We start from the raw sequence: 61,703 nt of genomic DNA, 5'->3' as shown, positions 1-61,703 counted from the left end.
TTGCAAAATTACCAAACAGGGTGACCAGGCAGTGGGCAAAGCAAATAGAATTCTAGACTGTATCACTAGAGGGGTCACCAGCAGGAGGAAGGAGGTTCTGATTTCACTGTATCGATCTTTAGTGAGACCTCATTTAGAATAAATACTGTGTACAGTTCTGGAGGCCTCACTTACAAAGAAATATTGATGAGATAGAACAAGTCCAGACAGGTAACAAAAATGGCGAAAGGTTAGGGGGATAAAACATATCGAGAGCGAGTTCAGGAACTTAATATGTACAGTCTGAAGGAAATCGGGGACATGACTGAAACCTTTAAATACATCCAAGGTGGTCAATATGAAACCAAAATCAAGAACACTGGGATATGACCTCAAACTAACTGGAGGAAAGTTCAAAACTATAGTTAATGTCTGCCACTGGTTATGAATTAAAGTGTTTGTTAACCTAAAAAAAAAAAAAAATAGAGATCCTGGTGCCTTTAAAGCAGATTAAACAGCACAGTGCTTGGTGCTGTGTAATCTGCCCCTCTCTAAACTGTAAAAAACCTGGCTGATCCTGCCACTTCCCGTTTCCCCCTCTCTGTGCTGACCATGATAATAAGGGCTCTGACCACCATGGTCAGTGTGCGTCCCTTCGTCATCCACAGCTCTCCTCTCTGCTTTTCTCCCTCCTCCTCCTCACCCCCTCCTCCCTGCCTGTCAGCTCCGTGTCTCTGTCTCTGTCTTTAGCTTTGACAAAAAATCCTGGAAGTGGATTGGTTTCTATGCAGAGCTGCACAAGATTTTGCACTCTTCAGTTTTAGTAAATCAATCCCTATATGTGAAGTAGACCTCAGAAGGTTGAACTTGCATGCCCCCCACTCCTTCTGCACCTCAATAATGTTCCATAACACCACCTGTCACATTTGGTAACACTGAGTGAAGGTACCAGAGCACTTGTAGCTACAGACAGGATCCTGTAGGTGTTAGAAAAAAAACACTCTTGCTTTAAAAATTGTATGTGAAATGTAATATAAACAACGGAATTAACATTACTTTTACAGAAAATATAAAGTATATAATTCGCACAGACTTTTGTATTTACAAAGATCTACAGGACAAAAAAATATATTGATGTGATCCTTTGATGATACTAAGGGTAAATATTGTTCAAATGTAATTCATATAATAGAAATATACAAAGTATCACAAGTGCATAACTTAGAAGAGATTTTAAATCAAGTACACTTGTCTTAAAAAATCCTTGCTATTCCTCTTGCCATCTAATCTAAATGTTCCTTTGCACAGAAGCTCTTGTAAGCTCTACATTGCTCCCTCTCTCACGTCACAGTTCTTGAACAATTCCTGGATAGCAGCTCTGAAAACACTGTAAAAATCCACACTACCTTCACGACAGCTCTACCCAGATACAATGAAATCATGCCTGCTTTCTCGATTGGCTAGAATTATTTTCCTATTGGCTGTTATATACGTAGATGGCATAGGATTAGAAATAACAAGGGTAGTTTTATCATTTGCACACTGGAGACCACTTACTAATTTCTATTTTACTTTTCCATGTGCTAACAAATGTGGATGATTCACAAAAAAAATGGAAGTAAGACAAAACGTGTTTTAGGTGGCCAATTGCAAAACAACTCCTTGTAGATTCCAGTGGCAAGGACTCCCTGCCATCATTTATGAATCTGTGTGCCCACATCCAATGTTTTGTGTCTTCCCAAACTTGATGCACTCTATAGAAAAATACATTCAAAATCGGTCCAGTTTCAACTTTCCAGCATTTTCCTAAGTGTAGAATAACAAGTAGACTGATTGGATAGACTAATCCTGTAAATATTTACCACAAGATCAGTCAGAAATGTGATAAAGATCTTTTTAGTTGTAGGGGGTACTTTCATTATCCTTGCTTGTGGTTGCACTATTGCCAGATGAATTTCTTTCCTTCTTTCCCTCAACTAAAGCTTTAAAATGCTGTAAAGAGATAGAAATGTTATTAGTATAAAGTCAGCCAAGAAGATATGCAGCGTTTAAAAGAATACGCAAACCCAAGATTTTATATTCCTTTTATATGTGCCTGCTGTACCATGTACTTGTATGAAAAAGGATCCTGTTCTCTTTATTTTGCTTCCTTTGTGTGAAATACTTGGTTGATCCTGCCAGCCCCTATGAAAAACTGGCCACACTAGGCATGAGAGGACAGCTTGGTCAGTTCCCTAGCTGTGCTGAGAACTCAGCCTGCTCTCCTCCAATGACGTTCTCTTCAACAGCCAGCTGATTTTCCTGTGCTTTTACCTGCAGTTTGGTAAGTCAGAGATACCCCCTTTTAACAATATCCTTTGCCATTACTGTACTTGTGTAAGTAGCAAAGGAGTTTGTAAACGTTTTCACATAATTTACAAAGTAGATTAAATTATTGACTAGACCCTTTAAGCTGGCTATACACTGTGCAAACTTCAGCCAGTTCCCGATGAACCAGACAAAATTCACTTTTTGGGTGACCTTGTTGGGCCCTTTCCTCCAGACGTCCATCAATTGAAAAATCAAAGCAGCCAGGTGGAAAATTGTAAGCCAAACAGCAGCACTCCGTCAAATGCCGCCACTGATCGGAGAATCTGACTGCCACCAGCAGCGTTTGTCAGAATACAATAGCAGCAAGAGGGATTCGCCCATCAGTGCTGTTCGCATAGATGCGAGAATTTGTTAAATCATTTTGCAAGAAAACATATGCAAGAAACCTGCCTACCAACAGAAACATTACTTTCTTCCTCCCCATACAACACATGAAATGTAGCTTACTCCTGAGTGTGGAGTTTTTAAACATTGGACTGGTAGCTGTAAGAGTAGGTTTCATTATATTTTAACCACTTGCCCGCCATTTTTAAGTACCAAAGTTTGGCGCCATTCCATGAATGTGCGCAATTTTAAAGCGTGACATGTTAGGTATCTATTTACTCGGCGTAACATAATCTTTCACATTAGTAGTACAACCACATGCCATCATCCCATCCTGGGATCAGTATGGGGGGGGGGGGGTCCACTTTCAACCATGAGTGTAATATGCTCTAAAAGTTGGGGTTAGCGTTTAAATGTTTCACCCCTGTAGGCAATCCCCTGTTATTTGTTCTGAAAGATACTGGAAAAGAAAGTGATCCATGGAACCAAGTACCAACCTGAGAGTTCTTAAATTCAGAGTACAGAGAAAAGAGGACATGTAAAGACTGTATACGACTCTTGTAAACAGGGATATCCACGATACCTGAAAAAAATAAACTGTAATATAACAATCATAATAGCAACAAGCAAGTACAGTTTTACTAAGAAAAAAGGTATGGCTAATATTCCTTTTTTATAGTTATATGAAAGGCTACACATACCGGGTCATTACAAACAAGTCTTAGTTTTTGACAGATGCCTATATCACATATTGTTTTCTTTTATCGCACAGACTTTGATGACAAAATCTATAAATTAAAGATCCAGGTCCAATTTCGGTATAGCCAATATAGGTCATGGCCTAGTGTGAGAGGACTGTAAGAGGACGACATACAGTCTTTCCTACATCATGTTGCTGACTGTCTGTAGCACATTGCTATATATATTCAAAGGCTAAAAGAAAACTTCCCTGCCAGTCAGTGCAATCAAGCGGAGTCTTGATCAGGGGTGAGCAATTAATTTTCCTAAGGGGGTCACATGAGAAACTTGGACTATTGTGGAGGGCCAAAATTATTTTTCCAAATATTCATTTTGGACCTGGGAAGGTCCATAAGTACATAAAACAAACACCCGGTACTAGGAATAGGTTCAACTGCTCATGAAATAGTTATTTCAGATGGGGGGGTCTGGGTGGTAAAACAGGCAGCTGAGATGCAGTTTTACCAGCCCCCTGGGCTGCCAACACAAACGATCAAATAACAGCTGGCCGGAGCTATTCACATACTGTGGCATTGCATTTTTAACATGTGCTCCAGAGTCTGGTAAGCGGCACTGATTGTCAAACTCGTCCATTAGGGTTAAAGTGGTTGTAAACCCACGAAAAAAAAAAAAAAAAAAACCTGCAAGACAGAGGCATAATGAGTTAGTATGCATATACTTACCTTAGATTGAAGCCCTTGCAGTGGTCCCGGCACACTGCTGTGGCTGACATGTCTCCTGGAGTTATTGTCGGGTATCGCGGCTCCGGCGATGTGATTGGCCGGAGCTGGGATGACATCACCCCCGCGCATGCGTGGGAGCCGCCAGTAGCAGCACAACAGCTGAAGAAACGGCACATGCTGTTATAGCGAATATCTCCTAAACTATGCAAGTTTAGGAGATATTCATGGTACCTACAGGTAAACCTTATTATAGGCTTACCTGTAAGGAAAAATGGCGTGTAAAGGGTTACAACCCCCTTAATATGGCTGTGATGCATGCAATTGCAGCATACAGGGTTAAATCAGGTGATGAGGAGGCGATATAACACCTCGTCACTAACTGACTGGAGAAAAGGAGCCTGAGATTGGTACAGCAGAGATTTCTGCAGTTCCTTACAAGAACACGTGCACAGCTCCCAGGGATTTTAGCATGCAGGCACTAACATAGGAAGAATTTGGCCAGGTAGCAGAGCGGCAGGAGAGCATCTGGACATCTCCTAGTCAGCGCTCTCCCAATAGAAGAGAGCCTCATCAGCTCCTCTGGCTCTCTCTATCCAGTTCTTGCAGCTATTCATATGCACATCGGGCAGCTTGTCCTTATGAGCCCATTATCTTCCTCACTGAGAAAACAACTTGTATTCCTGACTTATATTTGCAAACTTACCACATATCATATCAATATAGGTGGCTAGGTCACAATCCAAATCAGCCGATGGTAAACTAACCTGATGAAACAAGCAAGGACAGTTTAGAATGACTGTTCCTGTAGTCTAAGAATAAGAATTTCACATTAGTAACCAAACCTTTCCAAGGAGTTCTTCAAATTCTGGCAGCCACTCCTGCATTAATGTTTCAACTTCTGGCATAGGCCTAGAGACAAATGATTTATATGTTTAAGATGCACTTACAAGAAAAGAGAAAACATTAATGTTTACTGGAAATCATCTTAGAATCGGATTTGTAGACGTATTAGGAAGCATTTATCATATCCTTAAAGACTCATTTACACAGGCATAGATGCCCATACAGTGTGCAGGAGCCACGCGTTTGTGTCTGGAGCAGCATGAAGCTTCGTGCAGACAGCTTATGTTAGTCAATGATAGCACAGCAAATGTACAGACATCCAAATTTGAGAGTTAAGCAGAAACGGTGTATGGCCCTGAGCGCATACAGTGTTAGTTTGCAGCCGTGCACCCACTAATCCCAGTGTACCTGTCAAACTCAGGTGTCTGTACAGCCACTGCACCTTCATTGGCCAACACAGGCTGTGTGCATGTAGCTCCAGATGCACAAACAGCTTGCTCACTGTCCGAGCCTCTGTGCTTGTGTGAATGAGCCCTAAATGACTGACACATTGAAGGCAAACTGTATTCAAGAATTGTGTGCAAGAGAAGTGAAGTATGTAAACTGCTGTTTCCCATACTGTCCTCTGTTTATCTGACCTGCTTATGTAAAGGTTTATTGTTCATTAGTCCTCCTTAAGCCATTTACAAAAAATATTTTAGCTGAATTTTTTTTTATCAAAGTCTATGAAAAATCCTCCGAGCTATGTGTGGGAAACTTAAGATGAGGAACACCATGGGAGTGAGGGAAGAGGTCCTCTTCCAATTCGCAGGCAGAACTATTTCAAGTACAGACTAATGTATATGGGTATACTATAAGTAAAAAAAAATGAAGGACTTACCGAGTATAGTGAACGCTGGCAGGTGGTTTTGAATGATGCAATTCGCTGATGCTTGCCATCCAAGAATCTATAGCTTTGTGATTCCTTTCTGCATTGTCCAGACTCTTCACTTTTATTTGCTGCTGCTAGGAAGACATTAGCATTAAAAACTAAGGGTCCTTCTTTGCTTTGTTGTGCTCCAGTCAAAAAGCTTTTTACATTGTCATTAGACTGGCAGTAAATAATTGTGCGAATTCGAGAAAAAAAAATGTAGTTATTATAGATGTACTATGTGCTAAATTATTTTAACCTATTTAGTTTCTTAGAGCGCCGCTCCAAGCACCCATTCAACCCTCTCCGGTGACCCACTACTCTTAAATGCCGGTGTCTCAAGTGCTCATCCTAGCCTACTGTGCAAAGTGTGACTTAGAAATGCTACACTCCTAAGCAGCCCATGCAGTAATTTAGTACATATGCTGCTTAGGAGTGTGGCCTCTCCAATTCACAATGTGCTAAATCATGTTAAATACCATGGACAGGGTTGCTACTTTACTCACATTATTAATCTATTTTCACAATGTAAACAGCTCCCCCCCACTCATGCAAAAAACATACCAGTGTCACACTGGGCATACCATTTGGAATCTTCTTTGATACTTTGGTAGGCTTGGTGCTTAGAAGAGGTTGTGAATATTGGGAATACACAGAAGAATAAATTACAGAATTTCATGGGCTTCAATTTATAAATGACAGCTTAATTTGGATCCATTCACTTCTAGACCAAGGCCAGGCTTGTTTGACCTGGTAAGAATAAATAATCAGAGGGGCCACATGTTGGATGCAGAAGCAAGAAGATCATTGGTGATTTATTTATGCACAATATATGCTGCATCTCCTCCTGGGTATCAGGGGTGATAAACATCGCCCAACAGTGTTTAGAAGGGGGCCGTGTCCATTTGATTGGGCGCTTTTCTCTCCTACTTCAGAGGTGCAGGTAGAAAGAAGAGACCACCGTAGGCAAAAAAGAGAGGCTGAAGTACTACCTTATCTCAGTAAAAGGACCTGAAAATGTTGTTTACAGGAAAGTTCATTCAGTTCTCCGACTCTATGAGCTGAAAAAATGGCCACAAATAGACCTCCTTGTGTGCAATAAGTGCCAAAAGGAACATCTCAAATGAGTTCAAACTCATCATGCTGTAAAAAAAGATACAACCAATTAAGATCCCATGGGGATATGAAGACCAGACAGAGAACAAATCTGTATGACTCTCTGTACAAAAGCCTTTGCCAATGAATGAGATGCAGTAGGCCTCTGGAACAGAATGACCAAGGCCAAAATTTGACCCAGATAGTACTCATGGCCAGACAACTCCAGCCAGACTAGAGTAAAGCCAAAATACAACCTGCAACATGCGGTTAAGGATGAAACCTTTAGACCAGGCAAAATATGCCTTTCAAGTACAATGGTATACCTTCCTGGAGGTTGGCTTTATTCCCTGAGCAGAGTAGAAATATTAAGTCAGAAACACCCCTGTTCCTTAGGACTTGGGCCTCAGCAGCCATTCTGTCAAAGTCAGCAATCATAAAGCAGGATGGAGGTGGACTCTTGGCCTGCAATAACTTGTTTGGTCGGACTGGAGGAGCCTGCAGCTTTTCTGCTAGGAGATGGACAATATCAACACACTCCATTTTTCGGGGGCCAAGCCAAAGTTATAGGAATCATTAGCACACCCTCTTTATCCTGCAGAGCAAGCAGACAGAAGTTGAAGTAAAGGGAAAGCATAGATCAGAAGAATATGACTCCAATAGGACATTTCTGTTGGCTTTGGAACCTAAAAAATGTTCAGATATAAGTCATGAAACTTTTCTCATTCCGGTATGGGTGCAATTATACCCTGAAACAATGCTGCAAAAAGGAACTCACTCTTCTTTGAGGTTCCAAGACAATTGAGCACATGAAACATGTAGGGGGAAAGCTTCTGAAGTCCAGCTTGTAATCTCCTGACAGCACACTGTGGACCCATTTGTCTGCAATTTTCCAAGTCCATACAGCCTGGAAAGTGCATACGTGGGGAGCCCTGGAATAAGGAATTAACTCTGGCCTTGGAGGTCTTCAAGTTCCAGTTCTTCTTACAAAACTGGGTGGTAGGCTTCTGCTCGAAACTTGAGGCCTTTGGTTGACAAAATGACTTTTTTTGCAGTCGAAGAAGGCCCTTGACTCATTAGTTTTGCCTTCTTCTGGGCTAACAGCATACTTTTTCCAACAGTCACCTTTTGATGAAAACATCCATGACAGCCAAACAAACACTTACCCTCAAAAGGCAACCGTTCTATTTGCTTCTTACAGAGAAGTATAGGCCACAGGTTTCTCCTTATATGGATGGAGAGAGAACGCTCAGTCTAGAGAGTTGCTCATTAAAATCTTCAAAAGCATCCATCAAGAAGCCCAAGGCTCTCAGGATCTCCTCTGTGTATTGTCCAATGACAGGCTTTACATAGTTAGTCGGGTTGAAAAAAATAAAAATTCAACAGTTCTGCTAGTTCAACCAATTAAAAACACACACAGACAGCAAACCTCCATATACACCATCCTATATCCATAGTTGATCCAGAGAAAGGCAAAAAACCTACCATGGTTCAATTAGCTTCAGTGGGGGAGGGGGAAAAACTCCTTCCTGATCCCCCCCAGGAGGCAATCAAACATTTCCTGGATCAACTACCCCTGTCATCATTACCTCTAAAAAAATTGTGTCCAGTTATATTTTGTGCATTTAGGATTGTAGCCAGCTCTTTTTTTAAACAATCTACTGAGCTGGCCAGAACTAGTTGCCGAGGGAGACTTTTCCACATCTCTTACTGTGAAGAAGCCTTTCCATATGTGAAAGTTACATTTATTTTCATCCAGATGTAAAGAAAAGTGCCCCTCGCCCTTTGTAATGATCTGAAAGTGAATAACCCTACACCAAGTTCACTATATGGACCACTTATGTATTTATACTCATTGATCACAATGTAAACCCTCGCATTTTTTCACCTTCATGCATCCTATGCATGAAGGTGAAAAAACTTCTTCTAGTGACTGGCCCCCCTGTTTTACTCACCTGAGCCCTGGAATTTCCCACAGCGGAGACACGCTATTATTAAGTCTATGATCTACCAGAACACCCAGATCCTTCTCCACCATTGACTCCTCCAGCTGTTCTCCTCCTAGTATGTATGATGCATGTTTACCACCCAAGTGCATCATTTTAAATTTATCAACATTAATCCTAATTTGCTATATGGTTGTATAGTTGCTGCTTGTAAGTCGGAGACATCCTGTATGGACAGAATTCCACTGCTTGGTGTCATCTGCAAACACTGAAATGGTACTTTTAATCCCAGACCCTATGTCATTTATAAATGTGTTAAAAACTAAAAAGGTGCCAACACTGAACTTTGGGATACACCATTAATAACCCTAGACAATTCAGAGTAGGAATCATTAAGCACTACTCGAACTATGTTCCTTTAGCCAGTTTTCTATCCATTTACAAACTGAATTTTTTAAGCCTGTAGACTTTCATTTACACATTAGCCATGTGTGGGGAACCATGTCAAACACTCTAGCAAAATCCAAGTATATTTTATCCACAGCCACTCTTTTGTCTAAGTTTTTGCTTATTTATAAAAAGTCAAACAAATCTGATAACTTCGACCTTCGTGAATCCATGCTGACTTTTGCTTAAAATATTTTCTAGTAAAAACTCTTTTGTGTGTTCTTTTTTTAAATTCTCCAGTGTCTTGCAGACTATAGAAGTAAAACTAGTCAGTCAGTACGTACTTGGCAAAGACATTGATTCCTTTTTAAATATAGGCACCGTATTTGGCCTTACACCAATCCAGTGGTAACATGCCAGTCATTAAACACTTTCTAAAAATTAGAAACAATGGCTTATAGATATAACAAGAACTGAGCTCTTTGAGGAATCTTAGATATGAGCCATATTGTCCAGGTGCTTTACTCACCTTTATGTTGTCTAAATAATTCTGGACCACATTAATGGGGGGGGGGGGGGGGCGGAGACAGAGACACAGTCACAGAGCTGACAGGCAGGGAGGGGGGGTGAGGGGAGAGCAGAGCAGGCTGTGAAATGAAGGAGGGACGTACGCTGACCATGGTGGTCAGGGCTCAGCTGCCCTGATTTTCGTGGTCAGCGCAGAGAGGGGTATACAGGACGTGGCAGGTTCAGGGAGTTTTTTTACAGTTCTGAGAGGGGTAGATTACACAGCACTGTGCGGTTAAATCTGCTTTAGGGGACAGGATCTTTTTTTTGGGGGGGGGGGGGGGGTTAAACACTTTAAGGACTTGAGCTTCCCTATTTTCCTTTGTATAAACAGAGCTGATGAAGGCATTTAATACATTTGCCTTATGTCCCCAGTGATCAACTCAAAATTATCCAGTAAAGAGCCTACATGCCCAGACCTGACCCTTTTACTGTTAATATATTTGAAGCATATTGGGGGTTTGTCCTACTGTCTTTGGCAACCTTACATGCATTTTACATTTTTACAGCCTAATTACCATTTTCTTTATTCTGTTATATTATTTGTAACTTTTAAATCATGACAGTGTTCCTTAATTTTTATATTTTTTAAATGTTACTTTCTTATTTTAACTTTGGACATACTGCCAGGCATACTTCCACCGCAGCCACTGCTGATTGCAACTACCAAGGAGCAGGATGCATTAAAGAGGACTCCCAACCTTTAATCTATAGCATCCTTAAAGACTGAGAAGACAAGGAGCACAGCCAGGTCTGTGTCCCAGGCATTCCAACCCAGTGAGAACCCACAAGAGCGGTTTGTGCAAGCCTGAGATGGCTAATGAAAATTCCTCACTAGACACAAAGTGATGTGCCCTTAACCAGTGGAAAGACTAGATAAGGGCAGGGATTCAGAACTAATCTGACCCTGAGTGTAGCTATTACAGGGTAAACCCTTCCCCCTACACCTCTGCCTGAGATCCCACCCAGCTATAAGGAGGAGCAGCTTTTAAACAGGTTTACACACCAGTTTAGGCTACAGGGATATCAGAAAGCCCAAATCTTTACCCATCACAGTGGGCTTGCCCCAAAGGGGCTTATAGGGATAGAACTTCCCCTGGGGATCCCTGCACTGGACCTGTATAGCAACCTGCAAGCATTGGTACTGAATACAAGGTACCCAGGTCATTGCTGTCCACATGGTCCAGTGCTGGCTGTCAGCCTTCACCGTGGTGCCTGGGTACCATTCCTCTGGACCCAGAACCCTAGGCAACTCATCCAGAAAAAGCCCTATTCCCTAGCAGGGGTGTATAGAATAGGCAGTAAAATCCAGAGGCAAATGAACATAGATAGGATTCTTCATAGACTTCAGAGGCACAGCCATCACTTAACGACACTAGCACAAAACTAAGGCAATATGCTTATGTAAGAAGCCGGCCTTTTATTTTGTCTAGAGTCCATTCACCTGTAGGTGACAGCAGTGGTCATAATTAACAGAAACCCTGTGATGATAGATTAGGAAATACTGTTCTGTTATCCCTCAAGGATTCATGATGTCTGCTTCCATAATTTGTACTTCCTGACACAGTTACTCACCGAAACACTGTGTTGCTTTGAGCCTTCAGTCAACCATAGAGCCATAACAGTGGAATCCGATTGCTTTGTTGATGGTTCATCTAGAGTTAACAAGCCAAGGTTATCTGGTTTACTATCAGGCCGTGGAACCTACATGGAAGACACATGAACATTTTTTATTCCATCACAACTTCTCAAACAAGGAATTTTTCCAGACAGACATACAGACAAAACTACAGTGGTACCTTGGATTATGAGCATTATTTGCTCCAAAAAAATGCTTGTAATCCAAAGCACTATATCAAAGCGAGTTTCCCCATAGGAGTCAATAAAAAACTCTGATAATTTGTTCCACAGTGACTGCTAGCGTATGCAGTACCGCATGTGACCAGAGATGAGGTGGCGTCGGAAACACTCGAAGATCGCTCAGATGCACTTGAAGAGGCTTGGAGACACTTGGGAACGGAGTGTTTCCGAGTGTCACTGGCGCCCCCGCATCTCTGAATAAATGCAGTACTGCAAACCCCAGAGGCTTAAAATCCTGCTCGTTTTGCGAGACAACGCTAGCAAACTAAGTCAGGATTAAAAAAAAAAATAATAGCTCGTATTGTGAAACGCTCATAAATCGCTTTACTCGCAATCCAAGAAATTACTGTATATGATACACTCATGCCAATGAAGCTGCTTTACTTGCTTAAAATACGTGCACTATGCCCTAATTTTGAAAAATACAATAAGCAGCAATGTTAAGATGTGAACAGGTCACATAAGAATGAATGACATTACCATTTGAAATGCATTTTCATGTAGTAAAACGGACAAGTGTGAAGGGACCCTGAGGGCCCATGCACACCAGACGCAATGGAGCTACCCAGTCCTACGTTTTTCAGAGCAGCAAGTTGCGCGGTCAACCACTGCATTGCAATGCTGCTGTACTGAATCAAACTGTGTTGAAATGTCAATAATGCCACAAAGGGAAAGCAAACAGTGCAATGTCTCAGGATCTGTGTATCGGCACGGTGTCTTCCAACACACATGAGCAGATGTGCAATCAGCTCAGTTTGCCAGTGTAAATGGGTCCTCAATGAAAATAGTGTGTTAAATTGTCACAAGATCCAGAGATATAGGCAGAATCAAATGCATATTTAGGTTTTTCTTCAAAAGAAGCAAAATATTTGACAGTGGATTTAATCCTTCTTTAAGCCAATCAACACCATCTCCACACCAGGAGCCTGCCTTCAATAGAACATGGAATACACATATTTTCTGTAGCTCCCTGCAGGTAATGTATCCCAGTGCACAATGGCTGACAGACAGACAGACAGACTTATAATCCATCTATTGAGCTCCAGAAAATGCGGGGCATCACAGTTCTATGAAAAATTTAAGCTTTTTTGCAAAAAGCTACAACACAAAGCTGACAGAATAAGCCCTACAGCACTACATACTGTATATGAAAAATAACTGATGGCCAGGCATGTGTTAGGTTTGTGTCTGCAGGCTTCCGAGAGGTAAAGATGCAATATTATAACAGTTTAGATTGACATTTTCAAACCCGTATGTCAGTCTGACTTCGGGAGTGATTTCAGAGACATCAGTGCGGGTTCCTGCACAGATGTCTATTTAAATCGCCCCCAAAGTCACCAAAAGTAGTGCAGGAACTACTTTTGGGAATCGGTGCAGCGTCGCACTGATTTGGACGGTGCTGTTGCAGCCGGCAATAGCTGTCGATTTGAGATTCGATTTGCTATGTCAAATCGCATGTCAAAACGGTCTGATGTGAATGTGGGCTTAAAATTCAGTGTATAACTCCACCTAAATATGTACTTTATGAATGTTAGTAAAAATCATATTATATTAAAACTTGGAATTTATTATTTGCAACCTTTTAGTTCCTTTGTACACAGGGCGTTTGGGCCCTGTACGTCAAATCTCAGCATTTAGTGCACCCAAGAGGCACAGGTACAGCGTCCAGGCCCACCGCCTGCAACCTGTCAAAGTCTGTGGCAGACTAAAGTATTCTGCAGCTGGACAGGGTTGAACGCTGTATTAGGTGGTACTCGTAGTTGGAGTCCTATGCATTCAGGAATGTATGCCCAGAATGCAGGTATTCATAACAAATGTGCTGGCTTAACTTAACGCATGTTAACACACATAATACATTTTAGGATTTTAGCTGAAGTTTTGCACAAAATACATTTTAGGATTTTAGCTGAAGTTTTGCACAATCTTTTACACATTGGCCTAATACCCCTTTCACACTGAGGCGCTTTGCAGGCGCTATAGTGCTAAAAATAGCGCCCTGAAACAGCTGCTCCATTCACTCCAGTGTGAAAGCCTGAGGGCTTTCACACTGGAGCGGTGCGGTGAACCCACCACGCCTAAAGCACCCCTGCCCATTGAAATCAATAAGTAATGCCGCCTGTAGTGGCGCTTTGCGGGCGGTTGTAACCCTTTTTCACCTGCTAGCGGGAGTTAAAAGCACCCCACTAGCGGCCAAATAGCGCCGCTAAAAATAGCGGCTCAGTCTGAAAGGAGTCTTAAGCTGTCCACTGGCTGTTCCTGCAAGAGCAGATCATCAGATTCTTCAAAATGGGGATTGCCCACACTCAAATTAGAGCAAACACCAAGATCAACACCTTTGTGAAAACTTGTGGTGCTATGACAAGGCCAAAGAGCAGAGCCACAAATTGGAAGTGCTGTTCCTCAAATGCAAAGTGCAGATATAACGCTGGTGAGACAATATAGAAAATATAGGAATGTGCAGGTAGGCATCTTTGATATCCATCGAAGCCACAGAAATCCGCCTGATGGAAAGAAGTAATCACTAACTATACAAAACTTTTGAACATGCAGAAACTTGTTCAAGCGCTTTACGTCCAGAAAGGGCCACACATCATCATTTGGCTTGGACACAGTGAACAAGTTGGAATACTAACAGTAAAAGTACTCTGGTTCTGCAACATGGGCAATAACTCCTTGAGTGTGACAGATCTAAACCATTGCCAAACAGGTGCTCAGCCTGTGGTGTCCCAGCTTGGGCAGGTAACATCGGTGCCAAAGCCGGAGGACCATGCAAGGCCTCACTACTCTGGACTTGGGGTGACCTTAGGGAGGCACCACAACTGATTTCACACCTCCGCTCCTTAAGGCGGTGGGAAAGCCATAAAACAACACCCATGTCCCCCAAGGCCTGAAGTCAGGAACAAACCACCAGTGAGCCCAATACAGAGGCATCTACTTACAGTGAAAATGCTTCAGAGCCACATAACGGCTCAATCTTGCCTCTTCTATGTCAGTCATACACCACTGAATCTACAAAAAATGGGCTATACCACCTGCCAAGAAAAGTGCTTTCCACAGGGACCAGTGCACAAAGCAGTTTACAGGTCAGTCCTGTCCTTTCCCCCAGGGTTTGGGTACAGTACCTCTAGAAACAAATCCGGTTAAAGGCTACTTCAAGAACTCAAAGCTTCAGCAGCTGGATGCAATCTTGCTAGAAGCACTAAAGAAAGGAAAACGCACTCAGCAGAGAAAGGTATGTCCATCACCTAGCACACTAACAAAAAGCTAAGGCAATGCTGGGAGTGAGAGTGCTTTTGCAGGGCTGAGTCAAACTTTTCTATTTGCCAGTGTGTAATCTCCTGGAAGTAGAGCATATCCCAGTGGTCTGGGAAGAATTAACCATTTCCTGCATCCTGTGATGTACAATTAGGAAAATGGCTCTCATTAGTTATTATTAAAGCGGGGGTTCACCCTATCGACGGGAAAAAAACATTTTTTTTTCTTTTACCTTAAAATCAGGCATTGTAGCGCGAGCTACAGTATGCCTGTCCCGTTTTTTTTAGCCCCATACTCACCTTGTAGTCGTCCATCGAAGATACCGGGGAATGGGCGTGCCTATGGAGACGGAGGATGATTGACGGCCGGCTCTGGCGCGTCACGCTTCTCCGGAAATAGCCGAAATAGGCTTGGTCTTCACGACGCGTGCGCATAGCCTGTGCGCAGGCGCCGTGAAGAGCCGAGACCTACTCCGGCTGTCTTCGGAGATAGTGACGTGCCAGGGCCGGCTGTCAATCATCCTCCCTCTCCATAGGCACGCCCATTCCCCGCGGGAGCCGAAATCTACGATGGACGACTACAAGGTGAGTACGGGGTTAAAAAAATCGGGACAGGCATACTGTAGCTCGCGCTACAATGCCTGTCTCGATGGTAAAATGTGTCGGGGGGGGGGTGAACTACCGCTTTAATAAGACTTTTTTGTTTTGCACAAAACTGATACAGGTATAAAATAAGCCATGTTTTTCAATTCATTACTGCTGTAGTAAGTACAATACCTTTAGGAATGCATCAATATCTCCGACAGCAGGAATAAAGTCTGGAATAAAAGGTTTCAATCTGTGGTCCAAATCTATGGTGTGCGGAGTGTATCTGGTGAAATAATCAAAGCATTTAAAACTACTGAAGCTCTATGTAGGTTAAAACTCAATCTCACCACAATCTATACATATGGATCCTTCCAAATAAAAGGAGGAATCCACTCAAATATAACTGTACATATAAATGAAAATGTATTTCTAAATTATACTCAAGACCAAATATACTGTAGAACAGAGTGACTGCAGCACAAACACTCCAATACATTCTTTATTTCAGCAACATTTCTATTCATTTGAATTCCTTTATCCAAATTTAAAACAGATCTGCTGAAAGAATTTTGTGACTTCCCAGATTGTGATTTAGTATGTGGATAGTCTGGACTGGAAATGTTAGCACAAGTGCGTTAAAGATGGCTGTACAAGTGTGGCAGACACTGTGTTACACTTTTAATCATCATACTTCCAAAGTTCCACATAATCATATCTCCATAAACCTGCATATGACAGAATGTCATTTTGTTGTAGCTCTTTGGACGTTGTGAATGCATTGTGTAGCCTGTGCCAACAACCTCCATATTTATGAGGATATAATGCCACCTTGTCATTGAAAAATTCTCTTATTGGCCATATACGCAATGGATAATTGCTAAGTGTTATCCAAAGGTTCCCCAAAAGACATTTAATATTTTATTATAAGATACTGAGATAGCAAACATCCTACAATAGCGTGCTTTTAGGCCATGTTCACACCATCACACTACAGTAACACACGTTAGTGCGATGTGGTGTCATTCATGCTTAAAAGTGTAACATCACCGGCTGGCACATCATGATGGCGTGCACGAGCACGTGAGGACGCGGCGCGCTCGAGGGTGAGGGGGGATGAAGATCTATGGGACTGCCTGAGGGGAGAGACGGACCGCGCTAGCCGAGGAGAGGAAACGGATGACGGCTGCCTTCACACAGCCTCCACACCATACGTCACACGCCGACTATCGCGCTGTATGGCGGAGGACCCGCACGGACACAATTGAGTGGCGTGGTGAGTAGGGGAGCCTCGGTTCTCGGTACTACTCACTGCAGACCGTGCTGTGCTGTGGCGGAGACCTGGGAGAATTGCCGGCGAGTAGCGGGGATAGACGAGACACAAGGATGAGACGGGAGGACGGAGCTCTCCGAGCCCATTCAGACCAATCCACTGCTTCACCCATTACTACAAACAGTAAGGCCAGCAGCAAGAAATCACCTATGCCAAAGAAAGGAAGCACGGAGGTAAGGCAGGGGAAAAATCCCTGAAGGAGGGTCGGAGGACACCGCTAACCCACTAAAGAACAGGTCTGTCATGCATTACTTAATCTTTTTTTAACTTGCTGGATCCTTAAGGTATGAGAATTCACTCTTATTGAAAAATTGAAAGGGACTGTTCCTGGGGATCAAGCATACAAAGTCAATAAAATGTACAGCAAGGGAAACGTGTAAGGAAGGAGAAAAAAAAAAAAAAAAAAAAACTTGAATCTGATTTGAACTGGGGTCAGAGTATCAGAAGGGGGGCGTCTGAGAACAAACTACGATTATATACAAAAGAGGCACAGGGTGCAAACACCCAAGGGAGCTCAAACAGCTCACTCATATTGGTACCCGGGCCTTTGAAATCTGTACGTGATATGCTGAATAACCCTATGCAACATATTGTATATTGGTGTGAAATTTAATGGCATGGTATTTAAATTAGCCCGCGGTTCCCGCTGAACTAGGGATCCAGGTCTTTGCAAACGCTTGCGACCCCATGTTATCGATCTGATACCTTACTGAAGGAAGTCTAGCTATACATATACAAGGGGAGAGACCAAGAGCTTATTAAGACCTAACGGTGACATAACATCAGTATAGGGGAATGTTAAGCAATAAGGAAAAAAGAGGGATTGGGAAGTGAATAATACCAAACAGGCGAGTCCCCCTGTGAATCTGCGATTCACTAGTGATATTGTTTCCGGAGTATCTATCAGAACCCCTGAAAACCGAGACAATATCAGTAGGTTAGGAGCCAAGAGAGGGGTGGAGGGGGGAAGGACAAAATTAAAGGAGCAAATAGTAAATCCCTTCAAAGCAAACATCTAACCCAACCCAGTTTGGCACTTCATACCGGGTACCTCCCTGACACTGGACTCTCTATTAACCGGCTGGGAATAAGAGGCCAAGCTGGGGAAGAGAATTAGAAGGAGGGAGACTAAAATGAGCAGAATGACGAGTAGATCAACAAAAGGGGGACCCCCAACTACTCCAAGCAATACAACAGCAACAAGTTCAATAAGACCATTTGTGACAAGAGGGGAAAGCCCGCGCGCCCCTGAGGCCCAGGTGGTAACAAAGCAACAACAAGTGAATAAAGTCAAAAAGGCTGAAAATAAGAAACCCCAGAGTGATATCTCCAGAGAAACATATATAGAATCAAGAGAGGAGGGGCCTACAGGAAGCAGACTGGAAAGCAGCAGGATAGATGAACGAAGCGCAGATACTCAGTCCCCCTCAAAAGGAGAAATGGCAGAGATGCTGTTAAGGCTGGAAAACGTGATAAAAGGTGAAATACAGAATTTACGGACCGATTTTGTTCACATGCTCTCTAGAATCGAAACAGCAGAAGAACGAATGGAGAAACAGGAACAGGAATCAAACGCACTAAAAGACCAGATAGATCAGATTCAATTACAACAGAGACTTATTTGCTACAAATTGGAGGACCAGGAAAATAGAAGCCGGAGACAGAACTTAAGGATAAGATTTATACCAGAGAAGAGGGACGAGGACCTCAGGCCAATAGCGCAGAAGATATTTAATCCAATACTGGAAAGAACAATAGATAACCCAATTGGAATTGAAAGGGTTCATCGAGTGGGAAATCCGAAAAGAGCGACCCCCGAGCGAACAAGAGATGTCATAATAAGGTTTAGATTATATGAAGACAAAGAAGCAATTTGGAAGAAGCTGAGGGGACAGCCTCCGATAGTGTTTGAAGGGACGGAGCTGCAGATATTTACTGATGTGGCCCCGGAAACCCTGGCAAGGAGATGGTTGTTAAAACCGCTCTTAAAACAGATGATAGACTTGAACATTAAGTATAACTGGGGGTTCCCTGCTTGCCTAATTGGAACAAAGGAGGGGAGATCTGCGACACTAAGATTTCCAGAGGACTTGAGGGAATTTTGTAGGAAATTAGATATTCAGGTCCCTGACCTGCCAGGTTGGGGGTAGGGGGGAGGCGGGGATGGGAGGGAGGGGGGGGGGGAAGGGAAACCCCCCCCCTCTCCCCTCTCCCCTGTTCTCTCTAGTTGCACTTGTTTTTCTTTCTCCTTTTTTTTTTTTTTTTTTTTTTTTTTCTCCGGCTTTGTATGACTTTGTGTCTTCCTTTTTTTTTTTTTTTTTTTTTTTTTTTTTTTGTTGTTGTTTTGTTGTTGTTGTTTTTTCCTCCTGTGCTCTCTTTTGTCCCTTGCTTGAGCTTTCCTCTGACCTCTGGTTGGGGTTTTTCCCCTCCCCCACTCCCTTCCGGGTGGAAAACCGGGAGGGGGGGGGAGGCAATCTCAGACCCCCACCCAGAGCGATCTGGACCAAGACATGGAAGACGGTTCAGAGGCCTTTAATAGGCCAAATAGGGGGGGAGGGAGGGAGGGGGGAGGAGATGGGAAGGAGAGAGAGATGGGTTGGAGGGGGAGGGGATGGGAGGGAGGGAGGGATGGGAGGGAGGGGAGGGATGGGAATGAGGGAGGGAAGAAACCCTATCTCACCAAAACAATCAGAAGAAAGCATAATTCGAAGAAAGGAAAACAAGGATGCCAGTGATTAAATGTCTGTCCTATAACGTAAAAGGCCTTAATAATCCAACTAAGAGACATAAGATATTGAGGGAGTTGAAAAGATATAGGACAGACATTGCCTTTTTACAAGAAACCCATCTTACATTGGGGTCAAACATAAAGATATACTCCCCCGACTTCCCCAGATGGTACTATGGAGATACCATTTCAAAAAGAGCTAGAGGGATAGCAATTGGAATAGCGAAGGGGACACGGTTTGTTCTAACAGATAGAATGACAGACCCGGAAGGGAGATTCCTCTTTTTAAGAGGAAAACTGGAGGAGGAGGAATACACTCTTGTAAATATATATGCCCCGAATACCTCCCCGATGAAATACTTGTTGGGAATATTAGGGAAACTAAAAGATTTTAGGGGGGGAAAGTTAGTATTGGGAGGCGATTTAAACTTCTGTATGGACCCGAAAGTAGATAAAACTCATCAGACATCAAATACCCAAGACATACAACTAAAAAAGGTTAAGGAAAGCCTATATAGAAATCAATTAGTGGATACATGGAGGATCTTTAACCCAGGCCAACGAGACTATACGTTCTTCTCCCCGGTCCATGGTAGTTATTCTCGGATCGACCACATACTGGTAGACCATAGAATGCTGGAAATGGTGGTCGAGACAAGAATAGAAGCCATGACGATCTCGGATCACGCCCCCATTAGCATATCCATAAATATCTCAGGGAATCAAAAGCCCTATCAAAACTGGAGACTTAATGAGGAGCTAATAATCAAAGAGAAAAGTTTCCTGAGGGTTAAAAAAGAATTAGAAGAGTACTTTAAAACAAATGAGATAGATGGAATCTCTAAAGCAACACTATGGGACGCCCATAAGGCGGTGATAAGAGGGGTCTTGATCTCTGAAGGAGCAAGGAAGAAGAAAGAAGAAAGTAGTAAAAGGGAAAAACTTATAGGGGAGATTTTTAATCTTGAACAAAAACATAAGAAAATGGAAAAGCAACAAGACTTATACCTAAACTTAGTAAACAAGCGAAATGAGCTTAAAGAACTCTTAGATCAAGATACAAAAAGGGAACTTAACTCAATAGCAAGGGAAAGATACAGGTGGGGAAATAAAACAAGCAAACACCTTGCTCGGATGGTACAAAAAAAGAAATCCAGGAATTATATAGACAAAATTAAAAACGAAAAAGGTAAGGTCTTACATACAACAAAAGATATTGCAGAAACATTCAGAATATACTATGAAAAATTATACTCGGTAGAACAAAAGAACTGGCAAAAAGGGGAGAAAGAAAACAAGATTACAACATTCTTAAAAGAAGCAGGAATATCAAAAATTGATCAAACGGAGGCAGAAGGGATGGATAGGCCTATCACAGAAAATGAAATTAAACTAGCATTAACAAGTTCAGAAGCAGGAAAAAGCCCGGGCCCGGACGGCTTCACAGTGATGTATTACAAAAAATACAAGGAGATTCTTCTACCAAAATTATGCCAGTACTTTAATGGCCTTGGAAGAGAGTATAAATTAAGTAAAGAAGCATCAGAGGCAACCATCACCGTTATTCCAAAGGAAGGTAAAGACACAGGAAGCTGTTCAGGGTACCGGCCGATATCTCTGCTAAATACAGATATAAAATTGTACGCAAAGGTATTGGCCGGAAGAGTTAGACAGGAAATGTCAAAACTGGTACACCCAGACCAAACGGGCTTTGTTCAGGGTAGAGAGGGTAGAGACAATGGAGTAAAAACACTCTTGTTGCTCCAGAGAATGAAGGCAGTAGGGTCCCCAGGTTTACTTCTGTCGATTGACGCAGAAAAAGCGTTCGACAGAGTAGACTGGGGACTTATGCTGCTGACCCTGAGGGATATGGGGTTTGGACCGAGAATGATAGACTGGATTGCAGCCCTTTATTTGTCTCCCACTGCCAAAATAAAGATAAATGGTAGTCTATCTCAAACTTTCTCAATGAAAAACGGTACAAGGCAGGGGTGCCCTTTGTCACCACTCCTGTTTGTGCTCTCTTTGGAGCCGTTACTGGCCAGGATCCGTAACTGTAAAGAAATAAAAGGGATTAAAATAGGAGAGGAGGAATACAAACTCTCTGCCTTTGCAGACGACGTCCTCTTCTATTTGGATAAACCCAAAACATCAATTTTAAGCCTATTAAATTTATGTAGAGACTATGGGGAAATCTCGAACTTTAAAATAAACCTCACCAAAACGGAGATTATGAGTATAAATATAAGTAAATTGGAAGAGCAATTCTTGAAAGTGAAGTACCAGTTCGCCTGGGTTAAAGAACTCAAATATCTAGGGATACTGTTAGCAAATTCTATAAAAAAAATGTATAAGATAAATTTCATTCCCCTATTAAATGAAATTAAGACAGAAACAAAAAGAGTGGAAAATAGAGCAATATCATGGATAGGACGAATCAATTATTGCAAAATGGTTATTTTACCTAAAATATTATATAAATTTCAGATGATTCCCATAGCCCTCCCGAGAACACTATTTACCGCACTAAAAAAAATAATTATGAATTATATATGGAGAAATAAGAAACATAGGATATCACTCCAGACCCTAAAACAACCAAAAAAAAAGGGGGGCTTAGCGGTACCGGATGTTAAAGGATACTATGACGCAGTGGTAATGACAAGGGTGGTGGAGTGGGCCAGAGCCAACAAAGAAAAAAGATGGGTTAGTTTAGAAAATGAGTTAGCACAGACGAGGTTGGACAAGATAATATGGAATCCCCCCCAATTTAGAACACTAGATAAAAACACACATGAAATAACAAAAAATGCACTTAAAATATGGGATAATGTCTATAAAAAAATTGAGAAGGAATACAATTCACCTTTCATAGCACTAAAAAATAACGATTATTTTGCACCAGGTAAAACACAAGTCGGGGGGAATTGGATCAAACAGGACACTGCACAATTAAGGGATATAATAAGGGAGGGGCACATAATAACACTACCCGAGTTAAAAGCTAAAAAGAATTTAATGGAAATTAATGAATGGAGGTACCAGCAGCTTAAACATTTTGTTCAAGAGCTACCAGGCTCACTGAGAGCGGGAGACCAGTTAACAGATCTAGAAAAAATATGCTCCACGGAAAGAGCTAAAGGAACTACCTCAAAGCTATATAGGATTCTATTGAAGATGGATGAGCAGAACATACCTCCATTCATTAAAAAATGGGAAAGGGAACTGGGAACACAACGGGATAGGGGCACAATAGATAAAATGTTGGCTTTGACACACTCCTCTGCGGTAGATAGTAGTACGGCGGAGATGTGTTTTAAATGCATATCCGGATGGTACATGACCCCGGATAAGCTAAAAAAATTCAAAGAAGAACAGACAGGAGAGTGTTGGAGGGGATGTGGATCACCAGGAAATATGGCACATCTTTGGTGGGGATGCACCAAAGTTAAGAGGTATTGGGAAAAAATTTTGGCCTGTGTGGAAGAGATCACGGGGAAAAAGATCAAGATGGACCCATGGGTTATCCTATTCCATGGGGGGGAGGAAGGAATAAAAAGTTACAGGAAAACGCTTGTACCACATCTACTTAATGCCGCTAAGAGACTTATTCCAAGGAGGTGGCAAGAAGCGGAGTGCCCCCTAATTTGGGAGTGGATAGATGCGGTTGAAGAAACTTACAGAATGGAAGAATTGAAAGAGGACATAGAGGGTAACAACATCCTACAAATCACGAAATGCGATAAATGGAGGTCTTTCAAGAAATCGTGGAGTTATGCAGAAAAATTAAGGGTAGATACTTAAAAGATACACTAGAAGAAAATTAGAGAGAACTAGAGACATAGGAGATTGTTTAAGGTGAGATAGGGGGGATGGGGGAGGAAGGATAAGGGGGGGATAAAATGAAATTGTAATTCTTTTAATGCCTCTGAAGCATGAGGAGTGATATTTAATAAATAACAATAATATGCATATATATAATATATAAAAAAAAAGGAAAAAGGAAGAAAAAAAGAAAAGAAAGGAAAAAAACGAAGAAAAAAATAAAAATTTCCACACAAGAAGAAGCAACACTTATGATGCAAAACCAACATAGAGATGCAATGGGCTGGCACGCAGAACATGAGCATAAAATGCACACTCTATGAGGTGGAGTCTGAAGTGATAAAAAAAAAAAAAAAAAAGTGTAACATCACATAACACAATTAGTTGTATCATCTCTGTTTTTGCAAGATATAAAGTGCAGTGTGTGTGTGTGTTTCTTTTAAATTATAATCCTAAATACCTTTTATCACAGCTCCTCTGTAAAGTCACATGATCTCCCTCTGCTTCCTTGATCTAAAAACAGCAGTGGGAGGGGCTGAGATTCCCCAGTGATGTCAGCCAGCAGAGGCAGATCATGTGACCACACAGAGGAGTTGTGCAAAAAGGTATTGAGGATTATCATTTTTAAAAAACAGATACACTGCAGTGAATATCTTGTTGAATTAGAGAAGATACAAGTCATTGTGTTATGTAATGCATTGGAATTGAGCCAGGACGAGAGGGGAGGGGCTTGGAGGAGATTGACTATGCAGATACAGACTGGAGCTGACAGGCAAGGAGGGAGGGGGAGAGGACAAAGGAATGTAAACCGACCACGGGAGTCAGGGGACAGCAGCCATGATTACCATGGTCAGGACACAGGGGGGACACAGAAACTGGCAGCATCAACCAGGTATTTTAGATAAAAAAAAAGGGACAAATGACAACAGCACTATGCTACTGACCATGCTTTAAAGGAACTAGGGTAACAACCACTTTAATGGCACCCCAATGCACTCTGCCAAAAGATGTGCTCTGCCAAGTGTGTACAATGCTACACACACCTGTTTTGGTACAATCTGGTGCTGCAGGCATCTCTTTTAAAAGAATGGGTTTCCTTAAAGCAGAATTCGATTTTTTTTTAAACCACTGAAAGGCAGAGTGTTTATGACAGAAGACATCCCATTGATCCCTTGTGCCATGGATGCTTCTCCTGACCTGTCAGCAGTAGGGTACATGCAGCACCTGTGCCTAGATGAAGTGGCTAATGTCATAGCAGCACAACCATTCAAGTGGCCAAACAAAATGAACTGTGGTTGAATTTACTTTGCTCTTTATAACCTAGGACCCAACAACGTGCATGCAACAAGGCAACACTGATTGTCGTTAAATGATTGTGTGCTGTATCTAAACTATACTATAGCTTATGATTAGTTTGAGCTTGCCTTGGGCAAGAAGCACTATATCCCTGACACTTTTTATTTTGGAGTTTTCTGCTCACATGCTCTTAAAAGGAGTTAACTTTTGTAAAAAAAATAAATAAATGCACATCTTTTTGTAGGTTAAAAAATGTGAATTTATTTATTTTTTACTACGAGCCTGCAAAGCATTGCCATGCATCACTCTTGCAGTGTAATATTTCTGCTCATACTTTGTACTGGCAGGCAGTTACACACTGACAGGAAGACTCAATGAACTACCTAGAACGCTCAACAGCGCCCTGGTAGTTCATTGAAACTACAAGCCGACGGTCCCAAAGACAATCAAGTATTTGTAGTTTCCACATTTACAGAACTCTGTGAATGAACGACGTGGCTGGGCAGATGGAGAACCGTACGGCTGCGTCTTTTTAAAGTTGTGACAGCGAAAAAGGAGAGAAGATCCCTCACTCCCTGTGACAACGGGGAAAAGGGGGTGGCTGCTGCATCTGTAACATGTTACAGCCTGAATAGGGGGTGTAACGTTGCGAAAGGTGAACTTTTCCTTTAAACAGAAGACAAAAGGAACAGACTATATACAAGCAATGGTGAATACCACCGCTACATCCCAAATGATCTGCTATCCCGATTTAGTGCCCAAAAGATAAAAAAAAAAAAAGTTGGCACATCAAAAATGTACAAGACCCACTGATTAGAGGTAAGCATTGCTGTCTACAGATGAAAAAAATGCCTCCACTTTAAGTAAAGGGATTGTCTTTGTCCTTTTAAAGTGCTGGCATGATTTGGTTCTTGAATAAACTATGCCACCATTGACACCATTTACAGCTGAACCTGACAGTTTGTACTAATGTACAAATGTACAGGTAATACATGTAGGAGGTATAAAAAAAAAACATTAGGCAATCATAGACCACCAGATTCAGTTCATCCATTAAAACCAAATGTATGTTTCAAATTTTCTTTTTTTTATGTGAACAACTCTACAGTACAGTGTACATATTACCTGATAATGTACTGGAACAGCTCTTTAATGTCCGATGTCACTGCGAGATGTTCAAAGTCTGTGGGGTCATAACTATAAGAGAAGAGAACAATGACAATATACTGCTACAGAATAAAGAAACTAATTATATATATATATATATATATATATATATATATATATATATATATATATATATATATATATATATATATATATATATATATATATATATATATATATATATATATATTATACATACACACACACACATATATATAAATATTAGTAATTTACATAGATCATTTAATTCCCAAGCGGAGAATAAAAATCTTTTACATTTTCGCTTAGGATAGCGTGGATACAGAATAGACCCTTTTGATCTATACCTACTACTCAGGGCTCGGTCAGAGAGAATTCCTCTCACTTACCATCACAGTGACAACGGTTTCACCAGACAGGAAGTGAGGGAAAATCTCCAACAGCAACACAAACAAAAATGCAAATGCTTTTGGTAACTGTGGTCACCAGGGCACTAAATATGGAAAATTTTCTAATAGAAATAAAAATCATAGAACTGTTCTAATCCTTCCCCACTGAATCCAAACCTAGAAATATATTTAAAGTGTTTAACACCGTCCCTACAGAAAGAAAAAAATCAAACAACAGAATGCAGAGAGATTACCTGCAGAAACATTACCAAAATGACATTAACAGCTCATTGTTATATGTACAATCTGATAGATTGAGATAAAGCTCTGCATTTAGCTTACATGGAGAGTTACTACAGTTACCATTTAAATTCACTTAAAGCAATGCCCCTACTTCACCAAAATAAAACTAAATGTACTCTGTAATAGAAAAAGTCTTACCTGTCTGGTTGGCAGGTAATCTGGTGTGCTTTAATATGCAAAGCTATGGCAGCCACTAGTATACAACACTTCTGGTGTGTCAGATGTCGGGTCCCTCACTATGTACTGTGTTTCCGCCTTCCTCCAGGTCACTATGTCTTGTTGAGATGTAGGGGCCCATAGGGGGGTACCACAGCAAACTGCGGGTACCAGGTGGATACCAGTTGTAGCCATCGCTCCACAAGGGAATGAAGACTGGAGTCCCTGTACCCAGGACACGTGTGTATTGTTTTGCTTATTTTACAGGGTGCCTTTAGTTTCATTATGGTGAGTTGGTGACAGTTTTCTGTAACTTTTGCTCCCCATTTATTATAAAAGTAGGCAGCCATCTTGCAAAACCATCTTTTTGGCTAGTGGACTCCATTTACCAACCTTTTCTCCCTTTTTTATATTATCATAAAACTATACTCTTACACTTACCCTACATTTGAAATGCTATTTCCTTCCTCGTCTTCCTCGTCGTCATCATCGTCGTCGTCATCGTCATCATCATCATCATCTTCATCATCATCCTCATCGCCTGTATTGTCTAGATCTTCATCATCACTAAATTCGTGTTGAGAGCTGACACGAACCTCTCCAGGCTTATTAGCAGCTTTCCCTTTCTTTATGTTGAAAGAAGTATACAAGTGCATTAAAAAATAAACACAACAATAAAATTATTAACAGTATTTTAAGATAGATAGACTAAGGCTGGCCTCACACTTATGCAAATGAGATGCAGGTTTTCCCACATCCCAATTCACATGACAGGTGAGTGTGCCCAGCTCACAATGGAGTTGGTTCACACACCTCCGGGGCGGCCGTGGTCCACATGTGGAAAGGGTCCTGTGTGTCTTTGGTTCTGATTCAGGCAACATTTTGGACTTGATTCGCACCTGAATTGGTGAACGGGGATGCACCGGACCCCCTGCTGTGAGCCACGGCATGTGTGAACCCAGGCTAATACTTAATATTGTATTTATCAAATCAGACAATTTTCCAAATGTATTCATAAAATGCTTTTTGGGGAAAACAAAATCGACATATTCATATTGTCAAGCCAACCAAACTTTTAGTTTAAATCTAAACTAAATATGTTCTAGGTGCATCAAAACAAATCCTGCAAAGACCTTTAGGTAGATTCAGGTAGATTGAACTAAACTTGTGGCGGCGTAGCTTAGCGTGTTTAGGCTAGGCCGCCGTAAGTTAGCTAGGCAAGTACTTGATTCTCAAAGTACTTGCCTGCTAAGTTACGGCGGCGTAGCCTAAAGCGGGCGGGCATAAGGGCGCCTAATTCAAATGTGTCTAAGGGGGCGTGTTTTATGTTAATGGGGCTTGACCTTACATTTTTGACGTTTTTTTTAAACTGCGCATTTTTTCCCAGTGCGCATTGCGGCTAAGTACGCCGCACGGGCCTATTGATTTCGACGTGGACGTAAACGACGTAAATCCCTATTCACGGACGACTTACGCAAACAACGTAAAAATTTCGAAGCGGGAACGGCGGCCATACTTTAACATTACAATTCCATCTACAAGATGGAATAACTTTAGGCCTGATATTGCCTTACAGAAACGGCGTAAATGTACTGCGGCGGCCGGGCGTACGTTCGTGAATCGGCGTATCTACTAATTTACATTTTCTACGCCGACCGCAATGGAAGCGCCACCTAGCGGCCAGCCTCAATATTGCAACCTAAGATAGGACGGCGCAAGCCGTCCTATCTTAGATATGTTTAAGCGTATCTCTGTTTGAGAATACACTTAAACATAAGTCGGCGTAGATTCTGAGTTAGGTCGGCTTATCTACTGATAAGCCGGCCTAACTCTTTGTGAATCTACCTATTAGTTTTCTTTAGAAAGCAGCCACAGCCTGAGCAGAAAAGCCTGTCTTCGATAGCATGCTGCACCAAAGGACCTTTAGGCTTTGTGAGGGAAAGGAGGCATACACCCGCTCCCGCCTCCCATTCTTCGCTCCCCCCCTTTGAATAGCGGGCCATGCAAATATAAATCACAGACCCTACTGATGGCATGTCTGACATCGAAGCCCACACTGTAATTAGTCCAGCGCTACCTCTATGTCTGTGGATTGTGTGTTAATTCTGTCACCATGCCCACTCCAGAGCCGTTTGTGACTACTACTTCCCTTTTATTACTTTATTCTCCTGTGTTTATGTTTTAAACCACTGTATTGCATACAGTATATTAAAAACTTAATAAAAATTGTCAATTATAAAAAAAAAATTGTCTACACTGTTTAAAATCCAGTAATACACTGTCTCACCCTGTAATGCACATGCTCAGTTGCTCTCTATTTTACATCACTGTGCTGAATGTGGAGAGGCCGATCTGCTAAATGCGTAAAGATTTACAGCTTTTTCACTTGCTCTGGGCTTCAGCAAAATGGCGGTCTCCCACAAGAAGAAGCAGGAAAAATGCTGGAAACATTTTACAGCACAAACTAAGTTTGGTAGCATAAGTATTATTGTGGGATGTACGTTTCTTGCTAAAGAACATTTTTTGTTTTGGGCAACATTCCACTTTAAAGCGGAGTTCTGCCGAAATATTTTTATTTTTAAAGTCAGCAGCTACAAAAAGTGTAGCTGCTGACTTTTAATAATCGGACACTCACCTGTCCTACGGTCCAGCAATGCAGGCATACGAAGCCCCGCTCCTCTCCATGACACCGGCACTCCTGTGGGTGCCCGGCTGTGGTTTCACAGCCGGGCACGCACTATGCATACGCAAGCTGTGCTGCATGCTGTGATTGGCCTGGTAACCTTCTGGGACCTGTGACGTGCCCCAGAAGATTGCAGGGAGGGAGGGAGGGGGAAGAGGTGAAATTCCTTCCGGTACCGCGGAGCCCCGGGAAGAAGTGGGAGCTGAATGCCTCTAAAAAGAGGATATCCGCCCCCCCCCCCAAAATGACACGCTAAATGTGGCATGTCAGGGAGTCACCGTCACTTAAAGCAGAAGTTAAATTCTTGGGTGGAACTCCGCTTTAAAGCGGAACTAGATGCAATGATTAAACTGTTTGCCAAAACAGTTACATAGTTACATTCAGGGCAAGGCATGAATGGTAACTGTCACAGTTATAAACAATGGGCTAGATTCACGTAGGAGCGCGTATCTTTCTTCCGGCGTAGCGTATCCTTTTTACGCTACGCCTCCGCAACTTAGACGGGCAAGTGCAGTATTCACAAAGCACTTGCTCCGTAAGTTGCGGCGGCGTGGCGTAAATTGGCCGGCGTAAGCCCGCCTAATTCAAATGTGGAAGAGGTGGGCATGTTGTATGTAAATCAATCGTGACCCCACGTAAATTCCGCGCTTAAAGAACGGCGCATGCGCACGCATGCTCAGTATCACGTCAAATTTTTTCCCAAAGTTACGCCAGCTCAATGCCTGTGACGTGAACGTAACCTACGCACAGCCCCATTCACGTACAACTTACGTAAACGACGTAAGAAGATACGCTTGTGCCGATGTCCACTTTGCATTGGCTGCGCCTCATATAGCAGAGGTAACTTTACGCCGGACGAAAGCCTAAGGTAAACGGTGTAGCGGGCGCAAGTACGTTCGTGAATCGGCGTATCTACCTAATTTACATATTCAACGCGGAAATCAACAGAAGCACCACCTAGCGGCCAGCGTAAATATGCACCCCAAGATACGACGGCCTAGGAGACTTACGCCGCTCGTATCTTGCCCAAATCTATGCGTAACTGATTCTATGAATCAGGCACATAGATACGACGGCTCGGATTCGGAATTACGACGGCGTATGTGGAGATATGCCGTCGTAATTCCATCGTGAATCTGGCCCATTATATATAAGCTTGCATCTATGTTACTAACCTATAGAGTTTTTAAATTATGATGCAACGTAAAAACAGCCAGAAAACTTCCGTTTGCCATCATCACATTTAATAATTACCTTATTCATGTCATCACCTCCACGGCTGATTGGATGCATTATACCTTTCAATTTCCCAGATAAAAGTTTAGGAGCTGGTGAAATAACAGAAAATGATCAAAGATGGTAACAAGCCATCTTGCCTAAACAATTTCCATAATTCTCATTTTGTCCAAGCTTCTTCTCACCTGGTTTACGTGGAGTTGGAGAGTGAATACTAGCAACGTCCTCCGAGTCATTAATATCAAGGCTCTCGTCATATGGCTGGTTCTGGACAAGTTTTGTCTGAAATGAGTGCAAGAATAATATGAACTTCAACATATACCTCTAATTTTGTTTCAGGTGCAAAAAAATAAAAAACTCAGGTGCAATAAATATGTGATAACTCATTCATGGCAAGCATATACAATATAACATTTGAAAAATATATTAAAAATCCCACCTATCTCCCTTGGCCCTAAATGTAAAAGAAATAAGAGCTACACCAAGGGCACACAAGAGAAGAAAATCAGGTGAAAGTGGGAAATTTTTTTGGAAAAAAAGAAAGTAAGGCTAACTACCTATTTTTCCAATCATAATTCAGGATATCTAGTTGAAAGGCAGGTTGGATATAAACCAATGATTTAAAAAAAAAAGAAAGATTTTTATCAAGTTTATTTTAACAAAATGCTTTTGGCGTAACAATTAATGCAAAGATAGTTTTCTATTTCGGATACATTAATAATTTAGTCTATTCAGCATGAAATGGAGCTTAGTTATGTAGCATGAGGCTGTATATTCTGCAATATTAAAAATTTTGGTAAACTCCTTCAATGAATCCAAGCTCTGCAAGCTGAGATAACATGCACTGCATTTATGCATTCACACAATGTCACAGTAACCATGAGATAAAACAAAGTTTAGGAATATTCCTTTATCCTATCCTATCCCGCCAATGACAAATTGACGTCGGCAAACTGGCTGTAAAATCCTGACTGGACGTCATATGATGTCCTCAGGATTTTGAGCCGCTGCGCGCCCCCGGGGGCACGCATCGCGGCGATCGCTGTTGCAGGGTGTCATTCTGGCACCCCGCAACACCGATCAAGGTAAAGAGTCTCTCACGGAGACTCTTTACCACGTGATCAGCCGTGTCCAATCATGGCTGATCACGATGTAAATAGGAAAAGCCGGTAACCGGCTTTTCCTCACTCCCGTCTGTCAGACGCGAGTAGAGGAGAGCCGATCGGCTGCTCCTGTGACAGGGGGGGGGGGGTTTGTGCTGATTATCAGCACAGCCCCCCCGAGGATGCCCACTGGACCACCAGGGATTAAAAAAAAAAAAAAAAAAAAAGTATGCCACCCTAGACCACCAGGGATGAGAAGGACACAAAAAATGGATGCCAATCAGTGCCGCAATGGATGCCAATCTGTGCCCACAATTGGCATCACTGATTGGCAGGCATTGTTTGGCACTGATTGACATCCATTAGTACAACACATACGATAGGTGGCACGGATGGGCATAGTGCCAATCTATCAGTGCCCATCCATGCCGCCTATCAGTGCCCATCCATGCCGCCTATCCGTGCTCAGCCGTGCCGCCTATCCGTGCCCATCTGTGCCACCAATCCGTGCCCATCCATGCTGCCTATCCAAGCCCATCCATGCCACCTATCCGTGCCGCCTATCAGTGCCCATCTGTGCCGCATATTAGTGCCCATCAATGCCACATCAGTGCCACCTCATCGGTGCCCATCAGTGCCGCCTTATCAGTGCAGTACCATCAGTGCGCGTGGTCGATGCAGTGAAGTTACGACGTTCACGTCGAAACCAATGATGTCCTTGCGACGTTATTTGGAGCAATGCACTCTGGGATATTTTCCGGACGGCACATGCGCAGTACGTTTGGCGCGGGAACGCGCTTAATTTAAATGCTCCACGCCCCCTACCCGGCTAATTTGAATTAGGCGGGCTTGTGCCGGGTGATTTATGCTACGCTGCCGCAACTTTACAGGCAAGTTCTTTGTGAATAAAGCACTTGCCTGTAAAACTTGCAGCGGCATAACGTAAATACGTTACGCCCGCACAGTTTTACACCCAAATACGAGAATCTGGGCCATAGTGAGAATGAATAGGGCAGCTCAATGCTGGGCTCTTGGGGGAATTGGAAACCTTGTTTATACATATTCACTGCGCATTACCACTTCTCTTGCACCCTGAGGCCCCTTTCACACTGCTGCGACTTAAAACCTGCGATTTTACCATGATTTTGCTGTGATTTCAGGGAATGTCTGTGTAAACTTGAGGTCTATGGACCTCAACTCGAAAGTCAGACCAAAGTAGTACAGGGACTACTTTGAAGTCGGCACGACTTGAATTCGCACATATATGAATGTTTTTTTATTGGAAATCATGGGGAACGACTTGTCACGTGACTTTGCACTCCCAAGTCCCAGGACAAGTCGCACAAGTACGAAAGGGGCCTGAAAGTGATTCTGATTCAATATCTAAATGCAATTTATAACCTATGTTTGCTCAACAACTTCCTATGCATGCTAAAAACAGGTCCCCAACCTTAAAAAAAAAAAAAAAAAAGTAGTTATGCCCATACGTTGCACAGCATTTCATCATCATCTTATAAACTGTTCTCCTAGCCGACATCTATTGGCCAGATTCAGAAACAGTTACGCCGGCGTATCAGTAGATACGCCGTCGTAACTCTGAATCTACGCCGTCGTAAATTTAAGCGTATTCTGGAAACCATATAAGGCTTAAATTAGGCTAAGATACGAGCGTATCTTAGTGTGCATATTTACGCTGTCCGATAGGTGGCGCTTCCGTTGAGTTCGGCGTAGAATATGCAAATGACTAGATACGCCGATTCACGAATGTACGTGCACCCGTCGCAGTAAAGATACGCCGTTTACGTAAGGCGTTTTCCGGCGTAAAGTTATTCCAACAAATAGCTGGCCTAGCCAATGTTAAGTATGGCCGTCGTTCCCGCGTCGAAATTTGAAAATTTTACGTCGTTTGCGTAAGTCGTCCGTGAATGGGGCTGGACGTAATTTACGTTCACGTCGAAACCAATACGTCCTTGCGGCGTACTTTGGAGCAATGCACACTGGGATATGTACACGGACGGCGCATGCGCCGTTCGTAAAAAACGTCAATCACGTCAGGTCACATAACATTCACATAAATCACGCCCCCTCATTTGAATTAGGCGCACTTACGCCGGCCCCATTTACGCTACGCCGCCGTAACTTAGGAGGCAAGTGCTTTGTGAATACAGCACTTGCCTCTCTGACTTACTGCGGCGTAGCGTAAATACGATACGCTACGCTGCCACAAAGATGCGCCGGCTACCTGAATCCAGCTATATGTGTCCTGGCAGGAGACTAACTCTTCCCAACGCAAAAAAATTATCGTTTTATCTAGGGTTTTATGTTAATAAAATGAATACTTGTGGTATATAGGTCACCAAATAGTTATGTACAACTAATGACAACATTGAACATTGGTAGACGAAGATTTTCAACATGCCTCTACAGACAATTGTATTAGTCCATAAACAACACTACTAGCAAGAACCTGTTCCTACTAGCAAAGTCTACCTACGTCCTGCGATGCCTGACACTGCAGTTCCTGCCCTGTGTTAGCCGTCCATACCCCGTATGTTTATGCTCTGTATACCACTGTTGTATGGATAACCTTGTTTATTCCCTTTAAAAGGCTCTTTGTCAACAACATTTTTGAGAGAAAAGACAGATAATCATTGTTATTATCTTATGCATTAGTTTACTATGGTGAAACAAGAGACACCATTAGCACAACGTATGTAAAAAAAAAAAAAGGACACAGCCCCGCCACGTCCCCAAGGATGATCATAAGGAAGAATCAATTCACAAGAAAATGATCAGGTAAACCAAAAAGTGCTTTTCTTTAATATATTTTCTTGATTTTTCCAATATAACAAAATGCAGAAGTATAGAGGTTATACAGTTGTGTTCAAAATTATTCAACCCCCCAATGCTGTAAAGGGTTTTAGGGAATTTAGTGTACATTTGTAATTGTATTCAGAATTAAATCCTACAAGGACTTCTTAAATAACCATATGCAACTAAAATGACACCAATTGGTTTTGTAATACAGTAGTAAATGTTTATTTTGTGAATTCTTCATTTACACAATTATTCAACCCCTTAAAGACTACCACTCTGAAGAACAGAGGTTCATTGAAGTGTTATCAATCAGGTATTGAAAACACCTGTGGATGTCAGGGAGCAGCAATAAAGCCTAATAAGCACCAATTAGGCAGCTTTAAAATGACTGTGATACTCAGCTCCTTCTAGACATTTACTGGTGTGGTTACAAACATGGTGAGGTCAAGGGAATGGTCCAGGAAGACAAGAGAAGAGGTGATTACTCTTCACAGGAAGGGCAATGGCTATAAGAAGATTGCAAAGATGTTAAACATACCAAGAGACACCATAGGAAGCATCATTCGCAAATTCAAGCCAAAGGGCACTGTTGAAACGCAACCTGGTCGTGGCAGAAAGAAGATGCTGACTTCGACTGCTGAGCGCTACCTGAAGCGTAGAGTGGAGAAAAGTCCCCGTGTGACTGCTGAGGAACTGAGAAAAGATTTGTCAGATGTGGGTACTGAAGTTTCTGCTCAGACAATACGGCGCACACTGCGTAATGAAGGCCTCCATGCCAGAACTCCCAGGCACACCCCCTTGCTGTCTCCAAAGAATAAGAAGAGTCGACTGCAGTATGCCAAAAGTCATGTGGACAAACCACAGAAGTTTTGGGATTGTGTTCTGTGGACTGATGAAACAAAATTAGAACCGTTTGGGCCCATGGATCAACGCTATGTTTGGAGGAGGAAGAACAAGGCCTATGATGAAAAGAACACCTTGACTACTGTGAAGCATGGCGGGGGGTCAATCATGCTTTGGGGCTGTTTTGCTTCTGCAGGTACAGGGAAGCTTCAGCGTGTGCAAGGTACCACGAATTCTCTTTAGTACCAGGAGATCGTGGATAACAATGTGATGCAGTCCGTCACAAACCTGAGGCTTGGGAGACGTTGGACCTTTCAACAGGACAATGATCCCAAGCATACCTCCAAGTCCACTAGAGCATGGTTGCAGATTAAAGGCTGGAACATTTTGGAGTGGCCATCGCAGTCACCAGACTTAAATCCGATTGAGAACCTCTGGTGAGACTTAAAGAAAGCAGTTGCAGTGCGCAAGCCTAAGAATGTGACTGAACTGGAGGCTTTTGCCCATGACGAATGGGCGAAGATACCCGTAGATCGCTGCAAGACACTTGTGTCAAGCTATGCTTCAAGTTTAAAAGCTGTTATAACTGTAAAAGGATGTTGTACTAAGTACTAAGATTGAATGTCACTTGGGGGTTGAATAAAACTGATAATGATGTGAGCACAGAAAAGACATTTGTGGTTATTTCATTATAAATGTTATGTTATATTTGTCTGACCTACACGTGCCTCTTTGATTTAATTGTAAGCAGGATGACAGGATGATCAAAATCAATGTCAAACTTGGCAAAACAATCAATTTCAGTGGGGGTTGAATAATTTTGAATACAACTGTATAAAAGACATAGGCCCGGATTCACGTAGAATCGTGTATCTTTGTGCGGGCGTAACGTATCCTATTTACGTTACGCCTTCGCAACTTTGACAGGCAAGTGCCGTATTCTCAAACCAAAGTTGCGGCGGCATAGCGTAAATAGGCCGGCGTAAGCCCGCCTAATTCAAATGTGGTAGATGTGGGCGTGTGTTATTTAAATTTAATGTGACCCCACGTAAATTACGCTTTTTACGAACGGCGCATGCGCCGTCCGTGAAAGTAACCCAGTGCGCATGCACCAAATTAACCCGCAAGAAGCCAATGCTTTCGACGTGAACGTAAATGACGCCCAGCCCTATTCGCGAACGACTTACGCAAACGACGTAACATTTTCAAAATTCAACGCGGGAACGACGTCCATACTTAACATTGGTACGCCGCATGTACGCCTCATATACCAGGTGTAACTTTAAGCCGGGAAAAGCCTAATGTAAACGGCGTATCTGTACTGCGTCGGCCGGACGTACGTTCGTGAATTGGTGTATCTAGCTGATTTACATATTTCTAGGTGTAAATCAGCGTACAGGGAGTGCAGAATTATTAGGCAAATGAGTATTTTGACCACATCATCCTCTTTATGCATGTTGTCTTACTCCAAGCTGTATAGGCTCGAAAGCCTACTACCAATTAAGCATATTAGGTGATGTGCATCTCTGTAATGAGAAGGTGTGTGGTCTAATGATATCAACACTCTATATCAGGTGTGCATAATTATTAGTCAACTTCCTTTCCTTTGGCAAAATGGGTCAAAAGAAGGACTTGACAGGCTCAGAAAAGTCCAAAATAGAGAGATATCTTGCAGAGGGATGCAGCACTCTTAAAATCGCAAAGCTTCTGAAGCGCGATCATCAAACAATCAAGCGTTTCATTCAAAATAGTCAACAGGGTCGCAAGAAGCGTGTGGAAAACCCAAGGCGCAAAATAACTGCCCATGAACTGAGAAAAGTCAAGCGTGCAGCTGCCAAGATGCCACTTGCCACCAGTTTGGCCATATTTCAGAGCTGCAACATCACTGGAGTGCCCAAAAGCACAAGGTGTGCAATACTCAGAGACATGGCCAAGGTAAGAAAGGCTGAAAGACGACCACCACTGAACAAGACACACAAGCTGAAACGTCAAGACTGGGCCAAGAAATATCTCAAGATTGATTTTTCTAAGGTTTTATGGACTGCTGAAATGAGAGTGAGTCTTGATGGGCCAGACGGATGGGCCCGTGGCTGGATTGGTAAAGGGCAGAGAGCTCCAGTCCGACTCAGACACCAGCAAGGTGGTGGCGGAGTACTGGTTTGGGCTGGTATCATCAAAGATGAGCTTGTGGGGCCTTTTTGGGTTGAGGATGGAGTCAAGCTCAACTCCCAGTCATACTGCCAGTTTCTGGAAGACACCTTCTTCAAGCAGTGGTACAGGAAGAAGTCTGCATCCTTCAAGAAAAACATGATTTTCATGCAGGACAATGCTCCATCACACGCGTCCAAGTACTCCACAGCGTGGCTGGCAAGAAAGGGTATAAAAGAAGAAAAACTAATGACATGGCCTCCTTGTTCACCTGATCTGAACCCCATTGAGAACCTGTGGTCCATCATCAAATGTGAGATTTACAAGGAGGGAAAACAGTACACCTCTCTGAACAGTGTCTGGGAGGCTGTGGTTGCTGCTGCACGAAATGTTGATGGTGAACAGATCAAAACACTGACAGAATCCATGGATGGCAGGCTTTTGAGTGTCCTTGCAAAGAAAGGTGGCTATATTGGTCACTGATTTGTTTTTGTTTTGTTTTTGAATGTCAGAAATGTATATTTGTGAATGTTGAGATGTTATATTGGTTTCACTGGTAAAAATAAATAATTGAAATGGGTATATATTATTTTTTTGTTAAGTTGCCTAATAATTATGCACAGTAATAGTCACCGGCACACACAGATATCCCCCTAAAATAGCTAAAACTAAAAACAAACTAAAAACTACTTCCAAAAATATTCAGCTTTGATATTAATGAGTTTTTTGGGTTCATTGAGAACATGGTTGTTGTTCAATAATAAAATTAATCCTCAAAAATACAACTTGCCTAATAATTCTGCACTCCCTGTACATGCCCCTAGCGGCCAGCGTAAATATGCAGTTAAGATACGACGGCGTAAGAGACTTACGCCGGTCGGATCTAATACAAATCTATGCGTAACTGATTCTAAGAATCAGGCGCATAAATACGACGGCACAGACTCAGAGTTACGACGGCGTATCTGGAGATGCGCCGGCGTAACTCGTACGTGAATCTGGGCCATAGTGCAGTATAACAGTTTTGGTAGTAGAATAGTACATTTTTATTGAGATTTATACATTGAACCAAAAAGAGCGACAAACCGAGGGAAAAAGAACAATGACTGAGGGGGAAAGAATGAAGACTAGAGATGGGAAGGCCTGGAAAAAGAACAGAAAAAATTGTGGGGAAAAAAAAAATTGTGAAAAAAAAAAAAGGTTTTCAATTTTTTTTACAAAGCCGATATGTTTTTTTTCCCGGAAAAAAAATAAAATAAGTGTGTGGAATATGTTTATTTACAATGCTATATAATAGATCTATGACAGTATTAAAAGTTTGGTTTGGGGCCGAGCATGGGGGCCAGGGGTGATGGGGTTTATTTATTTATTTATTCTTCCCTCTCAATGCGGGCTTGGGTTGTATGTTGTTTTTGTTGTTTGTATATAAAAGAAATAAAAAGATGATTTGATTAAAAAAAAAAAAAAAACGTTTGGCTTAAAATAAATAAATAAACCTGTAATACTTACCTGCTCTGTACAATGGTTTTGCACAGAGCAGTGTAGGAAAAATGATCCGCACTCCGGTTGTTGCTCTTTAAAAAAATCTTTATTTTTATTGACAAGCCACAGTGAACAAACGCAGATGAAAACAGTTGACACGTTTCAGCCTATAAGGCTGCACAAAGTAGCCCTGAGCCTCCTCTCTTTGGGTCCCCCGCTGGCGCTTCTGGCTCCGCCCCCATAACCAGTTCCCCCAATAGCATACCGCTTGCTATGGGGCCATTGGTGCGTGCTCGTTCCCGAGTCCTGCTCTATGCGTTCATAAGACAAATAGAGCTGTGGCTTGGCCCTTCCCCCGATCTCTCCTCATTGTCTCAATGAGCATATGGCTCCTCCTGCTGTCTCAGCCAATCAGGAGAAGGAGTCCTAGGACAGCTGAGGCTCTTTTGTACATCGCTGGAACAGGAGAGTATTGAGGGAGGGCTGAGGAGGGAGCAGCACACAAGGTTTTTATCTTCATGCATAGAATGCATGAAGGTAAAAAACACTTCAGCCTTTATAACCACTTTAATGAAAGATTTGTAAAAATGTACGTAAAGTCTTAAATTATTGCAAGTTCACTCAGATGAAGACAAGCAAATACTGGAATACAATTCAAGTAACACTGTACTTCTCAACGCTTTTCTCAAACAAAAGAAATATGCATTTCTGCCACTAGGGGGCACTCCAGGGAAAAGGCTCCGGTTTAGTATACTTGTGGGCTCCATATTGTATCTCCTATAGTTGGGTGATTTTTGGGATACCGTAGATATATAGGGCAAATTTGTCTGACAAATTACTGTATTTTTCGCTCCATAAGACGCACTTTTTCCCCCAAAAAAATCGGGGGTAATGTCTTTGTGTCTTTTAATGCGAATATTGACCAGGCCCACAAACCCCATTAGTACACCATTTGGTTCAGAATATTTTTTTTCTTGTTTTCCTCCTCTAAAACATAGGTGTGTCTTATGGTCTGGTGTGCCTTATGGAGCAAAAAATATGGTAGTTTACCTTTAAAATAAGTTAACCCTATTAATGTTCTCCACTATCACAGCATAATGTTTACCTATAGTCTGGCCAATAAATTGTTTTTTTTCCTCCTCTCAGTTAGACCCCTTTCACACTCACAGCGCTCCCGCGTTAGCGGTAAAGCGCCACTAGTTTTAGCAGTGCTTTACTGTCGTTTTAGAATGCGCTTTTCGGCTACTACGGGCACTTTTATCCCCTGCTAGCGGCGAAGGAAAGGTTAAATGCACCCGAAAAGCGCTGCTGCCGAATCGCTTTACAGGTGCTTCTGCAGCGGTGCCAACTGATTTAAATGTGCAGGGATGGTGGAGGAGCAGTGCAAACACCGCTCCTAAAGCGCTCCAAGAATGCTGCTTGTGGGACTTATTCTAACATCCTGCAAGCGCACCGCTCCAGTATGAAAGCACTAAGGCTCTCACAGTGGGCTGCAGGGGAGGCTCTTTTCAGGTACTTTACAGGCGCTATTTTTAGCCATTTAGCGGCCTGAAAAACACCTGCAGTGTGAAAGGGGTCTAAAATGGAGAGACCAACATCTAGAGTAAGAGCCGTTTCACACTGGGGCGACCTGGGATCTGACTTCAAATTGCCCCAAGTCGCGCGGTCGAGAAAATTAATGGAAGTGAATGGGACCCGTCTTAATGTACACTACTGAAGTCGCTCCGACTTCAGAAAAGGTTCCTGTACTACAGGGTTTGACAAATTTGCTTGGAATCTAGGAGCCAGCTAAAAAAGTTAGGAGCCAGAAAACGCACCCCGCCCCGACAAGCTTGCGCACAGAAGCGAACACATACGTGAGCAGCACCCGTATATGTAAACGGTGTTCAAACCACACATGTGAGGTATCGCGATTGGTAGAGCGAGAGCAATAATTCTAGCCCTAGACCTCCTCTGTAACTCAAAACATGCAACCTGTAGATTTTTTTAAACGTCGCCTATGAAGATTTTAAAGGGTAAAAGTTTGTGGGCATTCCACGAGCGGACGGAATTTTGAAGCGTGACATGTTGGGTATGAATTTACTCGGCGTAACATTATCTTTCATAATATTAAAAAAAAATGGGGATATCTTTACTGTTGTCTTATTTTTTAATTAATAAAAAAGTGTAATTTTTTCCCCAAAAAATTTTGCTTGTAAGACCGCTGCGCAAATACAGCGTGACAGAAAGTATTGCAACGATCGCCATTTTATTCTCTAGGGTGTTAGGATAAAAAATATATATAATGTTTGGGGGTTCTAATTAGAGGGAAGAAGATGGCAGTGAAAATAGTGAAAAATGACATTAGAATTGCTGCTTAACTTGTAATACCAACGGCCACCACCAGATGGCGCCAGCTCACACAAGGAAGAGCTGGGGACTTCACAAAAAAAAAATGTATTTTTTTTTTGCCCACCTTCCAAGCCAAGTCGCCAGGATGCTATTTCTAGTCACCATGGCGACCTGGATTTGTCGAGCCCTGCTGTACTACTTCAATCCGACTTGTAGGCAACTTGTACCCATTGATTTCAATGAAAGTCGCCTCAGAAGTTGGATCACTGTCTTAACTGAAGCAACAATACAGGAAGATAACATACATTTCTCAGGCACACCCCTCCCTCCCCCCGAGCTTATTGTTGTTTGATTGGCCACTGGAAAGCCTCCTGTCCTAGAGGCGACTTGAAGTTGCCTTATAAGTTGCCTGATGATTTATACTCAAGTTGTGTCCAAGTTGCCTCCCAAAGTCATGCTAGAAGTCGTGTTGCCCCTGTGTGAATGGGCTCTTAGGAAACATTCCCACAGTGCAATTTCTGCTGAGAGTAAAGCTACAATTTGCAAATATTGTGAGAAAAAATATTATTTTCCAAATGCTACAAGGATGACAAAACACATTTTGGCATGCCAGAGGTGTCCTAAAGACATTCAGCCCTCATTCCCACCTGTGCGATTTGTCATGCAAATTTGATAGTTACAAATCTCATGAGAAGTTGCACCTCATCACCGGTAATGGAACCAGGGCTGTGGAGTCGGAGTCGGAGTCGAGGAGTCGGAGTCGGGGGAAATTTTGGGTACCTGGAGTCGGAGTCGGCAAACAATGCACCGACTCCGACTCCTACTAAATTTAGATTGGAATAAAAAAAAAAAAAAGCAAGTTTAAATGTCCCAATTCACAAAAAGTTATAATTAATGACTTCTCTACTGTAAGAATAAAGACCAATGCATGCAGTGCCTCACGTAACCGCAAAACGAACACGTTAAGTGACCGTGAAGAAGCATGCTTTTCATGTGCTTCACTATATGGCACGCAACGCACAATTAGGAGCTGCAATACTTATACTTTCCATAGTGTTGTGTTCTGCTCTTACAGGGAACGCATGTTAGAGAACCAGTAAGTGTCCAAATAAAAAAATTCCAACAGGAGTTTTATAAAGCACTAAAAGAAGTTGAAAAGTATGATCGCTCATCAAAACTTACTGTTGAAGAAGCCATCCTTGTTTATCCAGAGATCGTTAGTGATGTGGCCAGAATACTTACTGCAATGCCACCCACCCAAGTCAGTGTCGAAAGATTATTTTCAGCCCTAAAAATAATAAAGTCTGACTTAAGAGCCTCTATGAAAGAGGATCTGGCAGAGGCAATTCTCTTACTTAGAACTCTACATTGAATTGATTTGCATTTGCTAAGCCTAGAACTACATTTCAAGATTAATATAAACCATTTCTAGGTTTTACAGATTTTGTTTTTGGTTCATTATAGATAAGCTTTGTTTTTGTTCTAAAACAACCAAATAATGTGGTTTGTATTTTTGAACTGGTAAAGATCCTGTTCCTGATGTTTATGCCTGCTGCTACTATCCAGTCACTTGATTGTTTTCATTGTGTTTGTCTTTTGCTTAAACTGTGCAATACAGTAGACTGTTGGCTTCCCAGCCAGTAGTCCTGTGGTAGGTTGCGTTTCTTTCCCTCAAGGAATGTATAAAATACATTCGCATATTAATACAGAGGAGTCGGAGTCGGAGTCGGAAGTACATAAAACTGAGGAGTCGGAGTCGGAGTCAGAACATTTATCTACCGACTCCACAGCCCTGAATGGAACTGTTCAAATTGCCGCAACTCATGTCTCAGCGACTTCAAAAAGGGTTCCTGTACTACTTTCCGCTTTAATTGCGACTTGCATAGACTTCGGTCAAACAAAGTTGAAAGCCATGTAATCAAAAGGTGAAAATCACACTGAAATGCGGCTTTGAAATCGTACTAAAGTAGTGCGATTTCAAAGCCGCACTGGTGTGAATGAGGGTTAAAAAAATGTAATGAAATGACGAGGACCATAAGGAAAGTGCAAGTAGCTTTTCCCTCCAGTGTTTTCATTCCAGAAACACTCTTTCTGCTGCTTCTGGATCATCATAAAGCATTTTCTAACCAGCAGCATATATTGTGCCTTCTGTTTCCTTTTCTCCAATTTCTCAAAAAATTAAACCTCGCTATGAGGCGTAAATATTGAGGTTGACCTTACACCCCCCAATGTCCATATCTTACATAATGCCAGTTACTTATCTTTTTATTTGCTATTGGTGAGAGCTGCACGATTCTGGTCAAAATGAGAATCACGATTCTTTCGCTAGACTAAAGATCACGATTCTCTCACGATTCTCGAAAACTGAATGCCAGAACCCCCCCCCCCCCCCAAATAAATAAATAAATAAATAAACCTGTGATTTATCTGAAAATACGAATATATAAAAAACAGACCAGTGATATGTCTATAATGTTAAAGACCATATTACTCCTATGAAAAAAGCAGAATCAAACTTTGATTCTGCTTTTTTTTCGTAGTAGTTATATGGTCTTTAACATTATTGACATATCACTGGTGTTTTTTATACATCAGAAGCAGTACCGCCGGCAACCATTGTGTGGCGCATGGATACACACAGTTGTACAGAACTGTGAGAAAGAATACATCAGAAGCAGTACCGCCGGCAACCATTGGGTGGCGCATGGATCCATCCAGCGGCGCAGGCTGCTGACGTCGGTTCCGATATCGGTGCCATTTGCGTTCCACGCTGGTTACGTGGAACGGGCAGTGAGAAGAAAATCGGTGGTCATCCAAAATGGAGATCGCGGGGGGGGGGGGTGAATCGAGATCGCGATTCTCTCTGCGATTAATCGTGCAGCTCTATATTGGTCCTAAGGGGCAAATCTGATTATTTGTTATGCTTGTGGTTTTTTGCTTTTTTTTGTTGCTTTTGAGGGAAAGTGGGGGTGGTTACCAGTTCTCATGTATAGGTGAAATGTTCTGATCATATCCACTTCAGTTCCAGAAGATTTACACCACCTTCATGACCAGGCAATTTTTTGCGATACGGCACTGTGTAACTTTAACTGACAATTGCGCGGTCGCGCAAAGCTGTACCCACGTAAAATATATGTCCTTTCTTTTCCCCCACAAATAGCGCTCTTTTGGTGGTATTTGATCACCTCTGTGGTTTTTATTCTTTGCGCTATAAGCATAAATTTTTTAAAAAAAAAAACGACAATTTTGAAAAAAAAATATATATAGTTTACTTTGTACTATAAAACATATCCCATAAAAAATTTAAATCAAATTTCTTCATCAATTTAGGCCAATATGTATTCCGCTAAAAAATAAAATCCCAAAAAACGTATATTGATAAGTTTGCGCAAAAGTTATAGCATCTACAAAATTATGGGATACATTTATGGAATTTTTATTCATCAATTTTTTTTCTAATACTAATAGCGGCGATCAGCGACTTACAGCGGGACTGCGAGATTGCGCCAAGCAAATTGGACACTAACTGACACTAACTAACATGAAACTGGTGGTAGAGGAAGAAAGCGGCTGCGGAGCAGAGCCCCATAAGCTGATGTTTCCTCTACAGCGCCGGCTTTGCCACAGGAGTCTATGGCAAAGTTCAGCTAACCCGCAGGATAGACACAGGTGCACTACGCTGCACCCGCGGTGTGGGTAAACCGCAGCACATCAGTTGAAAGCAGTCTTAGGCCCTTTTCACATTAACAGCCTGACCAAATGGGACCCTCAATTCATCCTCTACAGAGCGACAGATGTCCATTTACGCTTGCCTACCTCCAATCCAAAAAACAGAAGGGAATTTGTCCCCTTCCATCTGGGCAGATCGGAGGGCCCATAGAGTAGCCGTGACCTGTCATCCGCACGCCCTTGCTCATTGTGGCCCGCGACTGTTTACCAAGTTGCTTAAGTGGCCCTCGCTATTCAAAAGGTTGGACACCCCTGCACTATACTAATGACACTGGTTGCAAAAGGGTTAACATCAGGGGCAATTTAAAAGGGGTAACTGTGTGCGCCTAGCTTGTGTTTCAGTGTATTGGGGAGGTGCTTTTACTAGTGGAAGGCGTGGATTGGTGTTTCTGCTTTACAGGAACACAGGATCCACGTCTTCTGTACTGACAGGCAGATCGGTGTTCTGCCTGTGTACTTAACGATCAGTGGGTACTGGTGGATATTGGGTCCGTGGGACCCACGGATCAGCTCCTGCTGTGTAGAACGACAGCAGGAGCGAGCCGCCGGCGGCACACACTCGTGACAATACCTGGAAGTGCATGATTGTGTATATACGAGGGGGTGCTGATAAGTATTAAGCCTTTCCCAGAAATGTTTTTGCTAGAAAGCTGTAAATTGCAGGGTGTACTGGCCAATTTGTCTATATTCAATGGTGCAAAAATCATTTATTTATCTTTCTTCGAAAGGTCCAATGTGAACATGTAACAACAAAAACCTGGGGAATGCCCAGGGAAAAACCAAGCCTACTTACCGACCAGCTAGCAGACAACCAATTAACCTGTCTAACACTATGCGTTAAAAACAGGGGTCTAGTCCGCACGCATTTGCAAACGCATGCGTGAGCCACAGAGCCGCGCCAAGGCACCCTGTAATATCTGTGGTCCTAACACTAAACAATGAGTGTCCCCACAGTGGAGGCACATGCATTTTAATGGATAGATAGGGGCAGGTGGACTGAAGGGAAGCCACCCCTCCTTAAAAGGTACAAGAGCACACCAAACACCCAGCATATAGCACAATGGCTGCAAAGGTGTTGGTGCACTGCTGGACACTACAAGCACCATAGGTGAAACACAAACATGTCCACCGCCCCCATCTATAGCTGGCTATCGCAGTAAGTAGCATTGGAAGGCTAAAACAGATAACATGGCAGCACCTCCAGAAAAATACAATGCAGAAGAGTATATAGGACCAGAATCAAGTTCCTGTTTCTCCATGGGAAAGGTGCGACGCAGATCCATGATTAAATGTCACAAACTTTGGGTGGCAGTGGCCCTTTATATGAAACAGTTAAACGTTGGGTTGTCAATTTTAAAACTGGCCATTTCGGTCTTGAAAGTGAGAAACCCAGTGGAAGGCCCGTTTCTGTCTCTGTGCCTGCAAATGTGAAAGCCGTCAACGACATGATCATAGAGGACCGCCGAATATCAGCCAAAAGTATTGCTACATATCTGGGAATATCATGTGAGAGGGTTGGTGCCATTATCCACAACCACTTGTAAATGAGAAAACTTGCAGCAAAGTGGATCCCAAAACTTTTGACAACCGAACAAGAGGAAATGTGTGGAGACATCAGTGGCTGTTTTGCAACATTTTGCAAGTAGTGAGTCAGATTTCCTGGACAAACTGGTAACTGGTGATGAGACATGGATCTAATGTTATGACCCTGAGACAAAGGAACATTCTTAGGCAGGGGTGGCAAACTCAATTTCATCGTGGGCCGCATCAGCATTATGATTGCCCTCAAAAGGGCCAGTTGTATCTGCAAGATGTCAAGAGCCACCCCACCATCAGAAGTTGAATCCCCCACTCTCCCTTACATCACAGTGCACCCCCTTTCCTTATGCTGCTGCTGGGAAGAAGCTGGATGCATTGCTTAACCACTTAAGACGTGGACCAATACGCAGGTTAAGGACCTGGCCCCTTTTTGCGATTCGGCACTGCGTCGCTTTAACTGACAATTGCGCGGTCGTGCGACGTGGCTCCCAAACAAAATGACGTCCTTTTTTTTCCCACAAATAGAGCTTTCTTTTGGTGGTATTTGATCACCTCTGCGGTTTTTATTTTTTGCGCTATAAACAAAAATAGAGCCACAATTTTGAAAAAAAAACAATATTTTTTACTTTTTCCTATAATAAATATTCCCCAAAAATATATAAAAATATGAAAATATATTCCCCAAAAATATATAAAAAAAAACATTTTTTTTCCTCAGTTAAGGCCGATACGTATTCTTCTACTTATTTTTGGTAAAAAATAAATAAATAAATAAATCGCAAGAAGCGTTAATTGATTGGTTTGCGCAAAAGTTATAGCGTCTACAAAATAGGGGATAGTTTTATGGCATTTTTATTAATATTTTTTTTTTTTACTAGTAATGGTGGCGATCAGCAATTTTTTTCGTGACTGCGACCTTATTGCGGACACATCGGACACTTTTGACACATTTTTGGCACCATTGTCATTTTAACAGCGAAAAGTGCTATAAAAATTCACTGATAACTGTGAAAATGACAATGGCAGTGAAGGGGTTACTGTAGGGGAGCAGGGCTGGACGTGTGACGTCACTGATCGTCGTTCCCTATATCAGGGAACAGACGATCGGTGACACTGCCACAGAGAAGAACGGGGAAGGTGTGTTTACACTCACCTCTCCCCGTTCTCCAGCTCCTGTGACCGATCGCGGGACACCGGCGGCGATTGGGTCCGCGGGCCCCGTGGTCACGGAGCTTCGGACCAGCGCGCGCGTGTGACCCAAAGCAGCAAGTAAAGGTCTGGAGTAGGACCAGAGGAGGACTGGAGCTTTCCTGCAGCTGCAAGAGAGGTGTGAGGGCCACATGAAATGGCCTGGAGGGCTGGATTCAGCTTGGGGGCCTTGTGTTTGACACCTGTGGTCTAAGGAATGGAGGCACAGTGGTTCCCCCAGGCCAAAGAAGTTCTGTGTGCAAAGATCAGCGCAGAAGCAAATGGCAACAGTTTTTTTGGGAAAAGAAGGGAGTTCCGCTGGTGGACCATCTCCAAAAGGTTTCAACCATCAATGCAACATATTACTGTGCTTTATTGACGAAGTTGAGGCAAAATATCAAGGAAAAACTTAGTGGAGAGCTCTCCAAAAGGTGTCATCCTGTTGCATGACATTGCCTCGTCACACACTGCAGGTAAAACAATGGAAAAACTGACCACCTTAGGCTTTCAAGTGATGCCCCATACACCCTATTTGCCCGACCTGGCTCCTTCTAACTACCATCTGTTCACCAATATCAAAAAACACCTAAAGGGACAACGATTTGGGAGTGTTCCGGAGGCAACAAATGCTGCAAATGAGCGGTTACACCAACAGTCGGAAGAATTACATTTGCACTTGCAGGACAGATGTCACAAGGGCATTGACTTCCTGGGGGAATATGTAGAATAGTGTGGCAGTTACAGCTTCCTATCTCAATTGTATCTGGGTAAGGCTCAATACTTATCACCACCCCCTCGTATACGTGATTCTGCGCAGCGCAGCCGCCCAGTAGCAGTAAATGTGCTCTGGGGTGGTCAGACAGTGGTTATATTGGACAGTCCTTGGTTTTCCATTTGTAATAAAAAAAAAAAATTATATATATGATTTTGAAAAGCAAGTTTTGTTTATTTATTGAATAAGCATTACTTTTATTTCAAGCATAATACTTTATATACATTTCACCTTCCCAGTGTAACAAAACGACTTTCAATTTGTAAAACTCCTGCACACTCACATAATTACAATTTTTTTTTTTTTTATGGAAACATTAGGGACATTTTTTTTTCCTCTCGTGGTTTCAAATTTTCCAGAATTTTTACATCTCTAAGGCTGCATTCACACCTAGGTGTACAAAATCGCGGCGTTTTGTCCCGCGAATTGCAGCGACAAATTGCGACGTTTTGTACCGTGATTTGCGGCAACAAAACGCCACGATTGTGAATGCAGCCTCACCCCCTCTATGGAGATGGTTCACATGTCCTATGCCGAACGCCGAAAGCCGCCTGAAAAAAAGGTCCGGGACTTTTTTTCAGGCGGCAGGCGTTCGGCGTGGAGATGTGAACCATCTCCATAGAGGGCAATGTGTTTTCATCCCTCCAGCGTCTCGGGGCTGCTGCGGCGTTACACTACAGGCGACAAAACGCCTAGGTGTGAATGGGGGCTAACAAAGACAGAGAAGAAAAGAGTGATGACCATGGAGGGAAAAAAATACGACCAAGGAGGGAAGAATGAAGATCGACAGGGAAACAGAGATGAACGAGAAGGAACAGACGGCCAAGGGAGAAAGAACGATGGCTAAGGGGGGAAAGAGCGACGACCAATTGAGAAAAAAAAAACGACGGCCGAGGAGGGAAAAAATAACGATCGAGGAGGTAAGAAAGTAGATCAACAGAGAAAGAGAGACGAACGAAAAGGGAAGAGAGATGATCGAGGGGAGAAAAATAAATAAAAAATGGATAACCAAGGGGGAAAGAACGGCGGCCGAGGGGGAAAGAACGGCGGCCAGGGGGGGAAAGAACGGCGGCCAGGGGGGGGAAAGAACGGCGGCCGGGGGGGGGAAAGAACGGCGGCCGGGGGGGGAAAGAACGGCGGCCGGGGGGGAAAGAACGGCGGCCAGGGGGGGAAAGAACGGCGGCCAGGGGGGGGAAAGAACGGCGGCCGGGGGGGGGAAAGAACGGCGGCCGGGGGGGGGGAAAGAACGGCGGCCGGGGGGGGAAAGAACGGCGGCCGGGGGGGGAAAGAACGGCGGCCGGGGGGGAAAGAACCGTGGCCGGGGGGAAAAGAAGAACGGCTACCGGCGGCCGGGGGGGAAGAATGGCTGCTGGGGGGGGGGGGAAAGAACCGCTGCCGGGGGGAAAGAACGGCGGCCGGGGGGGGAATGGCGGCTGGGGGGGGGAAGAAGAATGGCGGCCGGGGGGGGGGAGAAGAATGGCGGCCGGGGGGGAAGAACGACGGCCGGGGGGGAGAGAATGTCGGCCAAGGGGAAAAGAATGGCGGCCGAGGGGGAAAGAACGGCGGCCGGGGGGGGGGGGAAAGAACGGCGGCCGGGGGGGGGGGGAAGAACGGCGGCCGAGGGGGGGGGGAATGGCGGCCAGGGGGAAGAACGACGGCCGGGGGGGGGGGGGAAGAACGACGGCCGGGGGGGGGGGAAGAACGACGGCCGGGGGGGGGCTAGAACGACGGCCGGGGGGGCTAGAACGACGGCCGGGGGGGGGGGGGGGGGAGAATGCTGACCGAGGGGGAAAGAAGGTAAACTGAGAGAGGAAGGACCGTCCCTCCAGTGACTGCTATGCAAACAAGACTTGCTCCTCTCTCCCATAGCTCAGTATGGGGTGTCACCATCCTATCCTGTAATCGCTGTAGAATTACCTGCAGCCCCTCTGGGTCCTCCTTGTCCATCCCGCCCGCCTCGTACAGGTAAGGCGGCTCACAGGTTGCCGCAGTCACAGTCCTCTATCAGGTCGCCGACCAATCACTATGGAGACCACGGATGCTACACAAGGGAAAAGATGGCCGGAAGTGACGTTGCGGATGAGGAGGGCGGCGTGATGCTATGTGACACATTCGTCTCCTCTTCTTCTGTATCCAATCAAAAGCTGTACCTGTGTCTACCTACATACTCACTGGGCATGCGCCATTCCCTTTACTTTGTTGCAAGTAGCAGCCAGCCAGGGTGCGGGGAGAATAGACTGAACAGCGAACGTACAGAAATGAGTTCTGTGTGCCCGCCGGACAACTTTACTATGTAACAAGCGGGTGGTTATCTGACAGATGTCATCGCACACGTGTTATACATCCTCTCCCCCGTGTAGCAGCCTACACTCTGTACACTGACATTTCCCCACCATTACATACACACCACAATCATCAGATCTCCTGCTACCTGCCCTTTACCAGAGGGGGCGTCAGTCTGGAGTGTCAATGGTTGGGGGTGGATAAAAATCTAAGGTGGCGGTGGTTGGGATAGGTGTCAATGGCTGAGAGAAGGTAGGTTATCCGGTGGGGTGACTGTCAATGGTTGGGGTTAAATAACAATCTAGGGTGTCAGTGGTTTAGGTGGGAGTCAGTTGTCAATGGCTAAGAGGAGGTGGGTGTTAATCTAGAGTGTCAGTTGTCAATGGCTGAGAGTAAGTGGGTGTTAGTCTGGGGTGTCAGTGGTTAGGGTCGGAGGGTGTCAAAGAATGAGCGTGGGTGTCAGTGGTTGGGGGTAGGTGAAAGCACAAAAAAGGGGGGCCTGGTGCATTATCCTCAATACATTTTGTATTTAATTAAATAAAGGTGAATGTACAAACAAACCAGTACAGGTGGGAGGGTATAAAGGGTTAGTGGTAGGTGGGTGTCAGTGGGAGGGTGTAAAGGGTTGGGGGTAGGTGGGTGTCAGTGATTGGAGGTGGGAGGGTGTAAAGGAATAGGTGGGTGTCAATATGGGGTGTCAGTGGTTGGGGTAGGTGGGTGTCAGTTTGGGTTGTCAGGGGTTTGAGGGTGGGTGGGTGTCAGTTTGGGTTGTCAGGTAGTTTGAGGGTGGGTGTCAGTCTGGGTTGTCAGGGGTTTGAGGGTGGGTGGGTGTCAGTCTGGGTTGTCGGGGGTTTGAGGGTGGGTGGGTGTCAGTCTGGGTTGTCGGGGGTTTGAGGGTGGGTGGGTGTCAGTCTGGGTTGTCGGGGGTTTGAGGGTGGGTGGGTGTCAGTTTGGGTTGTCGGGGGTTTGAGGGTGGGTGGGTGTCAGTTTGGGTTGTCGGGGGTTTGAGGGTGGGTGGGTGTCAGTCTGGGTTGTCGGGGGTTTGAGGGTGTCAGTCTGGGTTGTCGGGGGTTTGAGGGTGGGTGGGTGTCAGTCTGGGTTGTCAGGGGTTTGAGGGTGGGTGGGTGTCAGTCTGGGTTGTCAGGGGTTTGAGGGTGGGTGGGTGTCAGTCTGGGTTGTCAGGGGTTTGAGGGTGGGTGGGTGTCAGTCTGGGTTGTCTGGGGTTTGAGGGTGGGTGGGTGTCAGTCTGGGTTGTCAGGGGTTTGAGGGTGGGTGGGTGTCAGTTTGGGTTGTCGGGGGTTTGAGGGTGGGTGGGTGTCAGTCTGGGTTGTCAGGGGTTTAAGGGTGGGTGGGTGTCAGTTTGGGTTGTCAGGGGTTTGAGGGTGGGTGGGTGTCACTCTGGGTTGTCAGGGGTTTGAGGGTGGGTGGGTGTCACTCTGGGTTGTCAGGGGTTTGAGGGTGGGTGGGTGTCAGTCTGGGTTGTCAGGGGTTTGAGGGCGGGTGGGTGTCAGTCTGGGTTGTCAGGGGTTTGAGGGTGGGTGGGTGTCAGTCTGGGTTGTCTGGGGTTTGAGGGTGGGTGGGTGTCAGTCTGGGTTGTCAGGGGTTTGAGGGTGGGTGGGTGTCAGTTTGGGTTGTCGGGGGTTTGAGGGTGGGTGGGTGTCACTCTGGGTTGTCAGGGGTTTGAGGGTGGGTGGGTGTCAGTCTGGGTTGTCAGGGGTTTGAGGGTGGGTGGGTGTCAGTCTGGGTTGTCAGGGGTTTGTGGGTGGGTGTCAGTTTGGGTTGTCAGGGGTTTGAGGGTGGGTGGGTGTCAGTTTGGGTTGTCGGGGGTTTGAGGGTGGGTGGGTGTCAGTCTGGGTTGTCAGGGGTTTAAGGGTGGGTGGGTGTCAGTTTGGGTTGTCAGGGGTTTGAGGGTGGGTGGGTGTCACTCTGGGTTGTCAGGGGTTTGAGGGTGGGTGGGTGTCACTCTGGGTTGTCAGGGGTTTGAGGGTGGGTGGGTGTCAGTCTGGGTTGTCAGGGGTTTGAGGGTGGGTGGGTGTCAGTCTGGAATGTCATAGTGGGTGGCTTTTTCCTCAATACTGAGTGACTCATGTGGTGTAAGTGTGCAGATCAGGAATTCTTTCATCACTCGCCATGTTCTTGTGGGTCATTGCATATAAAATTTTGAAGACAGAGGATCATCATGACAGCCAGGAGTGTCACACACAGAGAAATGATCCTGCACCTGCTGGCGTACTTACCTATGTACTGAGTGAGCGATTCTTAAGGCGCCGGCTCGTTCCTTGAATACACGTCATTGCACAGGGAGATGGGATGTTTCATCTCTCTGCCCTTTTGTCAGCCTGCTCTGCCCAATGTGGTTTTTATGTCAGAAAATGATTTTATAATGTCTGTGTTTATGAATCTTAGCACTTGTGTGTAGTGATTTATGGAAGGAGGAGCTACCTGTAGCACCCTCACAGTTGTTAGTGTAGGTTTATTTAGTTTGACTACCCTGTAGGCAGAGGAGCAATTTGTGTTTAGAAGGCTAGGCAGTGCTGTGGCTCTGTTACCTCCCCCTGTCTGCTGGAACTCACTGGATGCTTCCAGACGATAGTGGGCGGAGGGACAGGGGCTTCAGCCTGCATATCCCTGAAGCTTCCACTAATTCCTGGGAAGGCAGACCTAGAAGGTGGGGAAGGAGCTCAAAAATATTCTGAAGCCTAGCAGGCTGGGAGCAGATATCGGGGTCCAGTTGTCTGAAGGTGACCTATGTGCTGGGGGGGGGCTCTGCTGGGGGCAGAAAACAAGGAGCGAGAGCAGAAGAGAGAGATAAAAAGGAAGCTCCAGGACATCACTTCGCTACAGTTTCAGCTAGGCTTAGTTGAAAACTTCAAGCCAAGCCAGAAGCAGTCTATTCAGCCAAAGGCCTGTCCGCTGGGAGAGCGCATCGCGACATGCGCAGTGTGTGCCCGGCCATGAAGCCGAAAACTGTCACGACTGGGTGCCCACAGTGGCTATGAAGGTGCCGGCTGAGAGAAGGGGAAGAGGAGCGATGCTCCGGGCGGCCGCATCGCTGGAACGTGGAACATGTAAGTGTCTATTTATTAAAAGTCAGCTGCTAAACTTTTTGTAGCTGCTGACTTTTTAATAAACAGAAAAAGCCTGGAACTGCGCTTTAAAGAGACTGAGTACAAGCCAGCCATACACCCAAAGGAAGGAGAGGACTGTGAAGTTTAATGCCTCACATGTCTGGAACCGGGGTAGCTTAAGTGGCAAGACAGCCAGGAGCACCTTAACACCTCTAACTTTGGGCCCAGAGTAGCCAGGTGCCGTGCAATACAGCCAGGCGCTGCGTCTTCAACATTACTTTTTGGGACTTTTATTCCCTGTTTTAGCTGCACCGTTGCTACCACTGATGTGCAGCACAGTTCAGCTTGGATTATAGCAGCTAAAGACTTTAGCACATCCTCAACCATTTGTTTGGAGTTTGTAATTTCTTTGGTTCCAGGCATCCTATGTACACCCAAACTCTATCCAAGTTCTATGTTCCCAAAATAAACACTGTGGCCCAGATTCTCAAAGGGCTTACGACGGCGCAACGCCATGTACGCCGTCGTAAGTCCTAATCTGGGCCGTCGTATCTATGCGACTGATTCTTAGAATCAGTTACGCATAGATATCCATTAGATCAGACAGGCGTAAGGCTCTTACGCCGTCGGATCTTAAATACTATTTTTATTTTTGTCCGCTAGGTGTCGCCTCCGTCGTTTTCCCCGTCAATTATGCAAATTAGCTAGATACGCGAATTCCCGAACTTAAGCGTGGCCGACGCAGTAAAGTTACGACGTTTATGTTAGGCTTGTCCCAGCGTAAAGTTGCCCCTGCTATATGAGGCGCAATCAATGTTAAGTATGGCCGTCGTTAAGTATGGCCATCAAATCACCCGGCTTGCGCTGGGTGATTTGCGCTACGCCGCCGCAACTTTACACGCAAGTGCTTTGTGAATAAAGCACTTGCATGAAAAACTTGCGGCGGCGTAACGTAAATTAGATACGTTACGCCCGCACAAATGTACTCCATTCTACGAGAATCTGGGCCTAAATACCAAAACCCCTAGTTTCTTAAGCCATTGGAGAGACTGTGGAAAATATTTTTGGCTTGACTGCATGTGCTGTCAGAGGGAAATAGGCCCTAAGTCCAGTGGCTTCTTCAGGCATAGCGCTACACACCACCAAGGGCCCTTTCACACTATGTTGCGGTAAAGTTCACAGTACAGCAACATTTATCGCAATGTATCACAATGCATGATAAGTGCTCCAATGTGATCTCACACTCCTACACACTTTTCAACAGTCATACGACATACATTGCAGCGTAATGTGTGGCAACGCACTAATGTGTGTACGGCCGGTCCGTCAGTAAACCCCCACCCCCCACCCCCGTTCGGTTTGTCAGTCCGTCAGTCAAAAACCCACCCCGGTCATCGCTCGATCAATCGGCAAACCATACACCACTCCCCCGCTGTTCACCCGTCTGCCCACCAACCCTGCACTTACTCCATCAAGGTCAGGGGCAGCTTCCATGTCTTCCCCCCGCGTCTTCTCCTCTGTGTCTCCTCCTTGGCGACCAATGCGGTCTCTTCTCCTCTCGGCCAATTGGGTATTTAGACCTGCTTCCTGATTGGCTGGGAGGAGAAGCAGGAACACAATAGCGGATATTAATTTTCTATTGTTACACAACTGGGTGGGTCTCGGAGCGCAGTGCTCTGCGCCCCAAACACACTCTTTTTTTAAGCCAATTAGAGCCTCGGGCTCTAATCATGTGCTTAAAAAAAAAACTCCCATTAAAATCCATGCGTCTGGCACCCTGCATGTAGATTACAGATTATAGCGCACACATGCAAAATGACATTTATCCTGCAAGGCTAGTTAAAAACACCTGAACATATTCAGAAATACTGGGGTTTGGTCACACTATATGGTCATATAGTGCTAAGCCCACTTACTGCGACAAAGTACCACAAATTAGTGGGTCCTAACCTGTTAATAGAATGAAAGAACCTAGTGTCTCATCCATGGGAGATAAACTCCTCTATATGGGAGAACTAAAGGGATTCTTCCTATACACTGGTGGCCACTAATGTGAGGTAGCACCATATTGGATGTATAGCATTTTTAGGGTGTGCCCCCCAAGTATGTTTTTGTATTCTGCATGTAGATTAGGGGCCGTGCGGATTGATTAGGGGGGCCTAAAAGAGCGACTACCACTGGTCAGAATCCAAACAAGGCCTGGAGCTCTGTGACATCAGCCAACAGTGGACTTTAGCCTGCTGTCAGCTGAATCAGGGTAACAGGAGTGTAGAATTAGGTGCATACCTGCGACCCACAGGAGGAGTATGGCCAAAAGAGCTTTGACCATACTTCGTCTTTAAAGCAGAGTTCCAGCTTCTCCTTTTTCATCACCCCCACTGATGTTTGTGCCTAAATTATTAACAAACTGTATTACTATGTAATGTGGGTCTTGTAAATGCTTTTTTTTTTTTCGGAGCACACTCCCATCCTCATTGTGGGCATGTGAAGCCCACTAGTATCTTCTTCCAGGATATGGCGCTGCTGGCTACCCAGCATGCACCCCTCAATCTTGCGCATGTGCATAAACCAAAATGCGGTGCATGCATTCCACTGTAAATAATGCAATGGTACCGGCAGGGGTACACCGGAAGAGCAGCAACCACCCCACAGAATGAAGGTAAATAAAAAAAATGGCCAATGCGGATTTATACTGCAATAATGAGCGGGAAGGCGCAAAGTTGTCAAAAGTAGGTGGAACTCGCAAGCGTCGCACCGTCTTCTCTCTGCCTCTGCCCACCCCCCTCCTTCCCTGCTAAATTGGCCGGACCGACCCAACCTTAAAATAAAGTACACGTGCAGCAGGCTGGGGACAGCAGTATGGGCTACCCCCCTCTGCCTCAGCTCGCAGCGCCTTACATCCGCCTGTCACTCAGCCACAAACAGAACAGCCGCACTCCATTCGGCCACTCGGGCTGCTCTGTCTTCTGTCTATGACTGAGTGACAGGCCCTGCCAGGAGATCACCCAGCGCTCGTGGGTGTCCGGAAGCCCGCAGCCAAATGCGGGAGACTCCCGCGACTCGCGGGAGACTTGGGATGTCTGCAAATATTTGATGGGTGTACTCACTTTTGTGACATACTGTATTTAAAATATTAAGGCAGAAGTAGGGCCAAAGCTCTCTTGGCCCTACTTCTTCTGGAGATCACTGGAGTGCACTTAGAGTTAAGCCTTGTACACACGATTGGACTTCCATCTGACTTTTCTGTGGATTTTTGTGCGAAGGGGCGTTGGCTGTGAACTTGGTATCCATACACACGGCAGAACATTTTCAGCCAACAAACACGAACGTGACGTAATATACATACTACATGGTTTTTCGGCTCTTTAGCGCCACCCTTTGGTAAACTTCTGCTAATGTTGTCTTATGGTTGGCATTGGTTCCGAGCATGCGTGTTTGTACTTTGGATTTCAGTCCGACGTATTTGTGTACACACGATCGGATGATCCGACGTAACACATTTGTTGTCGGAAAATTTAAGAGCATGCACAGCCAACATTTGTTGTCGGAAATTCCAACAACAATTGTCCGATGGAGCATACAGACGGTCGAAATGTCTGATAAAACATGTCTATCGGACCATTGTTGTCAGAATATCCGATCGTGTGTACGGGCCTTCAGGTAACCTGAGTGTTAGTGTATGTGCATCCGAGTCATTCTAGGTACAATAAAAAATGTATTAAAAGTAAAAAAGTTTGCTTAATTTTTAGTTTTTCCTGACCTATTCATGACTCAAAGGTAAAAGGATGTATATGGACTGACATCCATTTGCCTGCCTACCAACCTAACATGGGTCCCTTTAGCTCTGGGGGAAAAAACTGACCAGACAAGATATCACAAAAATTACTTGCTTTGATTTATCTGGGGATCTGTTCATATGTCCACAGCTGATCAGGATGGATGATGTCCATGTAAAAGGACCCTTAAAATAAACAATTGCTAAGAGGTAGAGATTTCAATGTCTTCCTCTTTCCTCTAGAATTTTTTTTATATATTTGCACACTGCGTGGTGCCTGCACACGATCGGAATTTCTGACAACAAATGTTCGATGTGAGCTTTTGGTCAGATATTCCGACCGTGTGTATGCTCCATCGGACATTTTCTGTTGAAAATTCCGATCGTCTGTATGCAATTCCGACGCACAAAAATCATACGCATGCTCGGAATCAATTCGACGCATGCTTGGAATCGTTGAACTTCATTTTTCTCGGCTCGTCTCAGTGTTGTACGTCACCGCGTTCTTGACTACGGATGAGCTTTATGTTCGAGTCAAACATGAGTTTGACTCGAACATGGGCCGTTCGGCGAACAGCGAACAATTTGGGGTGTTCGTGGCAAAATCGAAAAGCCGCGAAACACCCTTTAAAAGTCTATGGGAGAAATCAAAAGTGCTAATTTTAAAGGTTAATATGCAAGTTATTGTCATAAAAAGTGTTTGGGGACCTGGGTCCTGCCCCAGGGGACATGTATTAATGCAAAAAAAAAGTTTTAAAAACATCAGTTTTTTTCGGGAACAGTGATTTTTAATAATGCTTAAAGTGAAACAATAAAAATGTAATATTACATTTAAATGTCATACCTGGGGTGTGTGTATAGTATGCCTGTAAAGTAGCGCATGTTTCCCGTATTTAGAACTGTCCCTGCACATAATGTAATCTCTAAAATAAAAAACGTAATTTAAAACTACTTGTGGCTATTCATTAATTGTCGGGTCCCGGCAATACAGATCAAAGTCATTGAAAAAAACGGCAGGGGTCCCCCCCCCAGTCCATTACCAGGCCCTTTGGGTCTGGTATTAATATTAAGGGGAACCCCGAACCAAAAAATAAAAAAAAGCGTGGGGGTCCCCCCCCAAATTCCATATCAGGACCTTTAGGTCTGGTATGGATATAAATGGGAACCTCGCACCAAAATAAAAAAAAATGGTGTGGGGTCCCCCCAAAAATCCATACCAGACCATTATTCCGAGCACACAACCTGGCAGGCCGCAGGAAAAGAGGGAGGGACGAGAGAGCCCCCCCTCAATCGTACCAGGCCACATGCCCTCAATATGGGGAGGATGTCCCCTTGTGGATGGGGACAAGGGCCTCATCTCCACAACCCTTGCCCGGTGGTTGTGGGGGTCTGCGGACGGGGGGCTTATCGAAATCTGGAAAGCCCCCAGATTCCGGCCCCCCCCTATGTGAATTTGTAACCGGGTACATTGTACCCCTACCATTTCACAAAAGAATGTGTCAAAAATGTTAAAAACTACACCGACACAGTTGGAAGAAGTCCTTTATTAAGAATAAAATATGAATATTAAGGCGAACCCCGAACCAAAAAATAAATTCCGTCCGAAAAAATCTGTCTGAGTTAATCCCAACGTAAATTCCGTTTGTGTGTACGGGGCATATAAGCTGAATACTGGACCATACAGGAGAGGCAGCAAGGATTGTGTCTTTTGTTTTGTCCAATGCCTATGGCATGAATGGGCCCTTAAAGTGTTACCAACACTTGCTTGCTAGAATACAGAGCGGAACTTTAGTAATTTTTTCTTCTTTCCACCTATTAAATCTTCTGCCCTTGTTGTTTTGGATAGTAAAAAAAAAAAATTTCTGCCAGTAAATACCTTATGCAGCCCACTTCCTGTTTCCTTTCTGGAAAAAAACCTAGGCTTATGACATCATTCACAGTTCCCTCTCTCTCACCCTCCTGAGAGTTTTCCAGGGGGGGGGGGGGTGTGAGTCATAAGAGGGCCAATGAGAAATGCAGAGCTGGAGGTGTGTCTCTACGTGTCTGTGTAAATCCAGGAAGTTAACAGGCAGCAGCTTCAGCTGCCCACAGTTAAAGCGAAGTTCCACCCTTTTTTTGAAAGTACAAATATGTACATGCCCATCCTAAATGCTATAAAAAAAAAATGGCAATAAAACATATGTTTTTTTCTTTCTAAATACCTTTTTTTTTTACTCTTCTTCTACAGCACTTCAGGCTTCCCCCGCCTGAGCGATTACATCACTAGGCGATTTGCAAGGGTTCCTGGGATAGCGGCGTCATGTATCCCAGGAGTCCTTGCGAATCGCCTAGTGACGAAATCTATTATTTCCAGACCAGAATTCACATTTATACAGAGATCAGTGCTATACAAATTCACTGATTACTGTATAAGGGGTTAACACTAGGGGGCGATCAAGGGGTTAAACGTGTTACCTAGGGAGTGATTCTAACTGTAGGGGCAGGGGACTTACAAGGGAAGGAAACCGATTGGTGTTCCTCTGTACTGGGAACACACAGATTGGTCTCCTCTCTCCTGACAGGATGTGGATCTGTGTGTTTACACACACAGATCCACGTCCCTGCTCTGTTTCAGGCAACCGCGGGTGCCCGGCGGACATTGCGGCAGCTGGGCATGCGCAACGACTCACGGGAAACCCAGGACGTCATATGACGCCTGCCCAGGAAGCAAGTGGTTAAGTATTGATTGAATCTTGTTAAAGGGGTTGTAAAGGTACATTTTATTTTCCTAAATAGCTTCCTTTACCTTAGTGCAGTCCTCCTTCACTTACCTCATCCTTCCATTTTGCTTTTAAATGTCCTTTTTTCTTCTGAGGAATCCTCACTTCCTTTTCTTCTGTCTGTAACTACACACAGTAATGCAATGCTTTCTCCCTGGTGTGGAGAAAGCCTCTTGAGGGGGGGGGAGGTTGAGAGCAGGCAAGTCAGGACACTCTCTACTTTGCAGATAGAGAAAGGAGCTGTGTGTTAAGCAGGCCATACACGGTCAAATTTCGAACAAATTTTCTTTTCAAAATCAGAAAGTTTGTTTATTTTGTGATCCGATGCCACCATTGATTTTCGAAATTCGGCCGACCAAACCTTCATGTTGCCGGGAATATTAGTTTCTCTCTGGGAATATTCTTTTCTTGCACATGCGCATTTTTTTTCTATTACATTTCTCGCACGATTCCCCCATCATTGATCAGAAAATCGTTTGTTTTTCAAAAAATGCCCAACATGTCGGATTCCTCAAATTTGTTTGCCGCACGAAAATCGGCTGTTGCTGCAGCCCACTAACGGTGCGAAATTCGTACATAAATTATTGGATACGATTTTCGAAAGAAAATTCTTTCGAAATTCGAACCGTGTATGGCCGCCTTTAGTGGGTGTCCTGAAACTCCTGCTCGCACCCTCCCCCCTCAAGAGGCTTTCTCCACACCAGGGAGAAAGCTTTGCATTACTGTGTGGAGTTACAGACAGGAAGTGAGGATTTCTCAGAAGAAATAAGGAAATTTAAAAGCAAAATGGAAGGATGAGGTAAGTGAAGGAGGATTGCACTAAGGTAAAGGAAGCTATTTAGGGGGAAAAATTGTACCTTTACAACCCCTTTTAAGTGTCATTGTCTGACTCTGTCCCAAGAAAAAAATCCTGACATGGAAGCAACGTGTTAAAGAAGATGAATTATATCCATCTTCACTATCTTGTTGCAGCCACTGATGATATCCAACACTTCCGGGATCGGTGGAGGCCGAGTCCCTTTGTTGCATGCTCTGGTTCAACCTTCTAGCTGCTATGTCACTACTGTGTCTACAGCAACCAGGTGAAACAACAGATAACAGCGGAGGATGTGGAATCTGACACTCACACCTTCCAACTTTGCGAGATAACAAAGAGGGGCATGTTTTAACACAATGTATGTAGGAAAAAAGGGTAGCTCAAAAATAAAATATGCAATAATAGGAAGACTG

General features: G+C 43.9%; 1 protein-coding gene across 2 annotated transcripts; it reads right to left on the bottom strand.

Annotated features, from left to right (window-relative positions):
• Nucleotides 1–982: 982 nt before the first annotated feature.
• On the bottom strand, nt 983–50,669 carry IFT46 (intraflagellar transport 46). 2 transcript variants are annotated; one of them, XM_040325492.1, is made up of 12 exons: nt 50,506–50,669; nt 30,822–30,918; nt 30,655–30,728; nt 27,159–27,343; nt 25,849–25,920; nt 15,734–15,827; nt 11,418–11,546; nt 5,818–5,942; nt 4,937–5,003; nt 4,798–4,858; nt 3,171–3,256; nt 983–1,971 (listed from the first exon to the last, which is right to left on the bottom strand). In XM_040325492.1, exons 1-12 carry the CDS (start codon nt 50,533–50,535, stop codon nt 1,876–1,878), a joined length of 1,116 nt encoding a protein of 371 aa, XP_040181426.1. In that variant the 5' UTR covers nt 50,536–50,669; the 3' UTR covers nt 983–1,875. The 2 variants fall into 2 exon arrangements, with proteins under 2 accessions (XP_040181426.1, XP_040181427.1); XM_040325493.1 differs by having other exon boundaries at nt 5,818–5,939.
• Between the last annotated feature and the right edge of the window lie 11,034 nt (nt 50,670–61,703).

The sequence above is a fragment of the Rana temporaria genome, chromosome 10, assembly GCF_905171775.1.
Source record: "Rana temporaria chromosome 10, aRanTem1.1, whole genome shotgun sequence".
NCBI lineage: Eukaryota > Metazoa > Chordata > Amphibia > Anura > Ranidae > Rana > Rana temporaria.
This window is presented reverse-complemented; position numbering and strand designations above follow the sequence as displayed.

Excerpts from the sequence above, each read along its gene's own strand:
- IFT46 (XM_040325492.1), bottom strand. The coding sequence starts at position 50,535 with ATGGACAAGGAGGACCCAGAGGGGCTGCAG. Across the intron at positions 15,828-25,848 it reads CTGTTCCAGTACATTATCAG|ATACACTCCGCACACCATAG; the intron begins GTAATATGTACA and ends TTATTTCACCAG. Across the intron at positions 5,943-11,417 it reads CAAAGCAACACAGTGTTTCG|CAGCAGCAAATAAAAGTGAA; the intron begins GTGAGTAACTGT and ends ATGTCTTCCTAG.